General features: G+C 37.0%; 3 protein-coding genes across 9 annotated transcripts; 2 read left to right on the top strand and 1 right to left on the bottom strand.

Annotated features, from left to right (window-relative positions):
* Window positions 1–120: 120 nt before the first annotated feature.
* On the bottom strand, window positions 121–2,354 carry rnmt (RNA (guanine-7-) methyltransferase). Its single transcript, XM_029428215.1, has 5 exons — window positions 2,207–2,354; window positions 1,064–1,194; window positions 848–977; window positions 520–645; window positions 121–256 (listed from the first exon to the last, which is right to left on the bottom strand). Exons 2-5 carry the CDS (start codon window positions 1,184–1,186, stop codon window positions 135–137), a joined length of 501 nt encoding a protein of 166 aa, XP_029284075.1. The 5' UTR covers window positions 1,187–1,194; window positions 2,207–2,354; the 3' UTR covers window positions 121–134.
* A 5,430-nt stretch (window positions 2,355–7,784) lies between these two features.
* LOC115006137 (mRNA 3'-end-processing protein RNA14) lies at window positions 7,785–18,906 on the top strand. Of its 7 annotated transcripts, none has more exons than XM_029428211.1 (10): window positions 7,785–7,827; window positions 8,649–8,725; window positions 9,352–9,378; window positions 9,532–9,564; window positions 10,167–10,199; window positions 14,102–14,134; window positions 14,268–14,300; window positions 14,683–14,703; window positions 15,127–15,168; window positions 17,470–18,906. In XM_029428211.1, exons 1-10 carry the CDS (start codon window positions 7,817–7,819, stop codon window positions 17,685–17,687), a joined length of 528 nt encoding a protein of 175 aa, XP_029284071.1. In that variant the 5' UTR covers window positions 7,785–7,816; the 3' UTR covers window positions 17,688–18,906. The 7 variants fall into 7 exon arrangements, with proteins under 7 accessions (XP_029284071.1, XP_029284069.1, XP_029284070.1 ...); XM_029428209.1 differs by having other exon boundaries at window positions 17,467–18,906; XM_029428210.1 differs by having other exon boundaries at window positions 14,680–14,703.
* A 4,542-nt stretch (window positions 18,907–23,448) lies between these two features.
* Window positions 23,449–35,624, top strand: LOC115006140 (dentin sialophosphoprotein-like). Its single transcript, XM_029428216.1, has 10 exons — window positions 23,449–23,515; window positions 25,444–25,502; window positions 25,758–25,775; window positions 25,935–25,952; window positions 27,870–27,905; window positions 28,809–28,847; window positions 30,266–30,292; window positions 31,445–32,890; window positions 33,364–33,423; window positions 35,240–35,624. The coding sequence occupies exons 1-10, from the start codon at window positions 23,505–23,507 to the stop codon at window positions 35,296–35,298; spliced, it is 1,773 nt and encodes a 590-aa protein (XP_029284076.1). The 5' UTR covers window positions 23,449–23,504; the 3' UTR covers window positions 35,299–35,624.
* The last annotated feature ends 27,330 nt before the right edge of the window (window positions 35,625–62,954 follow it).

Raw genomic sequence — 62,954 nt, 5'->3', positions numbered from 1 at the left:
ATATATATATATATATATATATATATATACATACATACATACATACATACATACACACATATATATATATATATATATATATATTGTTGATATTGGGCTCTATGAATACATTTGATTTGATCTAGGTGTTGCGGTTATACCTTGGTGCAGTCTGCGTTGATAAATTGAGCACTGAAGATTTTCTCGTTAACGTGACTTTTCTTCTTCATGTCTTCGTAGCGACTCTGGCACTGATCCACAGACACTGCTGCTATATCTGAGAATAAAAACGTTATTAATTAATGTTCAACATTAACCCCAGGGGACAGAGTACTTCATATGTGATACACAGTATCAGTAAGTTCTGTACTTTTGATAGTTAGATGTGAGCTCGTTAATGTGTTGCAGAAAATTCTAAACAGAGGCTTTGACTGCATCTCTGTTGCTATGGTTGCTCAGTTTCGATAAAGCCAGCACATTAAACAATTTCTCCCCGCCCAGCAGCCAATCAGAATCAAGTATTCATCAATAAGTGATCACCTGCACAGACCAGGTGATGGATTCCTCCTCTCCTCCACTTCAGCAGGTCTCCACCTTTCCCACAACCGAGGTCCAGCACAGACACCTGCTGAGGTCCCGCCCCTCGCACCTGCTCCAGGACCTCGCCTGTCAATCAAACACACAGCCAATCAGCTAATTAACAGCACTAATTACTGTTAATTGATAGTATTGATCAATTATCAGTTAATTGATTATTGGTCAGTTAATCAATAATATATACAGTACCAGTCAAAAGGTTTGGACACACCTTCTCATTCACTTTGTATGAGAAGGTGTGTCCAACCTTTTGACTGGTACTGTATATTACCGATCAGTATGCTCTTCAGCCAGTTGTTGAAATTTCTCATGAAGAAGATTCTGCTTCGACTTCGCGCAGCCAGACCGACTTCCTGCAGGCTGTTGTAGTGACTCGCCACCTTCACACTGTGATCAAGCACCTGATGGATAAATATCAATAACTTACTTAACTGATTAATCACCTAATGGATAAATATCAATAACTTAAGATAGTTAGTAACTCTACCTTGGTGGAAGAGGTCTGCTCCTCCTCTTCCTCATGTCTCCTCTTCACCGCTGCTTTGCCTCCTCCCCTGTTCCCTCCTTCGTCCTCCTTCACGGTTTCATTTCTGGCAGACTGAAGATCCATCGTGCACACTAAAACACACAAACGGAAAGTATATATATATATAGTTAAAAGGGAAACACTATAGATGAATAGGGCAAACGGTTTACCTAAAAGATTACTTATATTATTTTCCTCATTTCTGTTTCAGAAATATTCAATTTGAATATGCAAACACATTATTATTAATTATGTGCTAATTTGCTACATTTTCAGGAGAGAACTGTGATCATTGGATGAAGCAGGTTCAAACTGTTTCATGTTGTTGACATAAAGGTTTTTACAGAGGGGATTCTGGACCTCTCTTTGCATCACTCCATAAATCACTAAATACTGTCAACAGCAAATCAGGCTATGAATAATTTATTTTATGAAAACTGATTCTTATACGTTTCAAGAATGCACACCAGTAATTTCACAGATAAGAACTAGTTACCTCTCTTTTTTGATTCTCACGTCCAAGGTTTAACCTAGATTTGAATATATGAACTTTAGGATGCTTTTCAATAGTGGATGACTTATAATGATGTCAATACTCAGATTCTAACATGAAAATATAATAATAAAACATATATTATATATTAGGTCTCCGACTGGAGGACAAGACAACAGAGTTTCGAAATAGTTTATTTTAGACAAAATATTTAATCTTAAAAACGATTCCTATAGCCTATTTGCTGTACATCTACAGCAATAAAATAATAATAATTTATACAGTAATGTAATAATAATTTAATCCCCTTTTGAACCTTTTTCTGGAACTAAAAAAACCCAGAGTTTCCCTCAGAGTTAACTCAGTTCTCAGTAAATGAACGAAAGCTTTCTGAAGCAGACACATGAGCCGATAACGTTAGCAGTTAGCAGGCTAACAACAATAATGTAATGCAATAACGCCAGTGTTAGTGCATTACATTATAACATTCAGACTGAGCCGGACACACGGACTGCATTTAAACCTCCCCGCGGAAAATAAACAAAAGACTAAACTCTCCGTTAACGTGAGAAATATCTAAAAAGTTCTAAACATACAAACAATAAACTTACGACGCTCTGCGGACAAGACGCGTGCGCTCTGAGTAGCTTCCGGTGGTGCTACGTCATATTTCAGCGTCGCAACAGATAAACATGTCAATAGACGAAAATGTGTGTTTCAGAAGAGAAGTTTGATACATTTGCACCGATCTAATCAATATATCGATTATAGACAGTCTTCAATCTTGTTATCACGTCAGTAATGTGTAGGAACTGTTTGACTGACACCATTGATCATCACTTCATTGATTACTTCCGTTATCAGCCGACGGAGAACAGTTACGTATCTGTTCTGACTCCGTTCATTTAAAACTTTGAAAACTTACACATTTCGGAAAAGACATGTTGACGTTAATCGTTAGTTATCAATTGTTCTATTGAATTCGGCTTAAAAAATCATAAGATTTTCATTTCAGTTTCTGATTTAAAACAGTTTAATGAATCTGTAGAAAATAAATGAAGCCCTGATACCAGCAGACAAGAAGCTCTGATTTGTTTAACAGACTGTTAATATCTGTTTCATCTTTGTTTTTGGATGATTTTTCTATTTAATCTAATTTTTATTTGGCCTAATATTATTTTTTATCTTTTTTTTACTGTTTATTCTAATGTAACAGATAATATTTGCAACCCAATTAATATCCTGCAGAAATAAAGTCTAAACCCTAACCCTAAATAAATTATATATATATATATATATATATATATATATATATATATATATATATATATATATATATATGTGTGTGTGTGTGTGTGTGTGTGTGTGTGTATGTGCATGTGTGTGTGTGTGTACGTGCATGTGCATGTGCATGTGTGTGTGTGTGTAATTTTGTGTGTGTTTGTAAAGGGTTAAAGCGGATCTGGCAGTAAACCTGCTCTCCACACAGAAAGTGTTTGCTCTGTGTGACGATGTGATGGTCAGTGTTGGTGTCTCAGACGAGATGACTTGATGCAGACAGACACAGTGGGCTTCAGTTTCTTACAGTGATCCTGTCTGGTATTTCTGTAATTCATGCTGCTGATGGAGATCTGAGCGATGAGATGTATTACTGTGCTGGCAGACGCTCCCGATGTTAAAGATCAGGTACTGTCGCAGGAATCCAGGAAACTAATATCGGTTGGCATTCTTTACTGTAATGAAAGGACACATCTTCATAAGGTTGTCATGTCTGGTCATGTGACACATCCAGCTGACCTTTAACCTCAGATACAGATCAGATCTGAGTTTAGAGCTCTGTGTTCACAACTCTTATCATTATTGACTTGTCGCCTTGATTACCGCAGCTCCCTCCTGCTGGACTGCCTACATGTGTCCTCTGACCTCTACAGCTCATGAAGCAGCCCGACTGGTCTTTAACCCCCCCATTTCTCCCACAATGCACCGCTCCTCCCCTCCCTTCACTGGTTACTAGTAGCTGCCCGAATCTGCTTCCAGACTCTGGTGCTGGTCCACCATGCTGTGAATGGATCAGCCCCTTCCTACATCCAGGCCATGGTCGAACCAGACACCCCAGCACGTTCACTTCAACAAAACCGGTTTGCTGTCCTGCTCCAAAATGGTGATTGATATCAGGTCAGCAGGAAATCCTCACACCTTCTGCAGACTGAAAACCCTCCTGTTTAAACTGCACCTCGGACAATAATTAAAATAAAATAAATTCTTATATCTGTATGTCACTTAAAATGATTTCACCTATTTGAAGCTAAAGTTCCTGCAGGATTCTTATTGTTCGGAATTTTATCCTCAGGATTGTTTACACTTATTGTCGCTTTGGACAAAAGCGTCAGCTAAATGTAATGTTTAAATGATAAGCTGTTTTTAATAAAACATCATAAAACTCAGTTTCTTAGAGTTAAAGGTCACATCAAATGTTCATAACATCGAGAGATTAAATTTAACGAGACAGAAAACATTGAAAATTAAACTGTAAATAATGTTGATAAAAGTTAAAGATTGGTTGTCTGTCGGTAGGTTGACTTATCAGCTCATCTTTACAGCAACAACGTAATAACCCATAATTGAAGACTGCCTATAATGGAAACCTAACATTATTTATTTTTCGGTTTCTGATGCTGATTCTGAGTTCAGGTACTCGAAGGTGAAGCTGTTGATCCTGATTGTTCAAAAAGAAGTGACAACACAACAACAGTAACCATCTTGCAGCAACCCTAACCCAAAATATAATATATTACATATGACTAGTTGCTTACAGTTATAGTATAACTATGAGTGGGGAGCCGAGTGCTAGCAGGGAGCTGGCCAGCGCTGACCGGGAAGCACTTCATCTTTTTTTTGATGGAGCACTGTGCATGAGTTATTTTCCATGTCAACAATATCTTGAGAACATATCGGCACTCTTACAGTACGTGTCCACAGGATCCGCCATTTCAAAGCTTCCCTTTACTTATCTATGTAGTCGCACGTGCAATGCATTTTGGTAGCGCCGCGGTGGGTTTCGAGAGACGGGGCGTCACGTTGGCCGCTTCTCATTTGGAGACTCTTGTAAAGCTTTTAATCTAACCATAATCAATCTAAAATGAAGACCGTTTCAGCAGCTGCATGGCTTATTCCTCGCCTCAAATGTTTCAGATAATCATTTCGGAGAACTGTTTTCATCACGCAAGAGAGCGTTTGAAATTCAGGAGCAGACAGCAAACGAATCAAGAGCATTAGTTTCCTGTTTCAAGGAAGGAGAGCGCCTGTCCATCATCTATCGAGACACGGCCATTAAGTGATGGAATAAATATATCTAATTATTAGGGCTGTCGAATTAACGCGTTAATTTTGATGAATTAATCACAGAAAAAATAACGCGTTAAAAATATTAACGCAGATTAATCGCGCTCCTAGATGCCCCTGACTTTTGCTCCGACAGCATGGAGCACGGAGCTCCGAGAACCCCCCAGTCGCACGGAGCTCTCACCCCAAATATTGTTATATGCGATTAATCGAGATTAATTCATCACAAAGCTTGTAATTAATTTGATAATTTTTGTTATCGCTTGACAGCCCTAATAATTATTGTATCTTACCTATTCAACCAACGTTTATACTGGTGGAATAAATGTTTTGGGACCTTATATTATTCAGGGTTAGGGTATTTGTTTAGTTAGGTGTTTTTTAGGTTGTAAATGTTATAGTAATGTAACTGAACAAATATAATTGGGTTAGGGTTATTCTCAAACTCAGATAGGTTATCAGGGTTTCACATATAATCTCCTTTATCTCATGTATTTTTTTTTACTGTTGGTGAATAAAGTGAACTGTGTGACATTAGCAGTCAGAGTATATAAAGGTAATAAAGGTATAAAGAGTCTATTTAAAATGCTCCCCACAGTCGTCCTGTGTTTCAGCTCCTGCAGACAGACGGAGGATTAATGGATGAAGCTTTATAAACATGTAAATCTGACCTTACTGAGTTTCAAAGCAGCGCTGCTTTAAAAAGCTTCTCCAGCCCCTCAGCCGGCTCTCCATTTACAGAAAAAAGTTTCAGACAGACGAGGCTTTGATACGCAAATACCACAAAACCCCCCATTATTACTGTGTGTGTGTATGTGTGTGTGTGTGTGTGTGTGTGTGTGAGAGAGACGATCTCCGGGGACAGAAGCCATTCTACAACAGTACACACACACACACACACACACACACACACACACACACACACACATGTCCACTTCTCATATTAAATATAGAAATATAGAATATTTTTCATCTCTTCAGTTTTCATCATTTATTATTGATATTTCAAGATTTTTTGAATTTTCAGCATTTGGGAATAAAAACAGGTGGATGGAAATGAACCTGCGGGTAACCATAGCAACCGGTAATTAACTCACTAATCAGGAAATTTGGATTTTTGAATATAAGGAAGTTAAATAAAGTAAAAACTGTTAAAAGTCAAACCCTAACAATCTGAGGACTAAACAAGGTTTACACACCTGTAGCTTTATGTTTTATACTTTTATAATAACTCAGCTGTTTTCTAAAATACCCTCCACATGAATGAAAATCAATAACACTTTTTAATGAAATAAAATGACATCTCAACAAATATATATGTCAATATATAACACAAATATATAATAAATATATATAATACAAATATAATAAAACCATAAAATACAAATATATAATAAATATTAGGGCGTTAACTTCGATTAATTAATCACAGAAAAAATAACGCAACAAAAAATGAACGCAGGTTAATCGCGCTCTTAGAATGAGTCGGTCTACCTGAGACACGTTAACAGCTCCATCAGAGATGTATTGCAGTGGACTGCAGGTGGTGGAGGACAGGGGGCTAACGGAGGCTTCACACATGGTGTCAAAGACACAACTTTTAAACATATTGTTTATTGTGCGTTGAAAGAGGGTTAGGGTTGCACTTTATGTCAAACTGATGGTCTGTGTTGTCTAAGATAAATGTAGCAAACAAGATATTGGAGAAAGAGTATTGAAATAAAAGACATATTGACAGTTTATAATGCTACTCATTGATTCACTCATCTTGCGAAGCCATTTTAATATTTTGAAATGTTTTTCACAGCAAATATTGATATATGCGATTAATTTTGATTAATTAATCACAAAGCTTGTAATTAATTAGATACATTTTTTAATCGCTTGACAGCCCTAGTAAAAATACAATATCCATGCCCTAATAAATATATATATTACAAATATAACACAAATATATAATACAAATATAATACATTTATATTTTATACAAATATATAATTTCCAACCGCTCATCCTCAGCTGGTCTACTAACAATCCCCACCTCACGCCTCAGCACCATCGGGGCCTTCAGCTGCTCCCAGGCTCTGGACCTCCGTCCCTCCACACATCCGACAGTCAAACTATTACAATATTCAGGTCCCAACTCAAAACTCACCTGTTCAAACTGGCCTACTCTCTGTCGTGTCCATCATCCTGTGTCCTCCCCCCTCTTTTCTTTCTTGTTTTCTTCATATGTCTGCACCTTATCTCTGGTTCTGTTTGTCTGCTCTCCCTTCCAATGTTCTGTTGTTTATATCTCTTGTATTTTGTAAGATGTCTTGAAAGGCAACTCCAAATAAAATGTATTATTATTATTATTATTATTAGAATACAATTAGAATACAAATATATTATAAATATATAAAATACAAATAAATAAATATACAAATAATTTTCTAACATCATTTAACAACATGTTAACAACACGTTAATAACATGTTGTTAATAACACGTTAACAACATGTTAACAACCAGGGCCACCTTTGACTGACATTAGGTTCAGGATGATTATGTTCAGGGTCCTCATTGATACAGTAATACTAACCTGTGTGGGAGTCTTCTTCACCGCCTCCTGCTTAACATTACCACAGAAACCTGATACACACACACACTCTCACACACACACACTGGTCCATCCTCCATCCAGGTGACATTTAGGCAGATATATAAATCGCCGTGCCAGACGCTCAGAGCCAGAAGATTCCTGCAGTGCTGTAAAACTAACCTGTCTGCCTACCTGCAGGTCGGCCTGCCTGTCTACCTGCCTGTCTGTCTACCTGTCTACCTACCTGCCTGTCTACCTAGCTGTCTGCCTGTCTGTCTGCCTACCTGTCTGCATCATGCTCACCAGGTATGTGTGTTTTATTCTGACGTGTGGTTGTTTACCTGTGTATCAGATATCTGTTGTGTGGTTGCCGTCAGTGCCGTTGCTAACAGCGCTTCTTAGCCAATAGTATAACAACATTAGTATCACATGGTAACTCTGTGTCGTCAGTGAGAGAATCCGAGCAGTTGCCAGTAAGTCTGGAAAAAATAGAATAATTGTTTTTTTTGACGGTGAATGCCCGGCTTCCCTCCAGTTCCCATTACCAGAGCTCAGTGACAAAATGAACAACAGGAGGGTGAACAATGGTTCTGTTTTTTGCTCGGAGTCAGCTGAAGGAATTTGTAGGGCTGAAATCCTCACTGAGGCGGCCGGTGAGCTAAAGCTTAGGTTTGCTAGTTAGCTATCTGGGAATCTGCACCAACACTGTCCATGAAATATGGAGGATGTGCATCGAACTGGCAACCACACGAATGCACTGGAAGGAGGGGCATCAATTGGCTGAATGTTATCAACTGCACCTTTAAATAAAATAATAAAATAAAAACAGTGCCTAGAATAAAAACAAAAGGCATTAATTAAATCCAATTTACAGAGGTACAAATTTACAGAGGTTGAATGGTATAAATCTAAAATAATAAATAGATAAATATGTATCTCTCTGAGGCTGGAGGTTTGTGTGTGTGTGTGTGTGTGTGTGTGTGTGTGTGTGTGTGTGTGTGTGTGTGTGTGTGTGTGTGTGTGTAGGTGTGTAGGTGACAGATACCTAATAGCTTCTGTATTGCAACAGTACTGGACTGGATTCTATAACAATATATCACCATCGGTGTAAAGTACTGAAAATATAGGCGTTTGTGTTGCAGGAACGTTGTTCTTCTGTTGTCTCTGTTCATCCTGATGGTCGAGGGAGAACTCGACTCCAAAGGTGAGATTATTTCTAATCTGATTGATATCTGATTGATATCTTGTGGTGGTAAATTAAAAATTAATCACCTTCCGGTAAGAAATGAACAAATGTAGAAGTTAGAGCTTTGGTATTATTTAATGAAGAATCAAAAGTGCTCAGATAACCTGCACTAACGTGTGCTACAAGTATCTGATTAAAATAAAAAAATTTAATTGCACGGCAAGACCGCAGGTAAAACACAATTATGTCTACCAAATGGGAACAAAAGGCACAGAGACATCACAGATGTTAATTACTACTACTGATTACCTGACAGTATGGTCAAAGTGACACCTACTGTCTGTCAAATGCTAGCAGACAGGCACATCAGACATGTGTATTACAACTGTGATAAACACACACTCAAACACTGTGAGGCCAAATGTCAAAGAAAACAAGATCCTGATGAATGAGATTACTTCTAATCAGATTAATATCTGATTAACATTTGATTAATATCTCATTAATATCTCATTATTATCTCATTATTATTTCCATAATAATCCCGTTAAATGAGATTACATCTAATCTGATGAAACGTGAATAAGGTTACTTTACAGTATGACTGATAACGTGTTTTTCATGAAACTCTTGTGTATTTGCAGATACAGGAATACAAAGCATGTCGACAGGTAAATCAGCTGTCTGTCTCTTAGCACATGTCTGTCTGTCCTTTAACCTGTCTCTCTTCTTATCTGTCTGTCCATTAACCTGTCCGTCTTCTCACCAGTCTGTCCTTCAACCTGTCTCACCTTTCTCACCTATCTGTCCTCTCTGTCCCTCAGATAAAGATTCCACATCTGATGAAGCCCCAACAGGTAAATCACAAACTTCCCACAAATACAAGCTTGTTAAAAAACAATCAGGGTGTATGACCTCTTGGTGTGCCCGTAATATAATGTGCACAACATGTGCATATAATCTGCATATAATGTGCAGAACATGTGCATATAATCTGTAAGATATGTGCATATAATGTTTCTGTTATGTTTTGTTTTATCCAGCAAGTAGAATATCTGCTCTCATAACATAATGATTATCAGGTCATAGGCTAAATGAGAGTACTGCTCTGATATATATACATTATATATATATATATATTATATATATATAGAATTTATATCAGAGGTAATGGCAATATTGGTCATCTGCATTTTGGTGTATCTGAAAATTATAATTTGTTCACGCTTGTACATGTTCCTCGCAGGTATATGTAAAATAAAACAATCTCCAGCAATACAGCAGTCAAAAGCATTTCTTATGTTGATTGAAATGTGTAAATAGTAGCAGTTTACAAGATGAGACTGTCACCATCTATCAACACGTTATCAGTTTCTGTGAAAATCTGAAGATATTCCTGTTGTTGTTGTTTATGATGTTGATTATGATGTTGTTTTTTATTATGTTTTTGTTGTTTCAGAGAGTATGAACGCCGTCTCTCCAGATCAGCCCGGTAAGATCTGAAACTCTTCTGTTATTACAGGTCATTTAGTAGACGCTCTTATCCATAGCGATTTACAGAGCACTCACTACAGGGACAGACCCCCCGGAGCCACTTAGGGTTAAGTGCCTTACTCAGGGTCTCAATGGTGTGAACTCACAACCTTCCAGTGTTCCATTTGGAAGTTGAACCACGAGACCACCAGCCAACCAAATCAAATCAAATCAAATTTATCACAAATTATACATTTGTCTCAGTGTGCTTTACAGACTGTACAGGTTACGACACCCTCTGTCCTTAGACCCTCTGTCCTTAGACCCTCTGTCTTTAGACCCTCTCCCAGGACGGACAGACGTGCAATAGATGTCGTATGTACAGGATAAACAACATAGTACAAATACAACATTTTTGTAAGAAATTATGTTGTGTTGAAAAAGAGAAAGTTTGTATGAATCCAGGAAAATGTCAAAAAGGCTTCCCGGTGTCCAGCAGGACCAGGGCAGCAGACGCAGCCACGATTCCTGATCCTGACGTAAACTTTATCAGTGGCAACCTGCCACATGAGACACAGAAACTCTGGGGATGATACCTCGGATGATGAGTTAGTAACATACATTTACATAAATGCATACAGATAGAGAGGGAGAAGAAGAGAAGGAGGAGAGGAGAGAGGAAGAGAAGGAAGAGAGCAGGGAGGTGTCCTCCGGCAGTCTAAGCCTATAGCAGCATAACTAGGGGCTGATCCAAGGCAAACCTGAGCCAGCCCTAACTATAAGCTTTAATAAAAAGGAAAGTCTTTAGCCTGCTCTTAATTGTGGAGAAGGTGTCTGCCTCCAGAACACAAACTGGAAGATGGTTCCACTGGAGAGGAGCTTGATATCTGAAGGCTCCCCATTGTACTCTTAGAGACTCTAGGAACTACAAGTAACCCTGCAGTCTGGGAGCGCAATGCTCTAGTTGGTTTATAAGGTACTATGAGATATTTAAGATATGCTGGAGCCTGACCATTAATTGCTTTGTAAGTCAGGAGAAGGATTTTGAATTCTATTCTGTATTTTACCAGGAGCCAGTGCAGAGCAGCTAATACAGGAGTAATATGATCCCGTTTCCTTGTTCTTGTCAATACACGTGCCGCTGCATTTTGGATCAACTGAAGAGTCTTAATCGACTTTTTGGGACAACCTGATAACAATGAGTTGCAGTAATCCAGCCTTGAAGTAACAAATGCATGAACTAGTTTTTCTGCACTAACTGGTCCAGAACTCCGCCTCCCGACTCTTGGCACCATATCACCCCAGTCCTCAAAGAACTCCACTGGCTACCTGTCTCCCTCCGAATCAACTACAAACTCCTGGTCCTCACTTACAAAGCCCTCCACCACCTATCACCATCCTATCTCACTGACCTCATCTCCTCCTACCAACCCCCACGGTCCCTCAGATCCACCTCAGCTGGTCTCCTTTCCACCCCCAAATCCAAGCTGCGCAGCTTTGGAGACAGAGCCTTCTCCAGGGCAGCACCCAGGCTCTGGAACTCCCTCCCCCAAGACATCCATGACTCTCAGTCCCTCTCCATATTTCAGTCCCGCCTCAAGACGCACCTCTTCTCAAGTATCATTTTCTAGCCCCCTGTTAACCATATTATTATTTGTTTTATTTATTTATTTTTCATTTTCTCTTTCCCTTTCTTCCCTCGTCTTAACCCCTCCCCCCACTTCCCCTACTATTGTAAAGCGGCTTTGAGGTCTCGAAAAGCGCTATATAAATTCAATTTTTTATTATTATTATTATTATTATCATTTTTGTCTTATTTTTGCAATGTTACGTAGATGAAAGAAGGCAGTCCTTGAGATTTGTTTTATGTGGGAGTTAAACGACAGATCTTGATCAAAGATGACGGCAAGATTCCTTACGGTGGTGCTGGAGGCCAAGTTAATGCCATCCAGAGCTTCTATGTTATTAGAAAATGCGTTTCGGAGGTGTTTAGGGCCAAGTATAATAACTTCAGTTTTGTCTGTGTTTAACATCAAAAAGTTGCTAGACATCCAAGTTTTTATGTCCTTAAGGCTTGAAGTTTAGCCAATTGATTGGTTTCGTCTGGTTTAATTTATAGATATAATTGGGTATCATCCGCATAACAATGAAAGTTTATAGAGTGGTTATTATATATAATATTGCCCAAAGGAAGCATATATAAGGTGAATAGAATCGGTCCAAGTACAGAACCCTGCGGAACTCCAAGACTGGCTTTGGCTGTCATGGAGGATTTATCGTTAACACATACACATTGAGATCGCTCAGATAAATAGGACTTGAACCAGCGTAGTGCGGTTCCTTTTATGCCAACACAATGTTCCAGTCTCTGTAGTAGAATGTCCTGATCAACAGTGTCGAAAGCAGCACTGAGGTCTAACAAGACAAGAACAGAGACAAGTCCTTTGTCTGATGCCAATAGAAGGTCATTGGTAACTTTCACCAGTGCCGTCTCCGTGCTATGATGAACTCTAAATCCAGATTGAAAAACCTCAAATAAACTATTATTATGTAAAAAATCACACAACTGTTTTGCGACTGCTTTCTCAAGGATCTTAGCGAGAAAGGGAAGGTTAGATATCGGCCTATAGTTGGCTAAAACCTCTGGATCAAGACCAGGATTTTTAAGAAGTGGTTTTATTACAGCTGCTTTAAAGGATTGTGGTACGTAGCCAGATAATAGAGACAGGTTGATCATATTTAATAACGAGGTGTTAATTAAGGGTAAAACTTCTTTAAACAGTTTAGTTGAATCGGGTCTAAAAGACAGGTTGATGCTTAGACGATGAGATTGTTGAAGTTAGTTGGTTAAGGTTGATTGGAGTAAAACAGTCTAGATATATTTCAGGAGTTACAGATGTTTTTAAAATTCCGACAGTTGAAGTTAAGTCATTACCAATTGAGGTCAGGAGGAGATTAATTTAGTCTCTAATAATTATAATTTTATAATTAAAGAAGCTCATGAAGTCGTCACTACTTAGAGATATAGGAATAGAAGGCTCTGTAGAGCTGTGGCTCTCTGTCAGCCTCAGTGCTGAACAGAAACCTGGGGTTGTTCTTATGTTCTTCTATTAAGGAAGAGTAATAAGCTGCTCTGCATTACGGAGAGCCTTCTTATACGTTTTAAGATGATCTAACCAGACTAAATGAGATTCTTCCAATTTAGTGGAACGCCACTTACTTTCAAGATTTCTTGACTTTTGTTTTAGTTTGCGGATTTGTAAATTAAGCCATGGAGCTTTCTTTTTCTGTTTTTTGATCTTCTTCTTTAGAGGAGCGACAGAGTTGAGTGATATTTGTGACACTGTGAGGCTGCAGCTCTATCAACAAGATGATTAATTTGGGAGGGACTAAAGTTAGCATTGGAGTCCTCCGTTAGAGAGAAATATCTTAAAGCATCTATAAAACATATGTTTGATCTGTACCTGCTGGCTGTTAAACATATTAACTTCAACTTTAAGGTGATGATATCAAATTCATTATTATTAATAATATTGTTATTATTAATAATTATATTATTTTTATTAATATTATTTTTATTATTCACAGTTATTTTTGTCATCTTGTTGTTCTATCAGTGTTTTGTTTTTTCAAACAGATAGTCCTTTTACTTCTTGTGTTACTCTGACATCTAGTGGTTGAACATGATATGTAATTATTTACAGTAAAAAACATTTATCTTCTAATCTGTAATTTAATTTTTGTATTTTTATTAATATAATAATAATGATATTATTATGTAAAAACATACAAGAAAATGAAACTGTAGAATTTAATATTTGGTGCTGAATCTGGAAAAGGGCTTCAACAGCTTCAATATAAACATGTCTGCTCTCTTTGCATACAAAATGTTTTTATAAATAATCTTTGTTTGAATTCCAGATGAATCCCAGTCTTACAGAAGAGGACCTTCAGGTAAAACCCGTTGATTTCAAGTCTTTGATAGTTTTTCTTAGTCCTTGACTACTATCTGGATTTAATGACTCATAATGCTGACTCATTTCAGGGTTGAAGGACTTATAAAGAATGATAATGATGTGTGTTTCAGATATCAGCAGCTCCAGTTCAGAGACTGCAGATGGTGAGAGCACCATATACACATAAATACTCATTAAGTCATCCGTTCATATATCTAAAACTATTAATTTCATCCATTTATCTGCTTAGTATCATTCTTCATGCGTCTAAATACAGAAAGTATTCATGTTTTTAAAATGTTATTGTATTACACTCTTAATTTAGATTGTTTAAATGTATATATTTTGGTTATTAATTGTACATACATAAAGCCGCATAATGAATGAATCAGGGAAAAGGTGTTTTTGGTCTTAATCGGATGTATGAAGAGTATAAAGAGAAAGTAAATCAAATCAATGTTATTTTACCTTGAGCCTGAAATCACGTATCAGTATCAACTTATTCAGTTTTACCATAGTTTCAAAACTATTTCTTACCTCCAGCAGCCAATCATGTAACAGCACCTGGTACGTCCTCTTTTCTTCTTCTGTTCAAATCTGTTTGTGTCTTTATAAAGATTTATTTATTGATTGTTTGGCCGATTAAATTATTAAATGATTTGATGATAAATTAATTGATGAATCTGGAACCATGCAATCTCGATTCGTCTCGAGATCCCTATGGTCTCTGCTATCTCTCATTGTTTTCTATAACCATAATTCTTTAAAAACAGTGAAATGTCAAGTGCTATGATTATTTGTATCTTTTTAGTAGCAGTTATTGATGCATTGGTTAATTTGTTAATTGAGTGGATGGTTTATTGATTAGTTGATTGATTGATTTAATTATTGTTTGATACATTTATTGATTGATTAATTTATTGATTAATTGAATACTTGATTTATTTATTTAGTGATTGATTGATAGATTATTTGATTGATTGATTTCAGAAACTGCTGCGGCTGCTACAAACACTGTGGAGGAGGAAGATGGTGAGATAAAAACATAGAGTACATTATTATAACATGCTGTATTTAATATAGTGTATAACAAATAACTGTCCGTCCTGGGAGAGGTTCCTCTTCAGTCTCTCTCTGAGGTTTAGAACATGTCCCCCTTTGATTGTGGGGTTTCTTTTAGGGAGTTTTTCCTTGTCCCCTGTGAGGGTCTAAGGACAGAGGGTCTAAGGACAGAGGGTGTCGTATCCTGTGCAGTCTGTAAAGCCCACTGAGACAAATGTGTAATTTGTGATATTGGGCTATATAAATACATTTGATTTGATAACAAAAGTCTTCTAACATTATATAGGAACCCTTAGAAATACCTTTATGGATTACTATCATGATTTTAACAAACTGTTGCAGAATTAATATTTTACATATTATATTTTTAACTTTTACATTTTTTAGTTTTCAAACATTTTGGTTGTGTTAAAGCATATGGCATACATTTAGAAACCCATTAAATTCACAATTTTAAAAAATCCTGCTTTCTATTATATCAGGGTTAAAATTCAGAAAATGAGTATGAGTATTTGTTTAATAATAATAATACATTTTATTTGGAGTTGCCTTTCAAGACACCTTACAAAATACAAGAGATATAAACAACAGAACATTGGAAGGGAGAGCAGACAAACAGAACCAGAGATAAGGTGCAGACATATGAAGAAAACAAGAAAGAAAAGAGGGGGGAGGACACAGGATGATGGACACGACAGAGACTAGGTCAGTTTGAACAAGTGAGTTTTGAGTTGGGACTTAAATGTTGTAATAGTTTGACTGTCGGATGTGTGGAGGGACGGAGGTCCAGAGCCTGGGAGCAGCTGAAGGCCCCCATGGTGCTGAGGCGTGGGGATTGTTAGTAGACCAGCTGAGGATGAGCAGAGAGAGAGGGAGGGGGTATACTCCTGAAGGAAGCCAGATAGGTAGGTGGGGGCGATTTTGTGGAGGGCTTTGTAGGTGAGCAGAAGCTTTTTGTAGTCGATCCAGGATTGAACAGGGAGCCAGTGAAGTTTCAGGAGAATGGGGGTGATGTGTTCAGAAGATTTGATGCGGGTTGTGATCCGGGCAGCAGACTTTTGGATGATTTTAAGTCGGTTGAGCAGTTTGGTGTGAAGGCCAGAGAGAACAGCATTGCAGTAATCGATCCGGGATGTGACAAATGCGTGGACCTTGACTTCTGTACTGGTTTGGGAAGGGCGGAGTCTGGAGATGTTGCTATTGGTGATGTTCTTTATGTGGGTGCAAAGGAGAGGGTTCTGTCCAGAGTGACACCAAGACTCTTGACTTGACTGGAGAACGGTACGGAGAAGCAATCGATGATGAGGTTTGGGGTCAATGGAGTTTTGTGCTTTGGATAAAGTGCTTTTGGAGCCGATGAGAAGGGCCTCAGTTTTGCCGCCATTGAGCTTCAAGGAGTTCCTGGTCATCCAGCTCCGAACGTCTTGTAGGCAAGTGGGGAGAGTTGTGGGCGGCAGGGCAGTGGTGGGGAGGGATGTGGGGGGAGGGCAGTGCTGGGTTTTGTGGAAATGAAGACCTGAGTGTCATCGACATAACAGTGAAAGCGGACATTGTGGTGGCGGAGGATTGAACCAAGGGGAAGAAGGTAGATGATGAACAATAGTGGACCCAGTAAAATATTTAACTCAGTAAAAGTATAAATAATATTAATAGGTATAAAAAAATAGAAATAATATCTTATATCTAAAATTAATATGAAGAATCTTCACGAAGAATCTGAGACAGTCCATAAACACGAGCATTTTTCAGAATCAGTTTGTCCTGAAAATTTGCCTGAACCTGAGTTTTGATGAGTTATAGCCTAAAGAAATCATGAAATACTGATCACTGTGAAACATTATTCTGGTGCTGCCCACAGATGACTCTGTTCTGTCCGTAGCCTACATGAATTAAAGCCGTGTACAGTAGTGCCGTGAATGGATTAACCTTTTCGCACTATTACTTTGTATAATTAAAACATTTAAGGAGGGAAACTCTTAATTGCTGATATGGAGCACGGCACATCCAGACAAAAAAATAAGTTTATATATATTATATATATTATTATAACTACTGTTCATTGACTCTGATGTGAAGTACTAGAGGTCACGCCTCACCTGGTTACCCTGTATCCAATGAAATGTATTATTATGAAAATAATAATATTTATCAAAGTATTACACAAGCTTTTGGTTCATTCATATATGTGTATGCAATTTATAGGTGATTATTTCTAAATCTAATTCATAAGATATTTATTAAATATTGACAAATATTTGTTTTGTACAGAAGACCGTGACTCTGAAGAAGGAGAGAAGAAGAAGTCCCTCTCAGCCAAACCTCAAAGCCCCGCCCTCTCGCCACAAAGCCCCGCCCATGTAATCATAAGTCCCGCCCACGTCCCACAGAGCCCCGCCCACTCCCCTCAGCCAATCATTCCTCAGCCGAAAGCTGTGGTGAGGAACCGCACGTCCAAGAGACGATCCAGGACCAACAGGCGTCAGATATAAAGTCAATACAAATATTTATCATTGATACTCAGATAAACACGTGTACTGTATAAACACAAATGTAAAATTACAAATGATAAAACCTTCAGTATGAAAACATTTAAACAAACTCTTATTTTTAAAAACCTTTACACAATTCATATTCAGTCATATAATTTAATTTGGTTGTTTTTATTAAATATTATGAATAAATAATAATGTGCTCCTTTTGTTTTCAATCACTGTTACTCTAAAAAACGGAATTACGATCAGCTGTTTGTGATTGTGTTTGATTGTTGGACGAAGTTGTAACATTAAACATGTTCATCGGATCATTTAAAGAAGTAAACTATGCAGTTTCATGACTCAAAATTCATTTAGTTTTCCATGTTGTCTTCATATTTAAGCAAGATATGAGGCTTGATAGAGACTCACCTCATTAACATAATGTTCTTGTCTTTATAAGTTAGTAATCCAGTTGGGACTCACCTCATGAACATAATGTTTTTGTCTTTACAAGTTAGTTCTCCAGTTGGGACTCACCTCATGAACATAATGTTCTTGTCTTTACAAGTTAGTTCTCCAGTTGGGACTCACCTCATTAACATAATGTTCTTGTCTTTACAAGTTAGTTCTCCAGTTGGGACTCACCTCATTAACATAATGTTTTTGTCTTTATAAAAGAGTTCTCCAGGTGAGACTCACCTCATTAACATAATGTTCTTGTCTTTACAAGTTAATTCTCCAGTTGGGACTCACCTCATTAACATAATGTTCTTGTCTTTATAAAAGAGTTCTCCAGGTGAGACTCACATCATGAACATAATGTTCTTGTCTTTATAAAAGAGTTCTCCAGGTGAGATTCACCTCATTAACATAATGTACTTGTCTTTATAAGAAAATTCTCCAGTTGAGACTCACCTCATTAACATAATGTTCTTGTCTTTATAAAAGAGTGCTCCAGGTGAGACTCACCTCATTAACATAATGTTCTTGTATTTATAAATCATTGTGTGCACACATTGCGGGTTCTGGCTGCTTCACCACCTTGTTGGGTTGCTATGCTGTCGTCAGTGCACAAAACTTCCACCAGAGAATAATGAAGAGGAAGATTTTACAAGACAAATCACACACGATCTCTGAGAATATATGTAATTTATACATCCATATATGATATATTTACTAATTGACTGGCGTCTTTTTTTACATGTTTTGTCACATGTTGATGTTAATAAAGTTGATTTGAATCTATGAACAGTTGCTTTTGTTAAAGAGATTTATTGTAACACTGACCTGAATACAGAAATCTCATTAGAGGCTGTTAGCATGCTAAGACACACACACACACACACGCACGCGCACGCACACGCACACGCACGCACACACACATTCACACACAAACACACACAAACACACTGTGACAGATTTATTTCAGTATTTGTGTGTTGTCTGTCCTCAGTGGACCTCGGGTTAGGGGTGTTTGTTGTTTTAAATGTTATTTTAAAGCCCTTCTGGAGATGACCATTGGGAATGAGCAGCAGCTTTAAATGCAGAGATACTGCATAGGATAATTGTTGAATTATTATATATATTTATATTAGGGCTGTCAAGCGATAAAAAAAAAAATCTAATTAATTACAAGCTTTGTGATGAATTAATCTAAATTATATATAATATGTATCAATATTTGCTGTGAGAAGCATTTCAAAATATTCAAATGGATTTTTGGAAGATGAGTGAATCAATGAGTAGCATTATAAACTTAAAGGGCCTACGAAATGATAAACATGAATTTCTACTGATGATAGTAAATGCTATTTGTGTTGTAAAATGATGTGTTATTAATGACACAATGATCGCAGTATTTAATAAATCACAATTTAGTATGTCGACCACCGATGTTGACATCGCCGCTACCAGAAACAGCCGACGCCGTGTTCTGACGTCACAAGTAGAACACAGTCCACCAGTTGAATACACAGACATACACAGGCAGAAGCGGCAGACGTGGCGATGTCGGACTCTGGCTCGGATATTTCGACAGAATCGAGTGACAGTGAGTCGTAACTCGTTGCACCTTCAAGAAGAGGAATTTATTGAAGAGGATGCCGGTGTCGTGGATTTAGATCATGCGAGTTTAACGTGGTGAAAACAGAGCAGCTCGAGACACAGTATTCAAGATGGAGACACAGACGGGAGCGAACATGCAGATGATGGTGACGGTGATTCTGGATTTGGCGGAGATCCTGTGCGACAACAGAATACAGACAGGTATATACATTTGACTATAGTTCATAGAACTTCTCAATATATAGTGAATACATCATAATAAAACGTAACATTATCCTCGATCGTAAATAGATCACAAGCTATCCTATATTGAGTCGATAGCTCTCGTTTGAGTGGAGCTGGGACTTCGAAAGGTTCCTCATCAACATTGTCTTGGCACAAAGCGGAGCGTCTCGGTCAAGAGTTCAGTAACATACTCTGTAAAAAAGTTGTTTTATAATCAAGAATGACATATTATATATATATATATATATATATATATATATATATAATATGTGTGTGTGTGTATCTGTATTTGTATCTTACATATCAATATTGAAATATTATGATGCTGACCTTTGGAACAACCAACATGGATTGGAACTTGCAGTCCAGCTGACCTGACACGTGGTCGCGCCTGCATGGACTTGTGGTGTATCCGTGGAGGGGGATCCGTCTGCACAGCAATTTCATTCTAACATGTCTGAAATGTACAAAACACAACTTCACTAATAAATCTTTCAAACCACCTTGAAATTGTATTGCATGTTTATACATGTCTGCGTAAAGAAAATATCTAATAATAATGATATCAAATCAAATAATTAAATATATGAATTATGTACATGCATGTGGTGATGCTATACTTTGTATTTTTAACACGTCATGTGCAGGTCTACTGGTACTGCAACTGTAATGTACCGATGACGTACAGTCTGTATACTTACTGGTGTACACACAGCTTCCTCGCCAGTGTGGATGTTTAACTGATCATACAGGTATCCTCAGTTCTGTCAGTGGCTTCATTCACCAATGTTTCAATACCTATGTAATTATAGGGTGATAGTTAAAAGTTAAATAGACTCAAGCTTTTGCTCAAACTACAGAATAAAATGGGGAAGCCTGTTATAAACATTGAATCTATACTTAATTAAGCTAATGAAGTGTAATTAGCTAAAGTTATTAATACTACAAACAATAACACAGATATCGGCTAAGGCCTGGTGTAAACTTGTTACATACAGTAGGCCTCGACCGATGATGGCTTTATGCTTGTAATAATAAATACATTAAACAAGTAGCACGGCTTACCTTCGCTCTCCCTTTTGGCGAATGCATTTCATCGTCTCTTTGGTGGAGGACTCTGCATCGGCGGACGTGTTTGAGTCAGCGTGGTGGCTTGTGCTGGCTGAGGTCTTGGCAGTATTGTAGGTACAGTATCTGCGTTCAGTTTTTTTAAAAAGTCGAGAAATCTCGACTCTGTCGCTCCTCTAAAGAAGAAGATCATAAAACAGAAAAAGAAAGCTCCGGCGTAATTTACAAATCCGCAAACTAAAACAAAAGTCAAGAAATCTTGAAAGTAAATGGCGTTCCACTAAATTGGAAGAATCTCGTTTAGTCTGGTTAGATCATCTTAAAACGTATAAGAAGGCTCTCCGTAATGCCAGAGCAGCTTATTACTCTTCCTTAATAGAAGAACATAAGAACAACCCCAGGTTTCTGTTCAGCACTGAGGCTGACAGAGAGCCACAGCTCTACAGAGCCTTCTATTCCTATATCTCTCAGTAGTGACGACTTCATGAGCTTCTTTAACCATAAAATTATAATTATTAGAGACAAAATTAATCTCCTCCTGACCTCAATCAGTAACGACTTAACTTCAACCTCCAGAACCTTAAAAACATCTGTAACTCCTGAAATATATCTAGACTCTTTTACTCCAATCAACCTTAACCAACTAACTTCAACAATCTCATCGTCTAAGCATCAACCTGTCTTTTAGACCCGATTCCAACTAAACTGTTTAAAGAAGTTTTACCCTTAATTAACACCTCGTTATTAAATATGATCAACCTGTCTCTATTATCTGGCTACGTACCACAATCCTTTAAAGCAGCTGTAATAAAACCACTTCTTAAAAATCTAGTCCATGTATTTGTTACTTCAAGGCTGGATTACTGCAACTCATTGTTATCAGGTTGTCCAAAAAAGTCGATTAAGACTCTTTAGTTGATCCAAAATGCAGCGGCACGTGTATTGACAAGAACAAGGAAACGGGATCATATTACTCCTGTATTAGCTGCTCTGCACTGGCTCCCGTTAAAATACAGAATAGAATTCATAATCCTTCTCCTGACTTACAAAGTAATTAATGGTCAGGCTCCAGCATATCTTAAAGATCTCATAGTACCTTATAAACCAACTAGAGCATTGCGCTCCCAGACTGCAGGGTTACTTGTGGTTCCTAGAGTCTCTAAGAGTACAATGGGAGCCAGAGCCTTCAGCTATCAAGCTCCTCTCCAGTGGAACCAGCTTCCAGTTTGTGTTCGGGAGGCAGACACACTCTCCACATTTAAGAGCAGGCTAAAGACTTTCCTTTTTGATAAAGCTTATAGTTAGGGCTGTCTCAGGCTTGCCTTGGATCAGCCCCTAGTTATGCTGCTATAGGCATTAGTCCGTCTGTTATACGGTTCACCGTCTGTTCTGTATGTCATTAGTCCGTTATACGATTATCTGTCTGTTCTGCATGTTATCATTTTTTGTTGCATCTTTGTTTTTATTCTGTGATGTTCAGTTTTAGATGTTCGCCTGCACGAACCTTAAATTAGAGTTATTTCTATTACGTTATCTTTAGTCTCCTGGGCTCACCTGCTCCACTTTTCATGAAAGAAAATGTGAATATTAACAACAATAATAATAATTATAATTATAACAATAATAATAGCAATAACAATAACAATAATAATGACGTCTATTGAATAAAACCTTGGCAGGAAGTACTTCATATGAGAATGAAGGTACAACAAAAGAGAAAAGGTTTCAGTGGTTTGACTGAATTTCCCAGAAAGTCATACAAGGAAATACTGTGACACACACACACACACACACACACTCACACACACACACACACATTAGTGTAGGTGTGAATCATCAGCAACATGTTAAAGACAAGTTGTTAACATCCTCATGAACTCAATGTGTTTCTTGTAAATGTCGTCAAACCAGTTCTCTCTTTCATATATTTCCTTGATGTGAAGTTTGAGTTTGTTGCTCAAGTTCAGTCAAGCTTCACAGGATCTGCTCTGGTTTAAACTCAGAAATTTCCAAATATAGTCCTAATGAATCAGTTCTTAATCTAGTCCAAACCCATTTTAGGGCTTAATCTAATAGAAAATCGGAATAAATCAAGTCTTTATCTAGTCCAAATTGGTTTGAATCTAGATTAATAATAAATCTGGTTTAAATATAGATTAAACAGCATCAAACTGAGTATGTAAAGGAGAAGAAGGAGAAGAAGATGAAGGAGGAGAAGGAGAAGAGGAAACAAAGAGAAGGAGAACAAGAACAAGAACAAGAACAAGGAAAAGAGAAAGAGAAGAAGAAAAGAGAATGAGAAGAAGGAGAAGAAGGACAAAGAGAAGAAGAAATATAAATAGAAGAGGAGGAGGAGCAGTAAAATGGAGGAGGAGCATATATATATAGCTATATAAAGCTGCTCCTCTCTCTCAAATCTCTTCAGAAACAAACACTGAAACCTGTTTCCTTTCGATCGGCTGAATAACAACAAAAATGCTTCAACGGTAAGTTTTTTTTAACTTTATTCACTTCATTAAAAATGTTTGACAGGCTTCAGACTACTGAAGGTTCAAAACTAATTCATTAAATAATTTAGGCTTTATTATTATTAATGTAGAGGACTTTATTTCTGAGTATACTTTAATTAAAGTAGACTTTATATCTGAGTATACCTGTATTAAAGTAGACTTTATGTCTGAGTATACCTGTATTAAAGTAGACTTTATATCTGAGTATACCTGTATTAAAGTAGACTTTATATCTGAGTATACCTGTATTAAAGTAGACTTTATATCTGAGTATACCTGTATTAAAGTAGACTTTATATCTGAGTATACTTTAATTAAAGTAGACTTTATATCTGAGTATACTTTAATTAAAGTAGACTTTATATCTGAGTATACTTTAATTAAAGTAGACTTTATATCTGAGTATACTTTAATTAAAGTAGACTTTATATCTGAGTATACTTTAATTAAAGTAGACTTTATATCTGAGTATACTTTAATTAAAGTAGACTTTATATCTGAGTATACTTTAATTAAAGTAGACTTTATATCTGAGTATACTTTAATTAAAGTAGACTTTATATCTGAGTATACCTGTATTAAAGTAGACTTTATATCTGAGTATACTTTAATTAAAGTAGACTTTATATCTGTGTACTTGTATGTAGACTTTATGAAGTGTACTTTAGCATAAATTCTGTAGAAGTTTCACATAAAGACGCTCCCTTCTGCGGGTTTCCACCGACACTCGACCCTCATGTTGAAGCTTAAAGCTTTTCTCTTCGAGTATCTGAGCTGGTTTCTCTCTATACGTTGGAAAAGAAGAGATGCTTTGTGTCTATTCTCCATGGAGAAACACAAAGAAACGCAGTCATTTAACTGCTCTCCCCCCCCATACACACTGAACACCTGACATCTTTTACCTTATGTACGTTTCCTGCAGAAATACAGCAGACGGTAGCATTAATAAGAAGGAATCTGTTATTAATCACACTGTTCGGTCGTAAGAAGCCTCAAACATTTAACAGGGGATTCAACGGAAGGTCCGTGACCCCTCGGGGTCCTCAGAATTACTGCGGTGGGGCAGTTGTTTAAGACGCCCCACATGGTATTGTAGTTTAATATGTAACTGTATGTTAAACATGTGTAGTTGGTCGGGGGTCCCTGTCTCTTTCAGCTGAGGGGTCCTGGGCCTTAATGCGGATAGTTGACATGTTTACATTTTTATATAATATTATAATGAACGGATGCCGTTTAAGTGAGTTACACGATATGATTAGATTAATACATTTTGTTTAAAGGCTGAGTCTCGTATCAAAGATCACATTAAAGTTGTTTTCTTGAGCAGTAGTTTATTAGATAAAAGCCAGTTTTGTAAGGAATTTAATTCCGATTAAAGAGCAGTTTGGAGTTTCAGTAAATGAGGTTTGGACTGAATATAGTTGAACAGAAGAATTAAAACAGATTAAGAGGTTAAAGAAAGATTATTATTGAAAATAGAGAAAATAAGTGGACCCAGCGTCGAATCATGGGGTACACCTCAGAACAACAACACACTGTTTTCTATGATGTAAATAAGAATTCAACCATAATAATGCATTTTAAGACATGCCAACTACATGAAGCTTATCTAAGAGAAGGTATAACCAAATCAATAAGCCCCCTTTGTTATGTTAAAACATAACATAACAAATACTTCAATACAATACTTCCGGACAGTTGGTAGCTCTCAGGTCAATAAGGACATAAAACAGGACAGGAAGTGAGAGGCTAATTTAATATTTAATTGAATATTTAATGTAATATTTAATTTTGTATTTAAATGAAATGTATCTGTATTCAATACCACTGTGTGTGTGTGTGTGTGTGTGTGTGTGTGTGTGTGTGTGTGTGTGTGTGTGTGTGTGTGTGTGTGTGTGTTACAGGTGTGTTATTTTGCTCTTAGTTTTCTTCGCGGCTCTTTCTCTTGCAGCTCCAGTCCCAGGTCAGTTCCATTGTCAATTCAATTATTACTCCTATTATTTATTTATTTATTTTTATTATCATTATTATCATCGTTATTATTATTATCATTATTATTATAATGATAATAATAAGTATTATTATTATTATCATTATTATTATTATTATTATAAATGTTAGCTTTAAGTAGTAAGTAAGCTTTTAAACTGTACAGATCAAAATCAAATAAATTATTGTGAAGCCATAAATATATATATTGTGTTTTCTCGTGTTGCAGAGGGAACTACAGCCGATGGTAAATATAAACGTTAAACTGCAAAACTGAGATTATTATTGTGCAGAGAGAGAAAATATAAATAAAAATCAATTTACACTGTTAAAAGTATAGATTATAAAATAGAGACTTTTTTATTTCTATGTATTTATGTAATTCTTGTTTGTTGTTGTGTTACAGGGGAAACTACAGGTGACGGTAAATAAAAACTTTTAAATAAACCCTCCAGTTTAGTTGAAGCTTTGACCTTTGACCCCATGAAGAAGACCCGCCTCCCGATTAGGTCAGAACCAATCGGCTGATTTAGACAGCCAATCAGAGAACAGTAGGCTCCCTGCATAGACTAACAGTGTAAAGTCCTCCAGCGCATCCTAGAGGCTGCCGGCTTCATTACAACCACAATGTGAACAATTTAGAATTCATCTCCTTTTATACTTTATTCATTTTATTGCAACAATTCTTTAATGTACTGTAATACAACTTATTTTTATTTTACTGCAACAAATTCCTTTTATTAAAACGTATATATTTATTTATTTTAATACAACCTTATTATTATTACATTTTTTACTGCAACTTATTTATTCATTTATTTTAATACAACTTAATTATTTATTTTAATACAATTTATTTATTTATTTTACTGCAACATATTTATTGAGCAGTAGACGATGGATGGATGGATATTTATTGATGTACTTTAATCCACTTTATTTATTTATTTATCTTATTGCAAGAAATTTATTTATTTATTTTAATATAAATTATTTATTTATGTAATTTAAAACTTAATTATTAATTTTAATACAACTTAATTATTTATACATATTACTGCAATATATTTATTTATTTTACTACAACACATTTACCAGGCTGCCACCAGTGTACCCCTGAGCAAGGTACTTAACCCTGAGTTGCTCCAGGGAGACTGTCCCTGTACTTAGTTCCCTGTAAGTCGCTCTGGATAAGAGCGTCTGCTAAATTACCTGTAATATAATGTAATTTAATAATTTTACTACAACTTATTTATTTATTTTACTACAATGTATTTATAAATTTTACTGCAACATATTTATTTATTTTTAAAACAAATATTATTAGTAAGGTATTTTCAGTAATTTATACATTTTAACATCATGTTAATTCCTTATATTTATTCTGCCTTAGTGTTGATTGATATATTTAAAATTATTTTTATTATGTTTAATAAATAGAATCTGAGGGATGAAACACTCTTTTTAATGGTCACACATGCAGAGCACACAGCACACACAGTGAAATGTGTTCTCTGATTTTAACCCATCCTACTGCCAGGAGTCTAGTACCAGGAGCAGTGGGCAGCTCATGTACAGCACCCGGGGAGCAATGGGAGTGAGGGAGGAAGGGGGGTGTCCGGTGCCTTGCTCAAGGGCACTACGGCAGGGCAGGAGGTGAACTGGGACCTCTCCAACTGAGCCACTGCCGGACAGGGTTAGGGTTAGGGTTAGACCTCATGTGTTGGGTGATATGTCCGGTATATAATTCAGACAGATAATGTGCTTTTCAGATAGATTAGTTAGATGTTCAAGGAAAACATTTATAACTCATTTTACCTGAATACTGAGAACTGCAGCACTTGATATTAAGACTTCCTGGAGCCTAATTTTTGTATTTTCTACTGCGCTACTAAAGAGTAATGACGCACATACCATTTTAACTGCATAATATTTATTTAAATTACAGTATCATATTTATATATTTTACTGAAACATATTTATTTATATTACTGCATCATATTTATTTATTTGCTGTAACACATTTATTTATTTACTGTAACACATTTATTTATATTACTGCATCATATTTATTTATTTACTGTAACACATTTATTTATATTACTGTATCATATTTATTTATTTACTGTAACACATTTATTTATATTACTGCATCATATTTATTTATTTACTGCATCATATTTATTTATTTACTGTAACACATTTATTTATTTACTGCATCATATTTATTTATTTTACTGATAAATATTTATTTATTTTACTGCAATGTATTTTTTGTTTCTCACATTAGAAATAATTAATAAATAAATGTTTATGTGTTTTCTTGTTTCTGCTGTTTCAGAGAGAATTGCATCACTGCTGGATCACCTGAACGATGGTAACGCAATACACACTATGTACTACACACTACACAGAATACATACTATATACTACACGCTACATACATATGTTGGCCTACCGTACTGTGAATGGATCAGCCCCTTCCTACATCCAGGCCACGGTCAAACCAGACACCCCAGCGCATTCACTTCGCTGCTCTCTCACTGCGAGTGGGACCAAGATTTGCTGTCCTGCTCCTAAATGGTGGAACGACTGCACCTCGGACAATAATAAAAATAAAATAAATTCTTATTTTTGTATGTAGCACTTTAAATGATTTCACCTATTTGAAGCTAAAGTTCCTGCAGGATTCTTATTATTCTTATCCTCAGGATTGTTTGCAATTTTTGTCACTTTGGACAAAAGCGTCAGCTAAATTTAATGTAATAACTACACAAAATAGACACTATAGACTATAAACTACACTATACACACTATATACTACACACTACACAATATATACACTATAAACTACACTGTACACACTATATATTACACACTACACACTATACACACTATAAACTACACACTACATACTACACACTAAACTATACACACTATATACTACACACTACACAATATACACACCATATACTGCTCACTACATACTACACACTAAACTATCAAATCAAATCAAATTTATTTATATAGCCCAATATCACAAATACATTTGTCTCAGTGTTTACAGACGATTACATACGACACCCTCTGTCCTTAGACCCTCTATACACACTATATATTACACACTATATACACTATATACTACATATTACAGACTATTCACACTATATAATACACACTATATACTACACAATATACATTACACAGTACACTATATATTATACACAAACACATATATATATAATTTCTTATTTTCTTTTTTCTTTTTTTCTCCCCACAGTGGCTGTTGGGAACAAAACCTCTGAAGAACAAAGTCATGGTAACCTGTCTTTCTGTCTGTCCATCTGTCTCTCTGTACGTCTGTCTCTCTGTACGTCTTTCTGTCTGTCCGTCTGTCTCTCTGTCTGTCTCTCTGTCTGTCTCTCTGTCTGTCTCTCTGTCTGTCTCTCTGTCTGTCTCTGCTCTGTGTCTGTCCGTCTGTATCTCTGTCTGTCTGTCTGTCTCTCTGTCTGTCTTTCCGTCCCTCCGTCTGTCTCTCTGTCTCTCTCTCTGTCCGTCTGTATCTCTGTCTGTCTGTCTGTCTCTTTGTCTGTCTTTCCGTCCCTCCGTCTGTCTCTCTGTCTGTCTCTCTGTCCGTCCGTCTCTCTGTCTGTCTCTCTGTCTGTCTGTCTCTCTGTTCGTCTGTCTCTCTGTCCATCTCTCTGTCTGTCTCTCTGTCCATCTCTGTCTGTCTGTCTCTCTGTCCGTCTGTCTCTCTGTCCATCTCTCCGTCCGTCTCTCTGTCTGTCTCTATGTCCATCTTTGTCTGTCTCTCTGTCCTGCTGTCTCTCTGTCTGTCTCTCCGTCTGTCTTTCCATCCGTCCGTCCGTCTGTCTCTCTGTCTGTCTCTCTGTCCGTCTGTCTCTCTGTCCATCTCTCAGTCCATCTCTCTGTCTGTCTCTCTGTCTGTCTCTCAGTCCGTCTCTCTGTCTGTCTCTCTGTCTGTCTCTCTGTCCGTCTCTCTTTCTGTCCGTCTTTCCGTCCGTCCGTCCGTCCGTCTGTCTCTCTGTCCGTCTGTATCTCTGTCTGTCTCTGTCTGTCTGTCTCTCTGTCCGTCTGTCTCTCTGTCCATCTCTCTGTCTGTCTCTCTGTCCGTCTGTCTCTCTGTCCATCTCTCCGTCCGTCTCTCTGTCTGTCTCTCTGTCGGTCTCTCTTTCTGTCCGTCTTTCCGTCCGTCCGTCTGTCTCTCTGTCCGTCTGTATCTCTGTCTGTCTCTCTTTCTGTCCGTCTTTCCGTCCGTCCGTCTCTCCGTCCGTCTCTCTGTCTGTCTCTCTGTCCCTGTCTGTCTGTCTCTCTGTCCGTCTGTCTCTCTGTCTAGCTCTTTGTCTGTCTCTCTGTCCATCTTTGTCTGTCTCTCTGTCCGTCTCTCCGTCCGTCTCTCTGTCTGTCTCTCTGTCTGTCTGTATCTCTGTCCGTCTGTCTCTCTTTCCGTCTCTCTGTCCGTCACAAAACTACTTGGTTCGGTCTAGAAAACAAAACTCATTATTTAGGCTTTGGGTTAAAATATTAAAGTATGTATGTTTGTTGGGTTATTTAGATAACAGGTCATTTAGCAGACGTTCTTATCCAGACTTATAGAGAACTAACTACAGGGACAGTGTTCCTGGAGCAGCTCTGTGCTAAGTGCCTTGCTCAGGGGCTAAATCAGCTGAGCCAGACTGATGATACATAATAAAACCTGTTGATTTGTGTCCACAGAAGGTGCTGACAGCGCCTCTGAACAAGGTAATCTGGAGCTTCAGGTTTTCTTCTTACTTCTTTGTCTAACGTGTCTTTAGTTTATTTCACGTTGTTGATTTCTGGGATTGTTTCCTCTTAAACTGTAAAATAACGAAAGCTGAAACCAAACCCACAGAAAGAATGAGGATGTTTAATTCCTTAAAAACAAACAAGGAAACCCATTTTTTTGTCTATCCGTCTGTTTCAGTATCAGCAACTGAAACTGAAACTGTCTGTGTGTAGCAGCATTAAATATCATCATCAAATCATATTAGTTATGTGAACATTATGTGAGTCATAAATATGGCTAGCGGTGAACAAGTAGTTTAGTTCTTTGATTTATTCATCCCATAAAATGTGTTTTAGAGGTTGAACTGCATTACAATGACTTGCTCTGCGTTGATAGAGTAAAACGGTTTTGTCTCTATAGGTGGAAACAGCTCAGTGATAGACAGAACACAAGAGCTCAAGATTAATGTTCGATGCACATGCTCTATTAGCGCGCACACTGCACACTAAATAATGTGTGAACCAGAAGTAACAGTGTCACTTTTATCAACCACATTTTGGTGGTGGTAGTCTAGTGGTTTGACTTCCAAATAGAACACCGGAAGATTGTGAGTTCAATACCAGGGCTGTCACCATTGAGCCCCTGAGCAAGGCACTTAGCCCCGAGCTGCTCCACGAGGACTGTCCCTGTAGTGAGTTCATTGTAAGTCTGGATAAGAGTGTCTGCTTAATGACCTGTAATATAATGACATTAGTACACAAGTATAAATAAATTCAACATTCTGATAAACAAAAGCCCACTTATTTTTCTGAAAAGAATACATCACAAATTATTTATCTGAAACATCCATCCATCGTCTACCACTTATTGGGGTCGGGTCGCGGGGGCAGCAGCTCCAGTAAGGAACAAATTATTTATCTGAAACAATGAGCGAAAAACCATTAGGAGCAATAGAGAGAACATGTTACTATTAATCTATTAGTATATATATAAACAGTATATATATATTCTAAGAGACTAATATATAGTAGATATACAGCCTCAATGATTAGGTCTTTAGCTATCGTTAGCTCAAACCTTTTTAGGATTCATCATGCTGACGGAAACATTACACAAATAATTTACAAGTGTCCATCTTTAATCCTCAGGTACTGAAGAGAATGTAGCTGAAAGTACCGACGTCAGCTCTGTTTCTAGTGAATCTGCCTCTCAAGATATCGCTGGCACTGACTCGGATTCCAGTGAATCTGCTTCTGAAGATACCGCTGGCACTGACACTGACTCGGATTCCAGTGAATCTGCTTCTGAAGATACCGCTGGCACTGACACTGACTCGGATTCCAGTGAATCTGCTTCTGAAGATACCGCTGGCACTGACACTGACTCGGATTCCAGTGAATCTGCTTCTGAAGATACCGCTGGCACTGACACTGACTCGGATTCCAGTGAATCTGCTTCTGAAGATACCGCTGGCACTGACACTGACTCTGACTCCAGTGAATCTGCTTCTGAAGACAAAGCTGGCACTGACAATACCCCTGAAGCTAGCTCTGAATCTACTGATGCTGACGATGAATCTACTGACACTGAATCTACTGACGCTGCCCCTGAATCTACTGATGCTAGCTTTGACTCTACTGACGCTGACACTGACGCTGACACTGAATCTTCTGACTTTGGCGCTGAATCTACTTATGCTGACGCTGAATCTACTGACACTGGTGCTGAATCTACTGATGCTGACGATGAATCTACTGATACTGAATCTACTGACGCTGCCGCTGAATCTACTGATGCTAGCTTTGACTCTACTGACGCTGACACTGAATCTTCTGACGTTGGCGCTGAATCTACTGATGCTGATGCTGAATCTACTGATGCTGACGATGAATCTACTGATGCTGCCACTGACGCTAGCTCTGAGGCTGACGCTAAAGCTGATGCTAACATACCTACAGAGAAAGACGACAGCACGGACAATGAAAGCCCAGAAGAGGGGGGGGGGACAGTGGGTGAGTTGTCAACTAAGGGGGAGGGACAGAGGGAAGAGAGTGGAAAGATGGGGGATGAGACGTCACAGGAATCAGATGAGGAGGGAGGTGACACAGAAGATAAAATGCTAGAGGGAAAAGAATCGGCAGAGGAGGAGCTGGACGAGGTCACAGAGGAGAAGGAAAGCAGAGAAAATGACGACAGCAATGAAAGCAGAGAGGAGGGGGGGGAGATAGGGGGGGAGTCACTGGCAGAGGGGGAGGAGGTGCAGGAAGGAGGTAACATTGGAGATGAGGAGTCAAAGGAATCAGAAGACGAGAGGGACATGATGGAGGGAGACGACATAAAAGATGATACATCAGAGGACAAAGATTCAGCAGAGCTGGACGAGATTTTAGAAGAGAAAGAAAGCGAAGAAAATTACGACAGCGCGGTCAATAAAACAGATGGAAACCAGACAAATGCTGAGAGTAGTGAAGAGGAGCCTCAAAGAGTCCTTGACATGCCGGACCCTAACACCACGGAGAAGGATGAGAGGATCCTGGACAACTCTGTAAACACGGATACTGAGGTATCTGAAGAACAGAGTCCAGAAACGGAAGGTAAAACTAAACCAATGTTCAGAAGTTTTTCGTGTTTAAAACACGGTCCTTATTTTTATAAAAGTAGAATTGAAGAATTCAGAGTCCAAAAGGTCTAGATGAAGTTTTCAGAAGTCCAGACCAGGATGACGAACAAAGTACTTTATTTTAAAGAAGTTTTAAGGATCCAGACTTCGAAAGTGATAAATATTTTATATATCTGCCCCGTGATGCAAAGTGTTTTACCTCGTCGACCAAGGTTCATGAACATCAGGTTTCTGTCAGCCTGCTGACAGACAGAGTCCTTGGCGAGGTAATGAAGATCTGAAGATAATGAAAGAGGAAATTTAGTGGTCAACAAAAAGAGTTCAGAGGTCAAGATGAGAATATAAAAAGTTTTAAAAGATAGATCAAGAGAAGAGGATGAAAGAAAAATTGTAAACAGATATGTGATTGTATCAGGAGAAAATATAATATATTGTTTGTTGTTGCAGCTCCATCTGCTGACCAACAATCGGACCAAACTGTGAACTCCACTACCGCCGCCGCCGCCGGTAAAGACCACACAGCCAATCACAGCTCTGATCCAGTCACAGCTTTCCGGATTTCACTTTAGTATTCTCACAGTTGAACCCACAAAAGAATTGAGCTGGATAATTACAAATATTTTAATTAGGAATGGTAAAAACAGTCCAATTTACAAAGATCAGCTGCAACGATCAGTTCGTCTAAGGCCTGCTGTCGTATCATAGAGATATAAACATCTACATTATATTTTTTATTTTATTTTATGAGGTTAATCTCTGTTTTCTTCTTTTAGCAGTAATTTAGATGCCCAGCCTGTGGACTGTGGAGGCTCACCGACTGCAGGTATCACCACAGAAATTGTTGAAGAAACTAACATTTAAACTGTAAATACTGAAGAAACAAACATTTACATTTTAAATACTGAATAAACTAACATTTATATTAGGTTAGATTCAACTTCATTGTCCAGAGTACAGGTACAAGCCAATGCATAGCAGTTAGTATCTAACCAGAACTGCAGAAATGTGCTATATTTTATACAGAAAGTGCATTGAGTGGTGCTATAAACTACTATAAATATGTAACATAGTGCAAATGCATGTTGTTTGTGCAAACGGTAATGGTATGAACAGCATATATATTTGGTTATATGGGGAGGAGGGTGAACAGTCTGTAGTTAGGGTGGGAGGCATCCTTCATGATGTTCCTGGATTTGCCCAGACAGCATTTGAGAAAGATGTTCTTAATGGTGGGTAACTGAGTGCTGGTGATCTGTTGGGCGGTTTTCACCGCCCGCTGGAGTGATTTTCGGTCTGAAGCGGCGCAGTTGCCGTACCACACTGTGATGCAGTTTGTGAGTATGCTCTCGATGCTGCAGCGGTAAAAGTCCACCAGGATCCTGGGGCCAAGATGAGCTTTCTTAAGGCCCTGTAGGAAGTAGAGGCACCTGTTGCAGCGTTTTTGATCAGGGTGGAGGAGTTCAGAGATGTGAATGCCAAGGAACTTGAAGCTGGACACACGCTCCAGCAGCTTCGTTGATGCAGATGGAGTTGTGTGCATGGTTCCCAGCCCGCCTGAAGTCCATGAGGACCTTGTTCTTTTTGGTGTTAAGAGTCAGGTTGCTATCAGCACACCACGTGGCCAGGTGTTGTACCTCATCCCTGTAGGCCGTCTTGTCGTCACCTCTGATCAGGCTTACCACCGTGGTGTCATCTGCAAACTTGATTATGGTGTTGGAGCCATAAACAGGAGTCATCGGTGAACAGGGAGTACAGGAGAGGGCTCAGCATGCAGCCTTCTGGCACGGCGGTGTTCAGGGGTAATAGCGGAGGAGAAGAGGTTGTCTAACTTCACAGACTGGGGTCTGTTAATCAGAAAGTCCAGTTGCAGAGCGATGTGTTGATACCAAGCTGGCAAAGCTTGGAGATCAGCTTGGAGGGGATCACAGTGTAAATACTGAAGAAACTAACACTTACACTGAAATACTGACGAAACTAACATTTAAAGGTCATGCTACAGGTGAATAGGGTAAAAACTGTAACTAATAGATATCAGCGTGAAACTTCCCCAGTTCATCACTGACATTAACAAATGTATTTTAAAGTGTTTTGGATTGTTATGTTTAAATATACAAATGAGTAAAGTAAACTCCTAAATTTGGATTTTAAAGTTTTCCTTCCACTAGTCTGAAAGAAGACATGTGTTGGAAGCACAATAGCCTAAAATCTAAAAACTAACCTGTGCATGGAAACACATTTTGTCCGTAGAGTCGCACCTTAGTAATGATCAATACATACGGTCATAAATATCAACAAAGTGTTTTTTGTGTTTTCTCTCCATCAGAGCCAAGCCCACAGTGGAATACAGTTGCTATGACAACCATAAGCAACCAACAACCATAAGCTGAACTGCAACTAAACTTCAACCTTCAACTTCCTGTTTGTGTTTACTCCTCCGCTCGCTCCTGATTGATTGGCTCCATCCTTCTAAATCTCCACCTGTCTGTCTGCCTGTCTGTGTGTGTGTGTGTCTGTCTGTCTACCTGTCTGTCTGTCTTTCTGTCTGTCTTTCTGTGTGTCTGCCTACCTGTCTGTCTATCTGTCTGCCTGTCTGTCTGCCTGTCTGTCTGCAGAAACATTTAACCAGCTGCTGTTCTGAGATCTATATTCACACATTAACGTGTACATACTGCTAATAAAGTTTAAATTGTCAAACCTTCTGTCACTGCTCACCTAGTCCCTGAGTCTTTAATATAATGAAAAACAGACATATTGATCTGAAATCAATGAACCAATCACACACATTAATCTAAAATCAATTAACCTCTCCTACATATTGATCTGAAATCAATGAAACAATCATACGTATTGATTTGAAATCAATGAACCAATCACACATATTGATCTGAGACCAACGATCCAATCATATGTATTGATCTGAAATCAATCAACCAATCACACATATTGCTCTGAAATCAATTAACTAATTACACGTATTGATCTGAGATCAATGAATCAATCATATGTATTGATCTGAAATCAATGAACCAATCACACATATTAATCTAAAATCAATGAACCAATCATACGTATTGATCTAAAATCATAAATCAATCACATGTATTGATTTGAAATCCATTACACAACACACATATTGATTCGAATGCAGAGGAATCATAAACCTGCATCCTCTCTGATATCCATTAGGGGGCGACTCCTCTGGTTACAGAAAGAAGTCAGAGTGTGTAGAAGTCTATAAGAAAATGTTTCTACTTCTCACTTGATTTATTACCTTAGTAAACATTTTCCTACCTTACCTTACCTTAGATTGGGTATATGTCTCAATCTATGGTTAAAAATCATCTTCAATACAGCATGATGTTCATTTAATTAATGATGGTCCCATTTACAGTAAAATAGACGATAAAGGAGCGTATGCTTTATGGCGGGGCTACCTTGTGATTGACAGGTTGCTAATACAGCATTTCTATTTTGTTTTTTGGTCACCTAAAAATGTCTTGTTCAGTGTTTGATTGTACTTAACTCGCCCCTCTGTGTCACTGCTGGTTCCAAAAAAACAAGATGGCCACATCCAAAAACAAAGATCTATCTCAAGGCTTCAAAATGGTAGTCAACAAACCAAAGGTTCACTGTGAATACTTCCACTTCTTATATCCAGGTTGTAGTGAGGAGATGAAATGATGGAATGCTATTTAAAGACACAGGGACATTTAGGGAATTTATTAGCCTTACAGTCCTAAACCAAGTGTGAGAGATGGCCCCATCACATTTAAACTACATGTATAAAAGCTGGAGGATTTTTAATCCTCTTTTAATCGTCACACATGTACACAGCACAGCACACACAGTGAAACTAAGCAACTGCCGCCCAAATACACATTTTTATTCTAGATATTTACTATATTCATCAAATATATATTAAAATACCATTTAATATATGTTATTAACCAACAGGACTTTCAGGGGACATTTTAAGAAGCAGATTAAAGGGGGGTCCGGTGTTTGTGTGTGCGGCGGTGTTTGGGGGTTTGGGGGATCAGGTGTCTGTGTGTGTGTGTGGGGTGGGGGGCGTCTGGTTACCTGAAGGTCGCTGGTGTGGAAGACTGCCTCCTGAGAGATGAAGTTTCTCTCAGAGCATGAATGAAAGCTGACCTCAGGTCATCCGAGGTTAACTGACTCTCACACACACACACCAACGAAGAAGAATCAGAGACGGGGGGGGTTACTTCCTGCCAGATAAAGGGTTGGTTAATGGGGGTTGTGACCGAGGCTAATAACAGGGAGCGAATCAATGGAGCCTGACACACACACAGACATACACACACACAGAGTTCAGACAATTTTCTTCAGTAAATTCATATAAGTACATATATATAAATATATATATATATATATATATATATATATATATATATATATATATATATATATGTATTGCAAAGATTGGAAAAGCACTTTATAAATGCAGTCCATTTACCATTTCACAAAGAATATTATGTAAAGAATAATATGCAATGAATAATATGCAAAGAATGCTATGCTGTCCTCAGGAAATAATGCTTTGGTTGACACAGATTTATAGTTAAAGTGTGACTCTGTGGCTACCCCTGTTCTTCACTATGAAAGTGTAATTAAAGTGTTTATTGTTTAAAGTGTTTACATCCTCAGGTCCAATGTGATCTGTTTCAAAATTTGCTGTGTTATAGTGTGTTTATGGAGGTTTTTACCCTAGAAAAACCCGCTAAAAAGGCAATAGCGTCCTTTCCAAATTGTCAGTCGTCGAGTACACCTTTCTATTTATTTTCTCAAGTTCAATGTCACAAACAAAGCACGGTTATTAAATAACAATGGTTACTGCTGTTTTATATCTGTCACTTATTCATATTCATATTCGTGAATGTGTTGAAAATGAGTGCGTCCACCTGGCTGTTTCCATCCCTGGTAAATACGGAGACTGATGTTAGCAGGTGTTGGAGGGTTTGTCCAGTGGGAAAGGGGTTTAAAGGTTTCTTGGATGTTTATTTGTATTTCTGCAGTCTCACTGGGTTCATGTTGCCCGTGTGTCTGTGTGTCCCACAGCTCTTGGTTACAGAGATCCAGGCGAGCTGCACTCATTCAGAAAGAGCTGGACCTTAAAGTGCCTTTAATCCCTCCTCTGGAGCCCGTCCAGAGTCCAGCTCAGCTACAGCTCGCCTCTGGTTTCAGGATGTCCTGCTGCAGATGGATGCACACTCATGTTCTGCACTGATTCCCACGGACAGCAGAAACCGCACTTCAAAATAAGAGCTCAGAAGGTCAGGGGGTTTTCTAACAAATTAAAACAGAGTGATATTAGTCACAGTGACCACGAGGGAGCGGTCGAGGTACTACGTATGACCAGTTTGTTTTCTGGAGCATTAATGTGTATGCACATGAGAACTAATGGTCTGAACAGCATTTAGTGTTTTTTTTAATATATTTAAGATGGTATTATTAGAATTACTATGACTATTATTAATCCCTTTATTTGTGTTGTTATGTTTGTTCAGTTAGTTATATATCATGTCATGTTCTTTTCTTCTTATCCTTGTTGTACAAATTAACTATATTTAGTTATAAATAATGTATTATATTTAATTATATTTTAATTAATTATAATTAATTATATTTCATTACAAAACCCACCTCACTGACTTGCCGACAACCTCCCTAACATTACTACTGCTCTATGCAACTCCTTCCTCCAGTTTTTTGCAGACAAAATCAATACCATTAATCAGTCACTATCCCCTGCATCCGATCCACAAGAATCTCCCCCAGCATCCACCACTGTCACCTTTCCCTCCATCTCCTTGGACCTTCTGACCCTCCCTCCCCACTACTGCCATTCCCAGTTCAACTTAGTTACCCCTCCTGAAATCCTCCATCTGATCAGCTCCTCCAAACCCCCAACCTGCTCCCTGAACCCTATCCCTACTCCCTTACTGAAGTCCTGCCTCCCTGTCCTCTACCCCTACCTCACTCACCTCTTCAACTCCTCGCTGTCCCAGGGAACCGTCCCCATGAGCATGAAAAACTGCAGCTGTCACCCCAATCTTCAAAAAACCTGGTCTGGATCCCTCATTTCTCAATAACTATCGCCCAATGGCCAACTTCCCTATCCTATCAAAAACCCTGGAATGCATTATTGCCAAACTCCATTCCCATCTCCATAACAATCACCTCTTTGAACGCCTCCAGTCTGGTTTTCGTCCCCTCCACAGCACAGAGACTACTCTCCTAAAAGTACTCAACAACCTCCTCACCTCAGCTGACACCGGTTCTCTCAACATCCTCATCCTCCTCAACCTGAGTGCAGCCTTCGATACCAACATTCTGCTCACCCGACTCAAGGACTCTGGTATTGAAGGTACTGCACTCAGGTGGCTCCAGTCATATCTTTCCAACAGATCCCACTTCATCTCCCTCCACAACCACTCCTCTGCCACAGCCTCAGTCCCCCAAGGCGTTCCCCAAGGATCAGTGCTTGGCCCCCTCCTCTTCATCATCTACATCCTCCCCCTTGGTCAGATACTCCGCCATTTCAACCTGGACTTTCACTGCTATGCTGATGATACCCAGATATAGCTCAGCACCAATTCCCCCCATAATGGCTTCCCGTCTCCCACCGTATCATATACAAAATCCTGGTCCTCACATGCAAAGCCCTCCACCATTTGGCCCCCCATTATCTCACTGCTGTCCTCTCACCCTACATACCCCCACGCTCCATCAGATCCACCTTTGCTGGTCTCCTCTCTACCCCCAAGTCTAACCTGTGCAGCTTTGGGGACAGAGCCTTCTCTGTGGCAGCCCCCAGGCTCTGGAACTCCCTCCCAATAGATCTCTGCAAAACAGAGTCCCTCACACTGTTCCAGTCCCGCCTTAAAACCCTACACGTCTCCTCTGTCTACTCATAGCCACAATAATGTCCTTATATTGTTGTTGTTGTTGTTGTTGTTGTAATGTGCTAATGTCCTTATGTTGTTTTTGTAATGTGCTAATGTCCTTATGTTGTTATAATATGCTAATGTCCTTATGTTGTTGTTGTTGTTGTAATGTGCTAATATCCTAACATTGTTGTTGTAATGTGCTAATGTCCTTATGTTGTTGTTGTTGTTGTTGTTGTTGTAATGTGCTAATGTCCTTATGTTGTTTTTGTAATTTGCTAATGTCCTTATGTTGTTATAATATGCTAATGTCCTTATGTTGTTGTTGTTGTAATGTGCTAATATCCTAACATTGTTGTTGAAATGTGCTAATGTCCTTATGTTGTTGTAATGTGCTAATGTCCTTATGTTGTTGTAATGTGCTAATGTCCTTATGTTGTTTTTGTCAGTAGTATTGTTCCTCCCTCTCTGTGTGTATATATATATCAGTAGTATTGCTCCTCCCTCTCTGTGTATATATATATATATATATATATATTTATCAGTAGTATTGCTCCTCCCTCTCTGTATATACATATATATGTATCAGTAGTATTGCTCCTCCCTCTCTGTGTATATATATATGTATCAGTAGTATTGCTCCTCCCTCTCTGTGTACATATATATATATATATATATATATATATATATATCCTCCCTCTCTCTCTCTCTCTCTCTATATATATATATATATATATATATATATATATATATATATATATGTATCAGTAGTATTGTTCCTCCCTCTCTTTGTATATAGATATATAAATATCAGCAGTATTGCTCCTCCCTCTCTCTCTCTCCCTCTCTCTCTCTCTCTCTCTCTCTATATATATATATATATATATATATATATATATATATATATATATATATATATATATATATCAGTAGTATTGTTCCTCCCTCTCTCTGTATATATATATATATATATATATATATATATATCAGTAGTATTGCTCCTCCCTCTCTGTGTATATATATATATATATATATATATATATATATATATATATATATATATATATAAAAGGGTCAAAAAGGCTTCCCGGTGTCTAGCAGGACCAGGGCATCAGGCGCAGCCACGATTTCTGATCCTGACGTGAATTTTATCAGTGGCAACCTGCCAAATGAAAGATGCAGAAACTCCGGGGATGATACCCCGGATGATGAGTTAGTAACTTACATTTACATAAATGCATACAGATATAGAGGGAGGGGAGGAGAGAGGAAGTGAAGGAGGAGAGCAGGGAGGTGTCTCCCGGCAGTCCAAGCCTATAGCAGCATAACTAGGGGCTGATCTAAGGCAAACCTGAGCCAGCCCTAACTATAAGCTTTATCAAAAAGGAAAGTCTTTAGCCTGCTCTTAAATGTGGAGAGTGTGTCTGCCTCCCGAACACAAACTGGAAGCTGGTTCCACTGGAGAGGAGCTTGATAGCTGAAGGCTCTGGCTCCCATTGTACTCTTAGAGACTCTAGGAACTACAAGTAACCCTGCAGTCTGGGAGCGCAATGCTCTAGTTGGTTTATAAGGTACTATGAGATATTTAAGATATGCTGGAGCCTGACCATTAATTGCTTTGTAAGTCAGGAGAAGGATTTTGAATTCTATTCTGTATTTTACAAGGAGCCAGTGCAGAGCAGCTAATACAGGAGTAATATGATGCTGTTTCTTAGTTCTTGTCAATACACGTGCCGCTATATTTTGGATCAACTGAAGAGTCTTAATCGACTTTTTGGGACAACCTGATAACAATGAGTTGCAGTAATCCAGCCTTGAAGTAACAAATGCATGGATTAGTTTTTCTGCATCATTTTGAGACAGGATGTGTCTTATTTTTGCAATGTTACGTAGATGAAAAAAGGCAGTCCTTGAGATTTGTTTTATGTGGGAGTTAAAAGACAGATCCTGATCAAAGATGACGCCAAGATTCCTTACGGTGGTGCTGGAGGCCAAATTAATGCCATCCAGAGCTTCTATGTCATTATAAAATGTGTTTCGGAGGCGTTTAGGGCCAAGTATAATAACTTCAGTTTTGTCTGTGTTTAACATCAAGAAGTTGCTAGACATCCAAGTTTTTATGTCCTTAAGGCTTGAAGTTTAGCCAATTGATTGGTTTCGTCTGGCTTAATTGATAGATATCGATACCTATGATATAGGTATCATCCGCATAACAATGAAAGTTTATAGGGTGGTTCCTTATAATTTCCCCCAAAGTAAGCATATATAAGGTGAATAGAATCGGTCCAAGTACAGAACCCTGCGGAACTCCAAAACTGACTTTGGCTGTCATGGAGGATTTATCGTTAACATGTACAAACTGAGATCGCTCAGATAAATAGGACTTGAACCAGCTTAGTGCGGTTCCTTTTATGCCAACACAATGTTGCCAACACAATGTTCCAGTCTCTGTCGTAGAATGTTCTGATCAACAGTGTCGAAAGCAGCACTGAGGTCTAACAAGACAAGAACAGAGACAAGTCCTTTGTCTGATGCCAATAGAAGGTCATTGGTCACTTTCACCAGTGCGTCTCTGTGCTATGATGAACTCTAAATCCAGATTGAAAAACCTTAAATAAACTATTATGTAAAAGATCACACAACTGTTTTGCGACTGCTTTCTCAAGGATCTTAGCGAGAAAGGGAAGGTTAGATATCGGCCTATAGTTGGTTAAAACCTCTGGATCAAGACCAGGCTTTTTAAGAAGTGGTTTTATTACAGCTACTTTAAAGGATTGTGGTACGTAGCCAGATAATAGAGACAGGTTGATCATATTTAATAACGAGGTGTTAATTAAGGATAAAACTTCTTTAAACAGTTGAGTTGGAATCGGGTCTAAAAGACAGGTTGATGCTTAGACGATGAGATTGTTGAAGTTAGTTGGTTAAGGTTGATTGGAGTAAAAAGTCTAGATATATTTCAGGAGTTACAGATGTTTTTAAAATTCCGACAGTTGAAGTTAAGTCATTACCAATTGAGGTCAGGAGGAGATTAATTTAGTCTCTAATAATTATAATTTTATTGTTAAAGAAGCTCATGAAGTCGTCACTACTGAGAGATATAGGAATAGAAGGCTCTGTAGAGCTGTGGCTCTCTGTCAGCCTCAGTGCTGAAAAGAAACCTGGGGTTGTTCTTATGTTCTTCTATTAAGGAAGAGTAATAAGCTGCTCTGGCATTACGGAGAGCCTTCTTATGCGTTTTAAGATGATCTAACCAGACTAAACGAGATTCTTCCAATTTAGTGGAACGTCATTTTCTTTCAAGATCTCTCGACTTTTGTTTTAGTTTGAGGATTTGTAAATTAAACCATGGAGCTTTCTTTTTCTGTTTTATCATCTTCTTCTTTAGAGGAGCGACAGAGTCGCAGTGAGGCTGCAGCGCTATCAACAAGATGATTAATTTATAATTCCGTTATATTGATGTTGAGTCCTGGTATTGAATTTAGTGCTGATGGAATCACTTCCTTAAATTTAGTCACAGCACTTTCAGATAGACATCGAGCGTAGGATATTTTGCCTACTGGCTTGTAGTCCAGTAACAGGACTTCAAAATTACTTCAGTAGTATTGCTCCTCCCTCTCTCTGTATATAGATATATGTATCAGTAGTATTGCTCCTCCCTCTCTCTGTGTATATATATATATATATATATATATATATATATATATATATATATATATATATATATATATATATATATATATATCAGTAGTATTACTCCTCCCTCTCTGTGTATAGATATATAAATATCAGTAGTATTGCTCCTCCCTCTCTGTGTATAGATATATAAATATCAGTAGTATTGCTCCTCCCTCTCTGTGTATAGATATATAAATATCAGTAGTATTGCTCCTCCCTCTCTGTGTATAGATATATAAATATCAGTAGTATTGCTCCTCCCTCTCTATGGGCTGCTGTTCTTCCTCTTCGTCTCTTCACTTCAACAGAAACTCTCTCAGACAGCAAGATGCTGCCACTGTGAGTACTACTTTATACTACTAATTCTATTACTTTATACTACTAATTATACTTCTTAATACGACTAATTAAACTTCTTTATACTACTTTTTATTACTAATTATAGTACTTATACTACTGCATTACTGCTGCACTACAACATTAGTATGCGTCAGGAACATTGACCTCACTGTAGTAATATAAATGTGTTGTACTCGCTTTGTGCTTCATCCTGATTGTACAAAACCTTGTATCTTCTGTTGACAATGTTTGACGTTTGAATACTAATTAGATCTTTACATTAATAAACATCTGATTGGATTGCAACCAGTCACTCAAAACAGTCAATACAAATCTGTAAATATATATCTTGGTCTCTAAATATAAATAATGATCTGTAAGGACTAATATTTATTAAAATGTATTATTCAGTATTGATTAGTATTAATTAGTATTGATTAACATTGATTAGTATTGATATGTAGTAATTAGTAATTGATTGCTATTGATATGTAATAATATGGAATGTATTAGTATTTATATGTATTAATAAGAAATGGATTAGTTATGATTATTATTGATTACTAATGTTTTAAATGAATAAAAAATAGATTCATTTTGATTAGTTTGTATTGGTATTGATATATATTAATGAGGAATTTACTATTGATTAGAATTGATCAGGATTGTAGAGTTGTTATTGCTTTTTATTAGTATTGATCAGTTTTGGTAAGTATTTTGTTATATTGATTGGTATTGGCTGGTAATGAAATGTATTGATTGCTAATGGCTGGTAAACTGATGATCATTGATATGGATTTATTGGTTTATAATTATTTTATTGACTATATCTGATCATTAATATTTTTTATATGCAAGGATCTGACTGTCAGTATCTATCAGAATCTATCAGAATCTATCAGTATCGATCAGTATCTATGAGTATCTATCAGTATCTATCAATATCTATCAGTATCGATCAGTAACTATCACTATCTATCCGTATCTATCAGTATCTATCAGTAACTATCGGTATCTATCAGTATCTATCAGTATCTATCAGTATCGATCAGTAACTATCACTATCTATCCGTATCTATCAGTATCTATCAGTAACTATTAGTATCGATCAGTAACTATCACTATCTATCCGTATCTATCAGTATCTATCAGTAACTATCAGTATCGATCAGTATCTATCCGTATCTATCAGTATCTATCAGAATCTATGAGTATCTATCAGTAACTATCAGTATCGATCAATTACTATGGGTACCTATCAGTATCGATCAGTATCTATGAGTATCTATCAATATTTATCAGTATATATCAGTATATATTAGTAACTATTAGTATCTATCAGTATCTATCAGTATCTATCAGCATCTATTAGTAACTATCAGTATCTATCAGTAACTATCAGTATCTATCAGTAACTATCAGTGTCTATCAGTAACTATCAGTATCTATCAGTGTATATCAGTATATATCAGTAACTATTAGTATCTATCAGTAACTATCAGTGTATAGTATGTATGTACAGTTTTTATTTATCAGTATCTATCAGTATCTATCAGTAACTATCAGTATCTATCAGTATCTATCAGTAACTATCAGTGTCTATCAGTATCTATCAGTAACTATCAGTGTCTATCGGTAACTTTCAGTATCTATCAGTGTCTATCAGTATCTATCAGTAACTATCAGTGTCTATCAGTATCTATCAGTATCTATCAGTATCTATCAGTATCTATCAGTATCTATCCGTATCAGTATCTATCAGTATCTATCAGTATCTATCCGTATCAGTATCGATCAGTAACTATCACTATCTATCAGTATCTATCAGTATCTATCCGTATCAGTATCGATCAGTAACTATCAGTATCTATCAGTATCTATCAGTATCTATCCGTATCAGTATCGATCAGTAACTATCACTATCTATCAGTATATATCAGTATATATCAGTACCTATCAGTATCGATCAGTATCTATCAGTATCTATACGTATCTATCAGAATATATCCGTATCTATCAGAATCTATGAGTATCTATCAGTAACTATCAGTGTCTATCAGTATCTATCAGTATCTATCACTATCTATCCGTATCTATCAGTATCTATCAGTAACTATCGGTATCTATCAGTATCTATCAGTATCGATCAGTAACTATCACTATCTATCCGTATCTATCAGTATCTATCAGTAACTATTAGTATCTATCAGTAACTATCAGTGTATAGTATGTATGTACAGTTTTTATTTATCAGTATCTATCAGTATCTATCAGTATCTATCAGTAACTATCAGTAACTATCAGTGTCTATTGGTAACTTTCAGTGTCTATCAGTAACTATCAGTATCTATCAGTGTATATCAGTATATATCAGTAACTATTAGTATCTATCAGTAACTATCAGTGTATAGTATGTATGTACAGTTTTTATTTATCAGTATCTATCAGTATCTATCAGTATCTATCAGTAACTATCAGTAACTATCAGTGTCTATTGGTAACTTTCAGTATCTATCAGTGTCTATCAGTATCTATCAGTATCTATCAGTATCTATCAGTAACTATCAGTGTCTATCAGTATCTATCAGTATCTATCATTAATTATCAGTGTCTATCAGTGTCTATCAGTATCTATCATTAATTATCAGTGTCTATCAGTGTCTATCAGTATCTATCAGTATCTATCATTAATTATCAGTGTCTATCAGTAACTATCAGTATCTATCAGTATCTATCAGTATCTATCCGTATCAGTATCTATCAGTATCTATCAGTATCTATCAGTATCTATCAGTATCTATCCGTATCAGTATCGATCAGTAACTATCAGTATCTATCAGTATCTATCAGTATCTATCAGTATCTATCCGTATCAGTATCGATCAGTAACTATCAGTATCTATCAGTATCTATCAGTATCTATCAGTATCTATCCGTATCAGTATATATCTGTATATATCAGTATCGATCAGTATCGATCAGTATCTATCAGTATCTATCAGTATCTATCAGAATATATCCGTATCTATCAGTATCTATCAGTATCTATCAGTATCTATCAGTATCTATCAGTACCAATCAATGTCTATCAGTAACGATCAGTATCGATCAGTATCGATCAGTATCTATCAGTATCTATCAGTGTATATCAGTATCTATCAGTATCTATCAGTGTCTATCAGTATCTATCAGTATCTATCAGTAACTATCAGTATCTATCAGTGTCTAAGAGTCTCTGTCAGTATCTATCAATATCTATCAGTAACTATCAGTGTCTATGAGTATCTATCAGTATCTATCAGTAACTATTCGTATCTATCAGTATCTATCAGTATCTATCAGTATCTATCAGTAACTATCAGTATCTATCAGTGTCTAAGAGTCTCTGTCAGTATCTATCAATATCTATCAGTAACTATCAGTGTCTATGAGTATCTATCAGTAGCTATCAGTGTCTATCAGTAACTATCAGTATCTATCCATATCTATCAGTGTCTATCAGTGTCTATCAGTATCTATCAGTATCTATCAGTGTCTATCAGTATCTATCAGTATGTATCTCTATTGATTGGTATCGATCAGTATCTATCAGTGTCTATCAGTATCTATCAGTGTTGATCGGTATCGATCTGTATCCATCAGTGTTGATCGGTATCGATCTGTATCCATCAGTGTTGATCGGTATCGATCATTATCAATCTGTATCAATCTGTATCAATCTGTATCAATCTGTGTTGATCAGTATTTATGACTGTGGTAATCAGGTCTGGTCTTATATTTGTTGTAGGTTTTATATATTTAGTGTTTACGTTAGATTTTAAATATTGCCTTTTGGTCTTTATATGTACAGTTTTTATCTATTACGTTTTTGTTGGCCATGTATTATGAAGCTACATATACAAGGATGGTTAAATATTAAAAGGTGTTGTTGTTACTTCTGCATGTGAAAAACAAACAGAACTCCATCAGCTGGAAGTTTCTGACAGGGATTCATGCTGTCTGCTTTTCTATAGTGAACTATTAGTCCTTAAAAAATCAAACTGCAATGAATTTACCTTCTTTTTGTTCCAAGTTTAGTTTTTTTTAGAGGATATGTAGTTTTAGTAGATTTGTAGTTCCCGATGATAACCCTGTTGCTCCCTCATAACAGAAACCTGTTGATCGTGTCCATGGTCGTCTTTCTGGCAACGACTGCTTCTATGGCTCCTGTGGAGGGTAAATATACATTTAATTTAATTTAATTTCACTTTATTTGTGGAGAAAAACGTTTGTGTTATGTTTTCCAGAGAAGGAGCAGGAGGAGGTGGAGGTAGAAGCCACGGAGGAGGGGGAACTGTCCGAGGAGGAGGAGGGTAATTCTGTGTGTGTGTGTGTGTGTGTGTATGTGTGTGTGTGTGTGAGAAAGAGAGAGAGAGAGAGAGAAATCTGCTTTTATTTAATTAAAATCAGTGTTTCTAAAAATAAGACTGCTTTTATGAAAGCTTTAATTAAGTCAAATCTAACTTATTGATGGGTCCTTTGGTTTGACTTGATGATCTGCATATTAATTAGTCAAATCAGATCAAATAACATTTATTTATATAACCCAATATCACAAATTACACATTTGTCTCAGTGGGCTTTAAAGACTGTACAGCATACGACACCCTCTGTCCTTAGACCCTCGCATCGCACAAAGAAAAACCTCCTAAAAGAAACCCCATAATTAAAGGGGGTAAAATGGAAGAAACCTGAGAGAGAGACTGAGGAGAGATCCCTCTCCCAGGACGGACAGACGTGCAATAGATGTCGTGTGTACATGATAAACAACAAAGTAAAAATACAACATTCATGTGACAGAACTTATGATGTAATCGAAAAAAAAAAAAAGGATAAATCCAAGATAATGTCAACAAGGCTTCCTGTTGTCTCCAAAAAAATAAAATATCTATTAACGTGGGTGTCAGGCAGGACCAGGACAGCAGGCGCAGCCACGATTCATGATCCAGACGTAAACTTTATCAGTGGCAACCTTCCACATGAAAGACACAGAAACTCTGGGGATGATACCCCGGATGCTGAGTTAGTAACATACATTTACATAAATGCATACAGATAGAGAGGGGGGAAGGGGAGAGGGAGAGGAGGAGAGCAGGGAGGTGTCCCCCGGCAGTCTAAGCCTATAGCAGCATAATTAGGGGCTGATCCAAGGCAAGGCTGAGCCAGCCCTAACTATAAGCTTTATCTTTATCTTTAGCTTTTTTTTAGGAAAGTCTTCAGTCTGCTCTTAAATGTGGAGAGGGTGTCTGCCTCCCGAACACAAACTGGGAGCTGGTTCCACTGGAGAGGAGCTTGATAGCTGAAGGCTCTGGCTCCCATTGTACTTTTAGAGACTCTAGGAACCACAAGGAACTCTGCAGTCTGGGAGCGCAATGCTCTAGTTGGTTTATAAGGTACTATGAGATCTTTAAGATATGCTGGAGCCTGACATTAATTGCTTTGTAAGTCAGGAGAAGGATTTTGAATTCTATTCTGTATTTTACCGGGAGCCAGTGCAGAGCAGTTAATACTTGGGTAATATGATCCCGTTTCCTTGTTCTTGTCAATACACGTGCCGCTACATTTTGGATCAACTGAAGAGTCTTAAGCGACTTTTTGGGACAACCTGATAACAATGAGTTGCATTAATCCAGCCTTGAAGTAACAAATACATGGACTAGTTTTTCTGCATCATTTTGAGACAGGATGTGTCTTATTTTTGCAATGTTACGTAGATGAAAGAAGGCAGTCGTTGAAATTTGTTTTATGCGGGAGTTAAAAGACAGATCCTGATCAAAGATAACACCAAGATTCCTTACGGTGGTGCTGGAGGCCAAATTAATGCCATCCAGAGCTTCTATGTCATTAGAAAATGCATTTCGGAGGCGTTTAGGGCCAAGTATAATAACTTCAGTTTTGTCTGTATTTCACATCAAAAAGTTGCTAGACATCCAAGTTTTTATTTCCTTAAGGCTTGAAGTTTAGCCAATTGATTGGTTTCATCTGGTTTAATTGATATATATAATTGGGTATCATCTGCATAACAATGAAAGTTTATAGAGTGGTTCCTTATAATATTGCCCAAAGGAAGCATATATAAGGTGAATAGAATCGGTCCAAGTACAGAACCCTGCGGAACTCCAAGACTGACTTTGGCTGTCATGGAGGATTTATCGTTAACACGTACAAATTGAGATCGCTCAGATAAATAGGACTTGAACCAGCTTAGTGCGGTTCCTTTTATGCCAACACAATGTTCCAGTCTCTGTAGTAGAATGTCCCGATCAACAGTGTCGAAAGCAGCACTGAGGTCTAACAAGACAAGAACAGAGACAAGTCCTTTGTCTGATGCCAATAGAAGGTCATTGGTCACTTTCACCAGTGCCGTCTCTGTGCTATGATGAACTCTAAATCCAGATTGAAAAACCTCAAATAAACTATTATTATGTAAAACATCACACAACTGTTTTGCAACTGCTTTCTCAAGGATCTTAGCGAGAAAGGGAAGGTTAGATATCGGCCTATAGTTGGTTAAAACCTCTGGATCAAGACCAGGCTTTTTAAGAAGTGGTTTTATTACAGCTACTTTAAAGGATTGTGGTACGTAGCCAGATAATAGAGACAGGTTGATCATATTTAATAACGAGGTGTTAATTAAGGGTAAAACTTCTTTAAACAGTTTAGTTGGAATCGGGTCTAAAAGACAGGTTGATGACTTAGACGATGAGATTGTTGAAGTTAGTTGGTTAAGGTTGATTGGAGTAAAACGGAGTAAAAAGTTTTTAATGCTGATGCAACAGTAAATTATTTGGGAACAATTTAGGTAATCGATCGCCGTTATTGCTTCAATAATCACTTCGTTCCAACGTCTTAGTTGTAAATATTTTCAGCTTTTCTCTGTTTTATATCGTAGTAAACTGAATATCTTGGGTTTTAGACATTTAAAGATCTCACCTCGCAGTCAAACATTTTTTAGAGCAAACGATTTCATTAATCCTCAAACTGGTAAACTGAGATTTAAAGTGACACGTTAAATGTTTCTGTAACACATTTTATAACGCATTATAAAATATTAGAATGCTTTATAACATACTCATAATGCATTATAAATAGACTTATAATACATTATAAGTATGTTCATAATAGATTCTAAGAATTTCTATAATGCGTTATAACATACTTATAAGTATGTTTATAATAGATTATATTTTTTATAACATAATTTTGATTGAATTTTTAGTCACTGTGGGGGTTTTGTAGTTTCCATGAGCAGATATTGTTGAAAGTGAGAAGTTTCTGAGGTTAAAAACAGAATCAAATCAAATCAAATCAAATGTATTTATATAGCCTAATATCACAAATTATACATTTGTCTCAGTGTGCTTTACAGACTGTACAGGTTACGACACCCTCTTTCCTTAGACCCTCTGTCCTTAGACCCTCTGTCCTTAGACCCTCTGTCCTTAGACCCTCTGTCCTTAGACCCTCTGTCCTTACACCCTCTGTCCTTAGACCCTCTGTCCTTACACCCTCTGTCCTTAGACCCTCTGTCCTTACACCCTCGCATTGCACAAGGAAAAAATTCCTAAAAGAAACCCCATAATTTAAGGCGGAGAAATGGAAGAAACCTCAGGGAGAGCAACTGAGGAGGGATCCCTCTCCCAGGACAGACAGACGTGCAATAGATCGTAGTGATGATTGATGATCATAAGAGATCAAATTATTATAGTAAATAACTATATAAAGAAAATAATTATAAAATGCTTATTTAGAGGAAGGTTTGTGATGTGTAAATTAATTTACATCTTTAATTAGAGGAATAAATGTTGAATTTTTTTTCTTTCCAGATGATGATGATGACTCCAAGAGTCAGGATAAGTTTGAGGGTGAGCTGTGATCTTTAACCTCCAACATAAACTTGCATAAACACACTTAATATTAAATAAAGATCTGTGTAATATTAACATCTGCTGAAAACTCTTCATAACAACTCATCTGAAAATCCTGTTAACATTTTAATTCAAAAAGGCTTCTTCTTTCCTCTTGAATGAGTCTTTGTTAGTGACACTGATCCTTTCTGCTTAATAAAGTCTGTTCTTCTGATGGAAACACAAGTTTTATTCATGCTGAGCATCTGATACTCTGCCCCCCCCCCCCTCGACAGGACCTGCTGGCGTGCAGCAGACCACCACGGCAGTGCTGGAATCCGGAGGTTCAGGTGAGTCCGCCCTGAACACTTGTTTATTCCTGCTTCTGGTTTCTGATCCGGTCTGAACCTGCAGGAGGTCATGTGACTCCAAGCTTTAAATTTGGATTATGTTTTAATATTACTTTTTTTTATTTGACTGAAATGTTTTGCTTGTTTTCATCAAATAGTGGAAATAATTTTTGTTGTATTAAAATATAACTTATATAGTTATATGTTATATCGTCATATGTTATATGTTATATGTTATATAGTTGTATGTTATATGTTATATAGTTATATGTTATATTTTATATGTTATATTATTATATATTATATTGTTATATGTTATATGTTATATAGTTATATGTTATATGTTATATGTTATATGTTATTATATATTATATTGTTATATGTTATATAGTTATATGTTATATTATTATATATTATATTGTTATATGTTATTTTGTTATATAATTTTATAGTTTTATGTTATATTATAATATGTTATATTGTAATATGTTATATTGTAATATGTTATATAGTTATATGTTATATTATTATATGTTATATTGTTATATGTTATATTGTTATATGTTATATAGTTCATGACTGTATGTAAAATTAATTAAGTCACATCCCTCGTGTTCACATAATGCCAAAATTGTTTCTGGAAAATTATTTATCATCTGTAATTTTTTCATTCCTCTGAAACCTCACAAAATATTTCTAACAAGGATAAATAGTTAATAGAAATATTTTTTTCTCTGCAGCTGTTGCAGGTGGTGTATCATCCAACATTCAGGATCCGAGCGGTGAGTCCAATCGTTACTACATCAGAAATACAAAAACAGACTGCAGTTGTATTGTGTGTATTTACAACATGTTGAATTCTCTTTATTTCGCTTTTTATAACGTTGCTCTTATAACTTTCATAATTTAAAGATTTAATCAAAAATGTAATCAAGTATTCCTATGTAAGTAGAATCCAATTGGACATCTTTTCAAATGTAATCTAAGCTGATTATTTTTACTTATTTTCCGTAATCCAACATATAACTATTCAAACCTGCTGATACATTGTATAAGCTTGTATACATTTATCAATAAATAGAGTAAGTTTATGATGAATGTTCACTTTATGTCTCTCTTTGTATCAGGTCATGGAGCTGGTTCTTCCTCGGTGGATTTAGCAGGTAATTTACATGAGATCATTAATAACTCCAGATTAATGTAGCAGCATGTGACACTTCACACCCTGGAATAACACATTTTTATTATTCATAGGGGAAGTAATAAACAGTTTTATGTGGAATCAGTTGTCTTCCTGTTTGACTCATTGCTTGAAGAAGGAGTGTCAATAATTCAATGATCAACAGATAATCATTAATCGATCAATAAGTCCCAAAAATCAACAGATAATCATCAATATGTCCCAATGATGAATGATAGTAAATTCTCCTCTCAGGTTCTCCAACAGAACTCTCTGATGTCTCTGTTGCTGAAACTCAATCTGCAGGTAATCAATAAATTATATTATTTAATATTTATTATAACAATCTATTTGGTCCACTCATTTAGAAATGTTCTTCATACAGTAAACAACACAACATGTACAGTAAACACAGTAAACAACACAATATGTACAGTACACATAGTAAACAAAATGTACAGTACACACAGTAAACAACATGTACGGTACACACAGTAAACAACACAACATGTACAGTACACACAGTAAACAACATGTACAGTACACAGTATAAAACACATGAACAGTACATAAAGTAAACAACATGTACAGTACACACAGTAAACAACATGTACAGTACACATAGTAAACAACACAACATGTACATTACAAACAGTAAACAACATGTACAGTACACAAAGGAAACAACATGTACATTACACATAGTAAACAACACAACATGTACAGTACACATAGTAAACAACACAAAATGTACAGTACACAGAGTAAACAACATATACAGTACACATAGTAAACAACACAACATGTACATTACACACAGTAAACAAAATGTACAGTACACATAGTAAACAACACAACATGTACAGTACAAACAGTAAACAACATGTACAGTACACACAGTAGACAACACAACATGTAAAGTACACACAGTAAACAACATGCACAGTACACACAGTAAACAACATGTACAGTACAAACAGTAAACAACATGTACAGTACACACAGGAAACAACATGTACATTACACATAGTAAACAACACAACATGTACAGTACACATAGTAAACAACACAAAATGTACAGTACACAGAGTAAACAACATATACAGTACACATAGTAAACAACACAACATGTACATTACACACAGTGAACAACATGTACAGTACACACAGTAAACAACATGTACAGTACACATAGTAAACAACACAACATGTACAGTACACACAGTAGACAACACAACATGTAAAGTACACACAGTAAACAACATGTACAGTACACACAGTAAACAACATGTACAGTACAAACAGTAAACAACATGTACAGTACACACAACAAATAACACAACATGTACAGTACACATAGTAAAGAACATGTACAGTTCATACAGTGAACAAGATGTACAGTACACATTAAATAACACACTATGTACAGTACACACAGTAAAAGACACAACATGTACAGTACATACAGTAAATAACACAATATGCACAGTACACACAGTAAACAACATGTACAGTACACATAGTAAACAACACAACATGTACAATACTCACAGTACACAACATGTACAGTACACACAGTAAACAACATGTACAGTACACACAGTACACAACATGTACAGTACACACAACAAATAACACAACATGTACAGTACACATAGTAAAGAACATGTGCAGTACATACAGTGAACAAGATGTACAGTAAACATTAAATAACACAATATGTAAAGTACACATAGTTAACAACACAACATGTACAGTACAAACAGTAAACAACATGTACAGTGCACATAGTAAACAATACAACTTGTACAGTACACACAGTAAAAAACACAACATGTACAGTACACAAAGTAAACAACATGTACAGTACACACAGTTCACAACATGTACAGTTCACATAGTAAACAATACAACTTGTACAGTACACACAGTAAACAACATGTACAGTACAAACAGTAAACAACATGTACAGTACACACAACAAATAACACAACATGTACAGTACACATAGTAAAGAACATGTGCAGTACATACAATGAACAAGATGTACAGTAAACATTAAATAACACAATATGTAAAGTACACATAGTAAACAACACAACATGTACAGTACAAACAGTAAACAACATGTACAGTACACATAGTAAACAACACAACATGTACAGTACACACAGTACACACCATGTACAGTACACATAGTAAACAACACAAGATGTACAGTACACACAGTAAAAAACATGTACAGTACACACAGTAAACAACATGTACAGTACACACAGTAGACAACACAACATGTACAGTACATAAAGTAAACAACATGTACAGTACACACAGTTCACAACATGTACAGTGCACATAGTAAACAATACAACTTGTACAGTACACACAGTAAACAACATGTACCGTACACACAGTAAACAACATGTACAGTACACACAGTAGACAACACAACATGTAAAGTACACACAGTAAACAACATGTACAGTACACACAGTTCACAACATGTACAGTGCACATAGTAAACACTACAACTTGTACAGTACACACAGTAAACAACATGTACAGTACACACAGTAAACAACATGTACAATACACACAGTAGACAACACAACATGTAAAGTACACACAGTAAACAACATGTACAGTACACACAGTTCACAACATGTACAGTGCACATAGTAAACAATACAACTTGTACAGTACACACAGTAAACAACATGTACAGTACACACAGTAAACAACATGTACAGTACACACAGTAGACAACACAACATGTAAAGTACACACAGTAAACAACACAACATGTACAGTACAAACAGTAAACAACATGTACAGTACACATAGTAAACAACACAACATGTACAGTACACACAGTAAAAAACACAACATGTACAGTACACAAAGTAAACAACATGTACAGTACACACAGTTCACAACATGTACAGTTCACATAGTAAACAATACAACTTGTACAGTATACACAGTAAACAACATGTACAGTACAAACAGTAAACAACATGTACAGTACACACAACAAATAACACAACATGTACAGTACACATAGTAAAGAACATGTGCAGTACATACAATGAACAAGATGTACAGTAAACATTAAATAACACAATATGTAAAGTACACATAGTAAACAACACAACATGTACAGTACAAACAGTAAACAACATGTACAGTACACATAGTAAACAACACATCATGTACAGTACACACAGTACACAACATGTACAGTACACATAGTAAACAACACAAGATGTACAGTACACACAGTAAACAATATGTACAGTACACACAGTAGACAACACAACATGTACAGTACATAAAGTAAACAACATGTACAGTACACACAGTAAACAACATGTACAGTACACACAGTTCACAACATGTACAGTGCACATAGTAAACAATACAACTTGTACAGTACACACAGTAAACAACATGTACAGTACACACAGTAAACAACATGTACAGTACACACAGTAGACAACACAACATGTAAAGTACACACAGTAAACAACATGTACAGTACACACAGTTCACAACATGTACAGTGCACATAGTAAACAATACAACTTGTACAGTACACACAGTAAACAACATGTACAGTACACACAGTAAACAACATGTACAGTACACACAGTAGACAACACAACATGTAAAGTACACACAGTAAACAACACAACATGTACAGTACAAACAGTAAACAACATGTACAGTACACATAGTAAACAACACAACATGTACAGTACACACAGTACACAACATGTACAGTACACATAGTAAACAACACAAGATGTACAGTACACACAGTAAAAAACATGTACAGTACACACAGTAAACAACATGTACAGTACACACAGTAGACAACACAACATGTAAAGTACACACAGTAAACAACATGTACAGTACACACAGTTCACAACATGTACAGTGCACATAGTAAACAATACAACTTGTACAGTACACACAGTAAACAACATGTACCGTACACACAGTAAACAACATGTACAGTACACACAGTAGACAACACAACATGTAAAGTACACACAGTAAACAACACAACATGTACAGTACAAACAGTAAACAACATGTACAGTACACATAGTAAACAACACAACATGTACAGTACACACAGTACACAACATGTACAGTACACATAGTAAACAACACAAGATGTACAGTACACACAGTAAAAAACATGTACAGTACACACAGTAAACAACATGTACAGTACACACAGTAGACAACACAACATGTACAGTACATAAAGTAAACAACATGTACAGTACACACAGTTCACAACATGTACAGTGCACATAGTAAACAATACAACTTGTACAGTACACACAGTAAACAACATGTACCGTACACACAGTAAACAACATGTACAGTACACACAGTAGACAACACAACATGTAAAGTACACACAGTAAACAACATGTACAGTACACACAGTTCACAACATGTACAGTGCACATAGTAAACAATACAACTTGTACAGTACACACAGTAAACAACATGTACAGTACACACAGTAAACAACATGTACAGTACACACAGTAGACAACACAACATGTAAAGTACACACAGTAAACAACATGTACAGTACACACAATTCACAACATGTACAGTGCACATAGTAAACAATACAACTTGTGCAGTACACACAGTAAACAACATGTACAGTACACACAGTAAACAACATGTACAGTACACACAGTAGACAACACAACATGTAAAGTACACACAGTAAACAACACAACATGTACAGTACAAACAGTAAACAACATGTACAGTACACATAGTAAACAACACAACATGTACAGTACACACAGTAGACAACACAACATGTACAGTACATAAAGTAAACAACATGTACAGTACACACAGTTCACAACATGTACAGTGCACATAGTAAACAATACAACTTGTACAGTACACACAGTAAACAACATGTACCGTACACACAGTAAACAACATGTACAGTACACACAGTAGACAACACAACATGTAAAGTACACACAGTAAACAACATGTACAGTACACACAGTTCACAACATGTACAGTGCACATAGTAAACAATACAACTTGTACAGTACACACAGTAAACAACATGTACAGTACACACAGTAAACAACATGTACAGTACACACAGTAGACAACACAACATGTAAAGTACACACAGTAAACAACATGTACAGTACACACAATTCACAACATGTACAGTGCACATAGTAAACAATACAACTTGTACAGTACACACAGTAAACAACATGTACAGTACACACAGTAAACAACATGTACAGTACACACAGTAGACAACACAACATGTACAGTACAAACAGTAAACAACATGTACAGTACACATAGTAAACAACACAACATGTACAGTACACACAGTACACAACATGTACAGTACACATAGTAAACAACACAAGATGTACAGTACACACAGTAAAAAACATGTACAGTACACACAGTAAACAACATGTACAGTACACACAGTAGACAACACAACATGTACAGTACATAAAGTAAACAACATGTACAGTACACACAGTTCACAACATGTACAGTGCACATAGTAAACAATACAACTTGTACAGTACACACAGTAAACAACATGTACAGTACACACAGTAAACAACATGTACAGTACACACAGTAGACAACACAACATGTAAAGTACACACAGTAAACAACATGTACAGTACACACAGTTCACAACATGTACAGTGCACATAGTAAACAATACAACTTGTACAGTACACACAGTAAACAACATGTACAGTACACACAGTAAACAACATGTACAGTACACACAGTAGACAACACAACATGTAAAGTACACACAGTAAACAACATGTAAAGTACACACAGTAAACAACATGCACAGTACACACAGTAAACAACATGTACAGTACAAACAGTAAACAACATGTACAGTACACACAGGAAACAACATGTACATTACACATAGTAAACAACACAACATGTACAGTACACATAGTAAACAACACAAAATGTACAGTACACAGAGTAAACAACATATACAGTACACATAGTAAACAACACAACATGTACAGTACACACAGTAAACAACATGTACAGTACACACAGTAGACAACACAACATGTAAAGTACACACAGTAAACAACATGTACAGTACACACAGTTCACAACATGTACAGTACACAGAGTAAACAATATGTACAGTACAAACAGTAAACCACATGTACAGTACACACAGTAAACAAAACAACATTTACAGTACACACAGTAAACAACATGTACAGTACATACAGTAAATAACACAATATGTACAGTACACACCGTGAACCACATGTACAGTACACACAGTAAACACAGCATGTACAGTACAGAAATTAAACAACACAACATATACAGTACACACATTTAACAACATGTACAGTACACACAATAAAAACAACACAACATATACAGTACACACAATAAACAACACAACATATACAGTACACACAATAAACAACACAACATATACAGTACACACAGTAAACAACATGTACAGTATGCACAGTAAACAACATGTACAGTATACATAGTAAACAACATGTACAGTACACAGAGTAAAAAACATGTACAGTACACATTGTAAACAACACAACATGTACATTACACACAATAAACAACATGTACAGTACACACAGTAAACAACATGTACATTACACATAGTACACAACATGTACAGCACACATAGTAAACAATACAACTTTTACAGTACACACAGTAAACTCATGTACAGTATACACAGAAAACAACATGTACAGTACACACAGTACACAACATGTACAGTACACATAGTAAACAATACAACTTCTACAGTACACACAGTAAACAACATGTACAGTACACATAGTAAACAACACAACATGTACAGTACACATAGTAAACAACACAAAATGTACAGTACACAGAGTAAACAATATGTACAGTACAAACAGTAAACAACATGTACAGTACACACAGTAAACAAAACAACATTTACAGTACACACAGTAAACAACATGTACAGTACATACAGTAAATAACACAATATGTACAGTACACACCGTGAACCACATGTACAGTACAAACAGTAAACACAACATGAACAGTACAGAAATTAAACAACACAACATATACAGTACGCACATTTAACAACATGTACAGTACACACAATAAAAACAACACAACATATACAGTACACACAATAAACAACACAACATATACAGTACACACAATAAACAACACAACATATACAGTACACACAGTAAACAACATGTACAGTATGCACAGTAAACAACATGTACAGTATACATAGTAAACAACATGTACAGTACACAGAGTAAAAAACATGTACAGTACACATTGTAAACAACACAACATGTACATTACACACAATAAAACAACATGTACAGTACACACAGTAAACAACATGTACATTACACATAGTACCGCACATGTAAGATACACATAGTAAAAGAGCAATACAACTTTTCTATTAACGGCAGGGGCACAGTAAACGACATGTACATGACGGAGCACCTAGGGGCGAACAGGTGGTCTGCGAGTACGTCGGAGCGACAGGTCTCTGAGGGGAGTACAGGGGGGGGGGCAGCGGGCGTTGGACAGGGTACAGCGAGTAAAACGTGGAATAGCATCTCTACCGTTACAGGGCACACAGGTGAAACCACCTGTGGGGTGTCCGGCGAGGGTACACTGCGCCTTAACACGTGCTGAGTGTTGTTGTTCTCTGAGTGGTTAGGCCTGGTCGCTGCAGTAAATCGTTCCAGTTATCTGCTGAGTTGGAGCAGTTCTTCTGATGATCTTCGGTCACAACGCTCATCTTACTCATTACGTGTTTGTTCATCTAGATGAAAGCTACGGTCTCGACAGAACAGAAGCGTGCGGCAGTGCGATTGACGAGCAACAGTACAGTAGCACAGAGCGCTGCAGGGTTGTGCAGGTAGACATGTTGTGTACCACATGTAACATAGTTACAGGCTATGAGTAAAAAACGGGGTAGGTGTGAGGTTGTGGGGGGTTGAGCAGGTCTCGTTGGGGTGTCATGTGTGCAATGAGCTCCACATGTTAGCAGTTTGCTAGTGGGTACATGTTTCACTGGATTTGAAGGACTGAACTGCTTTGGGTAGCGCGGTACCTTCATCTTTGAGGTATATCACCCCCACGAGTGGCAGTTTTCATTCTATTTAACCTGCTTGTGTGTCTGTTGTATATGACTAACTAGTTAATATCGGTAAACAATTATATTTGTCTTGTTTATTTGTGTATGCTGTTTTTCTCTTCTTCAGTCATATCTGAGGCACAGGAAAACATATGGACAACGCACAGACGCACAGGAAACAACTATGTGGAGGTGCTCGTCAATTGAAGCATCAAGGCATGTCCTAGTGTATGCTTGATCTACATAGAAGTCAAAAGCGTAACTTTGTGACAGTAGCTAGGCAGTTTGTGTTATCAAATTTACAGTAGTCAACTATATCTCGATTTGTGTGGATAGTGATTTGTCGTCAGGCTGTGGCGAGTCTTGGGTGTCTGAAGGGACAAGGACACACAGAAACAACAGGACAGTACATACAGAAAGAACGAGACAGACACACAATAACCACAACATATACATACACAAAGAACACACAACATATACGACACACGAAACAACAGGTACAGAGCACAGAACACATCCAGTATATACAATATAAACAACATGTCAGTACACAGATAAAAACAGGACATACACATTTTAACAACCACATTGCCATTACACACAATAAACACCATGTACAGTAACACATCAGAAACAACATGTCCTACACAACATAACAACATGTACAACCACCAGTACACACATGTCCAGTCACTATAACAATACAACTTCTACAGTACACACAATAAACCACATGTACAGTACACATAGTAACAACACACCATTACCTACACATAGTAAACATCACAAAATGTACAGTACATATAAACCTATGTACAGTACACACCGTAAACAACATGTCCAGTCACACAGTAAACAAACACCCTTTACAGTACACACCAGTAAACACCATGTACAGTACAATAACATTAAATAACACAATATGTACTACACAACACCGTTAACCACATGTACAGTACACCAGTAAACAACCAACATGTACAGTACAGAATTAAACAACACAACATTTACATTAACACATATAAACCACACAACATGTCAGTAACAGAGTAAACATATGTACATACAAACATTAACAACATGTACAGTACAACACACAGTACACCAAAACAACATGTACAGTACACACAGTAACAACATGTACAGTACACACAGTAAACAACAGGTGACATACACACAGTAAACAACATGTAAATTAACATCACAGTAAACAACATGTTACATTAGCAAACAGTACCATCATGTACAGTACGACACAGTATACAACAACATGTACATTACACCATTAAACACATTACAGTATGCACATAAACAACTGTACAGTATACATAGTAACACAACATGTACAGTACACAGAGTAAAAACCTGTACAGTACCATTGTAAACACACAACATGTACATTACATACACAATAAACAACATTACATTACCACAGTAAACACAACATGGTACATTACCACAGTGAACAATCCAATGTTA

The sequence above is a fragment of the Cottoperca gobio genome, unplaced genomic scaffold (assembly GCF_900634415.1).
Source record: "Cottoperca gobio unplaced genomic scaffold, fCotGob3.1 fCotGob3_509arrow_ctg1, whole genome shotgun sequence".
NCBI classification, from domain to species: Eukaryota; Metazoa; Chordata; class Actinopteri; order Perciformes; family Bovichtidae; genus Cottoperca; species Cottoperca gobio.
The sequence above is the reverse complement of the archived record's forward strand: the minus strand, read 5'-3'. Positions and strand labels throughout refer to the sequence as shown.

Coding starts and splice junctions, on each gene's coding strand:
- rnmt (XM_029428215.1), bottom strand. CDS start 1,186: ATGGATCTTCAGTCTGCCAGAAATGAAACCGTGAAGGAGGACGAAGGA. Junction 978..1,063: donor AGCAGACCTCTTCCACCAAG/GTAGAGTTACTA, acceptor TTTATCCATCAG/GTGCTTGATCACAGTGTGAA. Junction 646..847: donor GCTGAAGAGCATACTGATCG/GTAATATACAGT, acceptor TTTGATTGACAG/GCGAGGTCCTGGAGCAGGTG.
- LOC115006137 (XM_029428208.1), top strand. Junction 9,379..9,531: donor AATACAAAGCATGTCGACAG/GTAAATCAGCTG, acceptor TCTGTCCCTCAG/ATAAAGATTCCACATCTGAT. Junction 15,169..17,466: donor CACTGTGGAGGAGGAAGATG/GTGAGATAAAAA, acceptor TGTTTTGTACAG/AAGACCGTGACTCTGAAGAA.
- LOC115006140 (XM_029428216.1), top strand. Junction 30,293..31,444: donor TGACAGCGCCTCTGAACAAG/GTAATCTGGAGC, acceptor TTTAATCCTCAG/GTACTGAAGAGAATGTAGCT. Junction 32,891..33,363: donor ACAGAGTCCAGAAACGGAAG/GTAAAACTAAAC, acceptor TTGTTGTTGCAG/CTCCATCTGCTGACCAACAA.